General features: G+C 32.5%; 3 protein-coding genes and 1 long non-coding RNA gene across 11 annotated transcripts; 1 reads left to right on the plus strand and 3 right to left on the minus strand.

The window, feature by feature from the left end:
* Positions 1–2,176: 2,176 nt before the first annotated feature.
* On the minus strand, positions 2,177–2,719 carry LOC129941807 (cuticle protein 67-like). Its single transcript, XM_056050536.1, has one exon. It carries the CDS (start codon positions 2,641–2,643, stop codon positions 2,230–2,232), a length of 414 nt encoding a protein of 137 aa, XP_055906511.1. The 5' UTR covers positions 2,644–2,719; the 3' UTR covers positions 2,177–2,229.
* A 34,086-nt stretch (positions 2,720–36,805) lies between these two features.
* LOC129939016 (choline/ethanolamine kinase) lies at positions 36,806–58,901 on the minus strand. Of its 8 annotated transcripts, none has more exons than XM_056046872.1 (9): positions 58,883–58,901; positions 46,107–46,213; positions 45,891–46,047; positions 40,064–40,216; positions 39,811–39,983; positions 39,540–39,734; positions 38,920–39,009; positions 36,950–37,376; positions 36,806–36,895 (listed from the first exon to the last, which is right to left on the minus strand). In XM_056046872.1, exons 2-9 carry the CDS (start codon positions 46,205–46,207, stop codon positions 36,830–36,832), a joined length of 1,362 nt encoding a protein of 453 aa, XP_055902847.1. In that variant the 5' UTR covers positions 46,208–46,213; positions 58,883–58,901; the 3' UTR covers positions 36,806–36,829. The 8 variants fall into 8 exon arrangements, with proteins under 8 accessions (XP_055902847.1, XP_055902844.1, XP_055902846.1 ...); XM_056046869.1 differs by lacking the exon at positions 58,883–58,901 and adding an exon at positions 57,277–57,667; XM_056046871.1 differs by lacking the exon at positions 58,883–58,901 and adding an exon at positions 57,339–57,666.
* Positions 58,902–59,743: 842 nt separating this feature from the next.
* LOC129939017 (uncharacterized) lies at positions 59,744–61,268 on the plus strand. Its single transcript, XR_008780501.1, has 2 exons — positions 59,744–60,856; positions 60,928–61,268. It is a non-coding gene; the product is annotated as an uncharacterized LOC129939017 (long non-coding RNA).
* A 4,110-nt stretch (positions 61,269–65,378) lies between these two features.
* LOC129939018 (germ cell nuclear acidic protein) lies at positions 65,379–70,198 on the minus strand. The gene is made up of 3 exons (XM_056046875.1): positions 69,967–70,198; positions 66,993–67,273; positions 65,379–66,828 (listed from the first exon to the last, which is right to left on the minus strand). Exons 1-3 carry the CDS (start codon positions 69,990–69,992, stop codon positions 66,677–66,679), a joined length of 459 nt encoding a protein of 152 aa, XP_055902850.1. The 5' UTR covers positions 69,993–70,198; the 3' UTR covers positions 65,379–66,676.
* Between the last annotated feature and the right edge of the window lie 1,891 nt (positions 70,199–72,089).

Genomic DNA, 72,089 nt, shown 5'->3' on the forward strand with positions numbered 1-72,089 from the left:
CACCTTGCACTGATACTCGTTCAAGCGAATTTTGAATTCATCTATCTTCTTCCAGGGCATAGTTATTTGATTAAGCTTCGCGAATTTCGGAATAAATTAAAGGTCGATTTTTGTAGTCCAAAAAAGAAAAACAAAAAAATACCATGACAAAGTGGAACCATCAGTATTACCTTTGCAGGATGTCATTAGGAAAAGTTCTTCATTCATTATATTGAATCGAAATCTAATAGAAATGGCTTGTAATTAATATTAATGAGTTCTTTCTTAAAAGTTTAACACATTTTGGAAGTTTTGAGTAGATTTGGATATTTGCAGACTTATTTTAGTTCAAAATGCCATTGTTATATGTCCTAAGGGGTAATATTCTACAAAAAAAAATGAATATACTTAACAACTTTATCGGTATGGAAGAATTTAATATTCAGAATTTTGAAACATTTCATAAGACTCAGCATACATACATTACATATATTCAGTTTTATCACAAATTCCATCGCAGCTCAAAACATGCTATTCACGTTTCCAAATAAAGCTATCAAAATCCATCCCATCCAATTTTAGAGTCGAGCATTTTATTCTTGTTTCGGTAAAATTTTGTAATTAATGTAAAATGTAAGTAATTTTAAAATTGTGTAAAGAAAAACAGAAAAAGACAAGAAAGCAACTGGGTCCTCTTTCATAAAAACTTACAGGTGGCAATTCTACAAATTTGTAACACTTTTCTGACAAATCCGTATTTCATAAAATATTGACATTTGAAAAATTTGCCAGAAAAATGCAAAGACATGTTTGTCATGGCAATTTTGTTGGTGCATCAATTCTTATTAAATAACCATCAACAATTCCAGAAACACATGAGTTTTCGCAAAACCCCTAAAAGGTTGTGGACGGAAATTACATTTCCTGAACATTGAATTTCTTTATCAAAGAGTTTTTCTACCATTAAATTGCATACACTTTTGACACACCGATGAATTGATTATATTATAACATCCTGTCCATCGGCAACTACAAGGTACTGAGATCCACTTCCAAGCCAATGTAATGCACATTAAACCTGGATTTTAGTATACAGTGTCCTTCGTAGGATTCTCGATATGAAATTTGTCTTTAAATTGTTCTCCATTTAACGATTCGAAACCAATATTTATTCAGTGTTAAAAACTCCGATAGTGCCACTGGCGACGTATTACTTGGAGACCCAACAGAGTTTCCTGGCGAAATTGTCCATAAAATACTGACAATTATGTAAATTGCATTTTTTTCACATCATTAAAGATTTGTCAGTACAAATTTGTCGAAAAAGTAATTGACAATTCAGTGTCAAGGCAGTTTCGATATGAAACGAAAAGATGATTTGTAGGGTATTTTCCTACAATTTTACAAAATTGCCAATTTGTTCTTAGAACATATTTTTATAACTTAAAGAAGACGTTAAAAAATTGACAGGTGTACAAACTTTAACTACAGGAATTAAAAATACGTGGTCTATGCGGCAATGTTTTTTCGAATCTTGTTGTGGGTCGGAACTTAGCATTCCATGTGGGGATTTGTTACGGTGTAATTTGTGATGTGGCTGATTTTAAAATAGGTCTAAGTCTTGAACGATCGAAATTGGTTGTGATTAATTTATTTTTCTGTAACGAGAGCAATTTCACCTTAAAAAACCTTGTTGTTTTAAAATACGAACAAAAAATTATCAAATCGTCCAAATGCAAACCAATATAACGAACGGTGCTTTTTAAAAAAGCTAACACAGAATATTATTTATTTCAGCGAACATCGAAGTAAGATGTTAAAAAAAATAGACTACCAATGAATTTGTGTGAAATTTACAATTCTGTATTCCACACTTTATCCACGCTGCAAACTTGTTTAGTTTAGTAATTTCTTTGTATAAACATTCATTGCCACAAACCAAACCTAAACTGCAGATTGATACCTGTCACAAAAAATAAAGTGTTCACCGGTGCTTAAGCATCACTAAAGTGATGCCATGACATGCACTAATATTTCAATTATTCAGTAAAGCATCTGATATTTAAAATTGTGTTCTATTACGAAACAAAGCTCTAGAAACTTAAAGCCGAAGCCCATGTTTGATAAGTTCTCCAATTTCACTCGGATGGACAAAGCTTATTTAAAGTTTTCACTTGATAAAGAAATTTAACAACTGTTTTTCATTTAAAACATTTACTTTTGTAATTTTGACTAATCAACAATAATCTCTTAGTACACATAATGTGCTCCGAATCCATCAAAAGTCACATGAGCAACGGTTGCAGCTGGTGAATAAGCAATAGCGGCTGTTCTAGCAGTAACTAGTGGAGCTGCGTGAGCGTAAACTGCTCCTGGAGCAGCGTAAGTGATAGTCTTAGCCAAAGCCGGAGTATAAACATTGTTGTTGATGCGAGTGTCAGTCTTACGAACACTTGAAAATGGTGTATCTACTGCCTTAGAGTATTGTGAGACAGTGCCACCGAAAGAACGAATAACATTTTCCTGAGTTGATCCAATAGCTGATCCTGCGTAAGTCAATGGTGTGGCAACTGCAACATTGGAATAAGCCAATGGAAGATGTAATTGAGAGGCGTTAGCAACAGCGGCAAAGAGAGCAAAAATAATAACTACTTTGAAAGCCATTTTTAAGATGCGGGCTTTTTTTTAATGTTTACTGAGTGCTGTACTGTGTGAAACTGATGATATTCCAAATGATTATTTGCCTTTTTATAGAAGGATCAATATAGTGAGTGACCTTCTATTGGTCGAAATGATGTGGAGTTGTGGACATTCCGCTAACTCACGCGTTGCCCACTTAGGCCTTTCCATATTCCTGTCAATTTACCTTATTGTAATATCCAGTCTTATACTCAGAACATTCACTTTTATGAATGATAGCTGGTGGGAAGCCTTTTTATGATTTCTTATTCAAGTTGAGATTGCATCCAAACTCATTAAAGCAATCAGACAAGGCAAATGCCCTTCACCATCATCACTGAACTCCAAAAAGCATTCACAAACTTAGCAGCCACTGAAGCAGGTGATCTGATCTGTTTTCATTGATCAAGATCATGCAACTTGAAGGGCGTGTGGAAAAATACAACTTGCAACATCAGGTTCTTCTTTATATGTTTTTTTTTACCGGAAATGAATTGACCTTGTCGTTAATTTGTATCGCAAATGAAAAACTTCACTGGCTAAACTAAATTTCGTGTATTTCAAAAAGTGGATTCAATTTCACACACCTGTCAAGTAAATCACAATAATGACTCTTTAGTCAATTGCCATCTGCTAACTAATTGACAAATTTTAAAATATGTCGATTCAATTCACCGAAAACACATATGTATTGGAGGAGGTACGAGTAAGAACTCTTGAACCGCATGACAGACACTGTTTTATAATATCTATATATATTGTGAATCTTAGAGTCTATTGCCACTGGCCATCGATTGGATTAGTTGTCATAATTTTTTAAGTGCTATTCATAATATGTACTATAATGAATTTGATTTTAAAATAGTTCAACTTGATTTCGTCAACAGAATGTGGTTTTTGATGTTAGAGTACTTATTCAAGTACCTATACCTCTTCAGAGATACTCCACAGTCCACATGTGTTATTTCATAAAAGTACCCAAAAGCCCTATGCCTATACATATGTAAATAATTCCAAATGTGTAATTATATTCTTCAAGTAACATGACTACATGAAGGGATGGTTAGAAGAATAAAGCAAACAAAACTTCATTACTGTGCTGATTAAAAAGAATGAATGTAGATTCTTCTGGGTTGATGATGTCCATCTTCGCTTCTTCACATCTTCACAATTTTAATTAATTAATTAGCTTTGGATGAGTTCATTTTTCATATACTCGTACACTCATAGCACACGCTCAATTGCGTGTCAAGACCAGTTAAATATAAATAAAACAAAAACAAAGTTATTCTCTTGTTACAAAATCAAATATGTCAGATACATTTTCAGGGCGTTCGGAGGTCCCTGGTCCTTTCCTTCTGTGCTATCATAAGCATAGTTACCTAAGATGCTTTTTCTTTTGTTGTTGCTCCTTATGAAAATAACTGTATTTTTTCTATTCATCTAGTCTTCGTCGTCGTCCATCTTGTCTTTGGTTATTTTTATAGACTTTTCTTGTCGTCCGTGCGTCGTTCGTCCTTTGTACCTTCATCTTATGCCATAATGTATAGTTGGAGGAAGAAAATGATTTTGTGGCTGAAAAGATGTTCACTTGAGTGAGGTCATATCCAATTTACAAAGGTCATAAATCTTTACTTTTAGGTGGCACAAGTTTTTTGTTAAAGTTTTCTCGGTACACCATATTGTCTCTATCTCTGTCTTGTTTTGATTGGTGAATTGTATTAAAAGTGGGCTTTTACAGGGTTACCATCATTTGGAATTATTAATATTTAGGTTTCTCGTTTTGTACTTTTGTAAGTGATGTGTTGGTATGCTAACTGTATTGTAATATATTAAGATAGTATTTCGACTGAACTTTTCAAGTTAGTTTTTTCCATTATACTAGATGCAGCTTATTTAATTTGTATTATTTTTTAAAATAATTAAAAAATGATTTATTACATTTTTTTCGAAAATCGTTATAGTGCTTTTATTATTAAATTAAAAACCATGAAAAAATGTTGTTCTTGGAGTTACTTTTAATATTTTTGGTACACATTACACTTACACTTTTGTTTTTAAGGGAGATTCTGAAAACAAAAAGCATACTGAGTTCCATAAAATTTGGAAAAAAATTGTTTAAAATTAAAAAAAAATTTTTTTTTTTTTCAATAATATTCTGTAAAACAACTTTATTTAAAAATTAAGTAAAAGAATGGGTGTTGGCTTTTCAGAATGCTATATCGTGAACCTGTATGTTTAACCTGTTTTTTGAATTATAATTTTTGCCTATTGTAGGTCATTTGTTTGAACATTGTCTGTCCCCGTAAGTAAGAGTCTATTAAATGTTTATTGTACAGAAATGAGACACAATTTAAAAAAAATCGTTGAGTATTTTCGTTATTTTTCCAAAGTTTTTATATAAAAAAAAGTAAATAATATAAAAAAAAGAAATTTCTTAGACATTCCTATATCCGTGCTGCACTAAGGGTGTAATTTCTATTCACTGTGTTACTTTAGGTGGCATCACAGCCCTGTGTGAGCTAGGACCTCACCCATCAAACTTCTCCATCTAGGTCGGTATAGCTACACGTCTCAAGTTATGCACTCCAATTTTTGTGGATCACTTTCCACCTGTGCCCGCCGCCTGATCCGAGGTCTTCCTCTACTGCGGTATCCTGTGGGTGTGCATCCAAAGACTTTCCGGGCCAGAGAGTTGGTTTCATATCAATCTTTGGATTTGTATCATTCTGAATAAGTTTACGCCGCTGTACAGCCCATACAGCTTGTCGTCCCATCATCTTCTTTGCTAAACTACGAATATGGGAACGTAAATCACGTGCAGAAATTTTTTCTCGAATGACCCAAGGTGTTTTCTTCCACTTTTGTTATGGTCCATGCTTCTGTAGCGTTTAGCAGGACGGGAATGATTAGGATCTTGTATAGCGACACCTTAGTTGCTCAAAAGAGGAATTTACTACTCAATTGCTTTCCTAGCTAAAAAGAAACAGCGGTTATCAAGAGGAATTTTTTTTTATCTCAGCAGTGGTATTGTTTTCTGCGTTCAAAGCGGTTCTTAACTACCTTAAAGTTACGTCTGTCAATGATCAATGTCAATAAAAACGTATATGTTGTATGGGACGTTTCTTGATGACAGCACGTACTTTGTTTTGACCTCATTAAAAGCTCAAACCATTTATGCCGCCTCGGCTTCAATACTCACGAAAACTTCATCGACATCACGCTGAGTTCTTCCAATTATTTCAATGTCATCACGTTGTATCTTCTCCCATCATCTCTCTATTTTGCCTTACATCTAGAAACCCGAAGTATTATCTTAACGACAATGAGGTATTAATGTCAAAAAGGGTAAAACTGTTTTGTTCCAACTTCGTGTAGGGTAATTCTAAACTACTTTAAAAGATTACAGAACTGAAATAGGTACATCCATTTGAGTTCAGTACTGTTTTTGTAATTAATATTTAGGATGGCAAGCCTGTATTGTCATAGTTTATTTCTACTAAAGTAGTATTTCGTATTCCTTTCGTCCTCTCCACCATTCTCTGTATAGAAAAACAAATGAAAAATGTATTTCTATTATTCGTAAATATTTAGTTTTTTATATACCTTCTTTTACATAACCTACCCTAAATATTCCTTATATGATAGTTCATGTTTGTCTGCTTGCGTGTTGTGTGTTATTTTTGTGTTTGAAATCTCCTGAGAAAACAAAAATTCTATAAGAGAACTTTGCATCAATTTATTTATTTATTTGTTGTTATAAGTTTGTTGTTTTTTTGCAAGATACGTTTTGCTTATTTTGTTGATTTCTTTTGTGTGTAGGAAATAAATTATTCGTTACATCATTTATTTGGAAAACAAGGAAAAAAGCTTAAAATGATTCGCTCAATTTTATTTTGTAATCTGTCAAATTTGAATAATCTCCACGGATCTCTAAAAAAAGGTCAAAGTTTTTAGTTCTTCAAATAAATTCCAATTAATTGTAAATAAACTATATTAAGTTAGTTTGAAATGTTTTTTATCGCATTCACAAATCCAAGGTTTCTTTCAAAAGCTTTGCCAAAGAACTTATACAGTTTTTGATTTATTAAAAACATTTTATTATAACTATGTAAACTATTAACAACATATTCCAAAACTTAAATCCAATTCAAGCAAGCAAAGTAACGGGCTATCCACTTTGGGGTTTCTAAAGTATATAGAGTTGAAATTCGACGTTTGTCAAACAAAGTAGTTAAACCAATTTGTTTTCGTTCAGTTGCAAGTCTGACATTAACAAAACTATCGCACAATGCATACAAATTGTTAAAACCTACTACAAAAATGTTTATTCTGCCACAGCCATATGCCCTGCTTTAAGAGGATATTTTGGTTTACAGAACCGTCCAACTACGCAAGCAATTTGCAAAATTATGAACAAAATTGAAGAGACTGGATTGGGTATAGATATGGAAAGGTCTGTGCATCATCTTTTTACTTTTACCACTGGAAATATCGCTTATGTAAGCCAATGTGTCGATTTCTCGTCGTTCTCAGGAATTAGGACTATTTTACGGCACATTAGGGCGTATTTTCATATCTACATCAAAGCCAGCGTTTATTTGGTGCTTAGACAACATCCACAAAAGGTCACTCTTTAGTACGCTCCGGAGTGTGAAAACGACGCACGATGGAATGACTGTCAAGGTTAGTTCAGAGTGTTAGGGTCATATGATAACGGACTTTTTTTTTAGTTCTATTGAAGAATACGACTTAGAGAGTGTGTGGTTTCAACAAGATGGTAACACATGCCCCACAACTTGAGCGAATATTGTTTTATTTTATGAGACATCTCGTGACGATATAAATTGTCCACCATAATCATGCGATTTGACACCGCTGGACATTTTTGTGGGCCTACGCGAAAGACTCTTGAGCACTTTAAAACCAACATTCGTCAAGTTATGGTTGAGATACCACCCAATGTGTGTCAAAAGTGGTCGAAAATTACCTCAAAAAAACACTTAAATAAAACAATTCTAAGTTAGGGGAAAATATTTATTTATTTAAAATAACAGAAACTCAGAAGTCCTAAATCTAAAGCAATCATTTCTTAATTTCAACTTGAGCAAAGTGTTAAAAAAGTATCGTGCCCATGGCGTGATGATTACTGCATAGGACTGTCATGCCAGAGGTCTTGGGCTTAATCCCTGCCAGTGCCATCTAAAGTTTTTTTTTTCAAGGACATCCTCTTGCAAAAAATTGAAAAATACTCCAAAAGTAATTCTTGCCTTGAAAAGTGATTTCTCAAATTAGCCGTTCGGATTCAACAATGAACTATAGGTCCCCTTTATTCCTGAACTGACTCGCCCACAAGAATGGTTCAGATTTGTTATTCACTACGCCCAAGTTTTCAAAGGACTTTTGGGCCACCTATTTTTTTTTAATTGTTTAAAAATAGTATGATACTTGAATCTTTTAAATTAGTAAAATTATCTTTTACACTTAATTTAAATGTCTCTAAAATCTTACTAAATTGTTAAAAATGTTGCTCCAGGGTAAAGTCAGATATAGAAACAAATTCTTCTGGTTAACTCTTGCCTTTGTCTTCCTGAGTGTAGTGTGCAATCTGCGCACAGGATGTAAAGAATCCCATGTTATAAACTTTTAAGTCCAATACTCTATCTCTCTTTTTCTCAACCTGTAAATTAACATCTTTTATTTTAATTCGAAGAAAATCAGGGCGTGTCCAAATTTAAATCAATTCTGATGTTCTGTATATGTTACAAATTTTATTAATTGCAAATGTATCTTCAAAATTCAGTTATGGAGAGAATAGTGATTTAAATTGAGACTTCTATATTAGTTAAGGAATCATAGCTGCACCAAGCAAACGATTTTCTATAGAAGGACTTCTCAATCGATCAAAATTCATATCGCCTGCACAATGATGTATTCGTGTTGTTGTATTATAGTACCCTTATATCCAGGTGTTAAGTTTGGATTCTATCTGTATTCAGCTCTTGGCCACAAAATTTGTGAATTTATTCAGATGGGGTACCACTAATCCAGTTTCAGTTTCCAAATTTATGTGTGTAGAAGACATTATAGCATCAGTAACAGAAGAGAGAAAACTTGTCCTCTTCCTTCCACATTTAAACAGTGTAATTCGATTTTGAACTTGATCACGTTTTGCACCTGGATTTCCTAGCAAAACTTCTTCATCTCATTGTTTTTGAGTGGGGTGGGGTTTAGAATGAAATTACTTCTTGTTTATTCGGTAACTGAGAGTAAGGCTCAAATAAAGATGACAATGATGATGGTAGTAAATTGGAGCTGCAAAGGTATGCCAAACAACAAAAGAAATATTATATGGAAACGTAGAATTAAGCCGAAACAAACGAAATTTAACAGCTAAAAAACAAGGAAATTCTGTACTTAAGGGGAGCTTTCGACGATTATATTGGATCTGGCCAGGAAAAGGAGAGCTGTCAAGATTTTCTGTACAAGTTTGATTTTCTACTTCATTTTATTATGCATAAAATTTCAAGCTGTAGGCAATGAAAATCACAGACAGCTTAATTAAAAGTTGAAGAAAAGGAACTGACGTGTTTTGATCTTAAAATAAAACATTTCATGCAGTAATATGCATAATATGCAGTAATATATTTTTAGGACAAAATTTAGGAATCTTATATGTAGACACACAATTAGTTGAAAAATCATCTGTAACTATTTTCGGCAAGAGTACGATAACTCAGTTGACAAGATATTATAACGGATTTGTATAGAACAGAAAACAAGCATTTTTCACTATGGGAGGGGTTCTCAAGAACTAGAAGACATAAATTTATCTAGTTTTCAGTTTTTGATTAAAAAACAAATAAGAGCAATAAATTCTAAAAAAAAAACAGTAGTAGATAATCATAAAGTTTTGAAAAATTACAATTTAAACCTTTTTTTAACTTCTTTTTGCACAAATTTTGAGTTTGAAACTATTTTTTTCAAAAACTATGCATAGTTTTGACTTGGTTTAAAAACAAGCTATAAAATCTATAAAACTTAGTTGTATCCAGAAAAAAAGAAGAAGAGGAAGAAGTTTCTCATTAAGTTTTATTTTAAAAATCTGTCACTCTGTGTCGGCTAAGTTGTGGCATTCTATGGTTCAATTAATGAAAGTATCTCCTATTTATAGTATGGGTATAATATTTGGAAGATGGACACTTTTTTAAATGTTACCATCTATAACATATTTACAACATTTGAAAATAGATGACATTAGGGTAGGAGTTAGGACGGTAATGGACTTTGTAAACTATTAAAGGCTATTTAAATGACAGTTGTATTTTCATTACATTACACAAGTATATTTACCTTGTATTTATTATATTGAAATCCTTCAGGAAAAATGCTTAAATCGGCAAATCCGCTTAGAAATAATAAAAGTTATGAGAACAAAAAGCCAGGCACAGAGACGTAGTCAATATATGTAAGTAGATGTAAGAAGTACGACGCAACTGTATAAGTCTATATGATAATGTAGCACTGTTTCGTTCCTAAAACTCCTTTCTTCATCCCAGTATATGTACATAGGTTAGGTATGGATATATTTAATGCATTTTTCATATTCTTATAGAGTGTTTATCGCACTTATCGTCGTCGTCGGAGCAGCTTTAAGTGAAAACTTTTCGTTTTAACGCAATTATAAGTTTTTCTTTCCTTATATTTCCTTGAAGAAGAACTTAAATCTGTCTTGAAAATCTATGTAAGAAAAGTTTTTCCGTTGAAAAAAGGGTTTTTAGATTTGCGTGCACATGTGATAGCGAAGAGAGAGATAAAAACGCACACTAAACTTTGAATTCAAATTTATAAAGAAAAAGTTAATAAGTGTAGTTTTTCTATAAAAAAAACGTACAAACATAACACAAAAATTGAAATGTTCTTCCCATTCCAAACATACCCATATCCGTCCTCTTCCTGTATATGACAAACAATTGTTTTCAAACAGACCAACTGTTATTGTCACACCGAAAAGAAAAGCCAAAGCAATCAATCATTACTTAAAAAAAGGAACGATGTTTTAAGCCCTACATTAGTATTTTAGTACGAAAGTTGCATTAGTCATATTTTCTACGCTTTCTGATGATGATGTTAAATCATCAACCTAATTATATTAAGGCTTCAAAGTTCCCAATTTAACCCCTTCAAAAATATGAGGACAAGTAACATAGGAATTGTGCGAAACTTATACTAGACATCAACTCTAACCAAAATCTGTCTCATACATCAGTGTGCCAGTCAGTGTTCCCGAAAGATTGCACCGCTTAGTTAGCCTTAAATTCAAACCGAAAGCTGAACCTTAACTCTGATTCAAAGTGAAGGCAAGAAGGAAACAGCAGACAAGGTGATGATAAACTAATCACGAAATTATATATGCAATTGCATTTCATAAGTTTAGGCTTGGAAATTACGAAAATAATCAAATTCAGCGAAAATCTTGGCATTCTTATGGATTTCTCATGTTAGTGACATGACATTCCCAAATATTCGCTGGAAGTGGGCTCTGGCCCTTCTCATTGGAAATGTGCATCGAGCCAATTCCAACGACTACACCCTCCTCCGTCCCACTTTTATGTGTGACAGAAAACAGTGAAGAAGTTGAGAGTGGACAGCTAAAATTAGAAAATGCTTTTTAACAGTCTGAACTAAGTTGAGCTAAACGAGGTGTGTTATTTTTCTTCTGTTATATGTGAAAACCAACTTATGCTTGTGGAAAAAAATATACAATTAATAATTTATTACAATTTTGTTTTAATGCAATAAAAAAACACTGTCAAGTCGATGCACCTTTATAGCAAGACATTTGAGAAATTGTGTCATAAAATTCTTCTTAATAAATTAAGTAACATTGGACTTAACCACCCTTCCGTTATGTGAATTTCGTTAGTATAATAAATTATGACTTTGCAGGTGTAAAATTCATTACATTTAAATAGAGAATCCAGTTTTTCTGACCTATTGTGTCAATGAAAATGAAAAGTTTACTGATCACTATAATTAAATTGAGAGAACAGAAAGTGTTTAACGAAGATTTTTAAGATTTTGTCCCAGTTTTTTCCCCTGGCCCATATTTTTCTGGTCACAGAGAATATTTAAATTTATTGTTTCCGCTGTAAGTACTAAGATTTAAGTAAATACTTTAAACGAAACGTTAGCATAAATAATGACATAATTATATCAACATAATATAAGCAACATAAGGGACTTCGTTTGCAGTCAACTTCATCCTTTGAACGTAAATTTTGATCAGGGAAACTAGTTTATTTTTCAAATGCCATGAATTTCAAATTCAGAACTTTACTTCCCAAACTTTTACTTTAAGTTCATAGTACAAAGAGTACCAACTAAGTTATTGTTTATATAACACACCTCAGGAAAGCTACAAGTCCATCACGATTTGTATTTTGTAATATAAAGAAATATTCCTTATTTCTTTTCCAAATTTACTAGAAACCTTTTTACAGATAAATTAAGTTATGGAGAAAGTAAAGTAATAAAGTTCAGCTTTCAGTTGAATGAAAAAACATGATCAAGTGTCATTTTGACATAAGTTGACTTGACTTGATAGTTAGGGGGATTTTTTCTGACTAACTTTCCAGTCAACTTTTCATCAAAGTTGCATTAATTGGAAGGCAATTTTTTGACAGCTGGCTTACTTTCAAATCCCTTATGTAGTTTGAACCTGCCCATTGCCTCATGCCAATTACAGATAAAATGCACGATTGATTCTCAAGAACATGTATTCAAAGAGTCCGTGTAAAATTATTTCCTGTATTTTGTGTTTTAAAAATGTACTTGGAAAAGAGTTTGTTTTTGAGGGGCCCAGTTTTTTTTTACTTCTCTACACCTGAGGACTATCATCACTCCAAATACGGCATTTTTGTTTATTTACGTTTCCATTGAACCAAAAACAAAGTTCGCTCATTAAAATGGGAATCCACACCAAATTTATTTTCATTTCAAATTATATTATTTAATTATTTAAAAATATTCAGTAGCTTTGTACGTAGATATAAAATGCAACTAAATTTAATATGAACATTTAAAATGGCGACAAAACCATAAAGTACCTTCCTCAAAATTTTAACAAGAAAAAGAAACCTATTGCTTGAATGGATGCCAAAATGTTGATTGCTTTCTACTATCCAGCCAAAAAAATGTCTAGATAATATGAATCTTCTATCTTCTCTTACACCGAAAAAGATACAAAGTTTGCAAAACAAAAAATTAAATTCATTGTTAAAATACGAGTACTACATAAAAGAAGCCAGAATTCCTTGCACATTATATACAGTCAGTCTCAGTGGGAATACTTAAGTGTGGCGCCATTGAGTTTACATTTTTAATCGTTTTATTCATATTTTTGTCACTTTTTGAAAGTGTTGTTTGTTATCTTTTTTTATTTGAATTATTTCATGGTCTATGCATTTTTATTAAGAAGAAAGAACTTGAGTTGGGATACACCTAGAGCGGGCTTGTATATTGTTTAAGGGTTTCGTCTGCAAACCAAGTGAGCTGATATAATTAAGCGCTTTAAATAGCGCTATAAATATTTAAATAGGGATTTAGCAATCATATATAAGAATTAATTTACTTAATGGAAAAGACTTAATGCGGCTTATGATATCATAAGGAGCAGCTTATGTGTAGTTTTTAAGGTATGTACTGGACATGCAGTCTTAATTCCCGTGAACGATGAGGAATCGACACATTCGGGTCCTCTGCAACACTTTCAGGTGAAGCCGAAGCTTAACCGTGTTTGTGTTTTAACCATAAAACGATGTTTTGCGTCTTTTTTTTTGATGAATTTGTTTGTATCTCTAATTTTTTCTCGCTCTGAGGGGATCAATCGAACGTAATGCGCAGCGATTTGCTTCTGCTAACTGCGCTGTTTGCTTGTGGTGATTTTCATAGAAGGAAAATCGGTTAATCGGCTTAAAGTATCGAATTGAAAATGTTGACATTCTCTACGTTTCAAGGTCATTAGACTCAAATCAAAATCTTTTATAGAGATGCTTGGGTGTGTACGTACGTTTTTATATTCGATATACCATTTTTAGTTGTACATATATCAAAAATCAGAAGAGATGTCAACAAATAAGTTTTTGTTGTATATAGATGCAGATTAGATACTTTCAAACACATTTAGTGGATGGTTTTTTTACCATGCAATTTAACAAAAGTGACAACTTTGGTTGATCCAATTTGATATTTTATAATGTGACATGATACCAAACAAGTAAAATAGTAACAATTAACGGTTTTTTATAAAAACTAAACAAAAATATTTTACAAACAAAAACTGATTTTACTAGCAAAATATTTTTTTTCAACTAAGAATAACATTTTTGACAATTAGTGAAATTTTCAAAAAAAAAACAGATTCATAATTCAGTAAAATTTGTATACACTCATGCTCAATTTTTGTCATATACATTTAAATCTACAAAAATTACTACACAAAATTGATAAAAATTGATGTGTGATTCTCGATTCTTTCAAAGATATTAACGTCAAAAAGATTATGTTTTAAGAATAATTCAATGGGTATTTTTTGTATACAAAAATTGGTAAACATTGGTTTTCGGCTAAAAATGTCGGGAACAAAAATAGATACTGAAATCAAACTTATTTTAGTATACACTATTTTGCAAAAAAACAAAAACCAATAAAAACTACACAAACTGGTAAATGTTTCTCAAGTTCTATGAGAATAAAAAAAGAAGTTGAAATGAGATTTTTTTGTATCCAATACAATGTTTTTAGTATTTTGTTAAAGCTTTTTACAAACTGACAGACATGGGTCATATCCCAGACTCTTTTTATTGAATATTAGTAATTTTTTGTTATTATTTCATCAATGCTTGAAAAAGACCGATGATTATAAAAATAAGCTTACTTATATGATAATTTAGTTTTGATTAACTCCAATTTGAAACAAAATTTGCTTGTCGGAGATCCCGCACATGGGTATGCAAGTACTTATAAACCTACGTTATGGCTTTCAAAGCACCAATTCTACAGACAGCCAATATCTCCGGAAGTGAACAGCTAAAGCAAGAAGCTAAATTCCCTCTATATCTCAAGACCTTTAAAATGCCAAATTCGCCAGTGCTAGTGCGTAGGACTGTGTCATCAACAGTTTGTTCACGGGTATTACCTCTTGCAACTAATTGACACATCCTCCAAGAGTAATTCTTGACTTGAAAAGTGCTTTATCAAATTAACTGTTCGGATTTCGGATTGTAGATTCCCTGACAACATTACTCAGAGTTGTAAGCGACTAGACTCTAGTTTTAAATGGATGGTTGTGACACTTTATTTATTTATTTATTTTAAATTGAGATTCGTTCAGACATTTTCTTTATAAGTTCTAAGAAAAATAAGTGAAGAAACAACTGTATAGAAATTTCAAGATCCAAAATAATATTACACAATGGCTCGTTGCCTTAAATGAACTCTCAAAAATCACAGGGTATGTTCCTTCGTCAAAACTTAGTTCCTAATCATCATTTGTCCATAGCTCTTTATTTTAATTTTTGGTATAAAACTATGTTTTTAATATAAAAAGTATTTCTTTAAAAGAAAATAATAAATCAATTGCTAAAGTTCGAAACGGGTCAACTGAGATTACTTACCTTAAGTAGAAATTTCAAAATCTACCTTATTAAAAGTTATATATATAGTTATGCCAACCTACGTACCAATGAATCAACTGAGCTCAAAATCGGTTTAAGCATAGATATAATATAACAATTCATGCTGCATATTCTTACTTCAAAATAAAGTCAAGGTTTTATTCTAGTTACACACGAGTTCTCATAAAACGCACATTTTGAATAATATATATACTCGTAGTATAAAACGTCTTAATTATATATTGTAAAGTGTTTATGCTCTTATACTCAGATGATGATTGCCATAAGCCATACTTCAAATAGAACAAGTCAGATATGAACTAAAAACTGAGTCAAGCCATATTCTATATTAAATGCCACAGTAATTCTCTACACTAGGGAACTTATGCGAACATAATTCAGAGTATTTACCTACATATATATCTACCAGTTGGGTTACAATGTGGTTACCATGACAGTGTAAGGCTTCGAACGTTTCTATGAAAATGTATCAACAATCCTGATGGTAATCCTTATGAGGATTTATTTATATTTTATATGCATTGATGCTCACTTTGCTGTGGCACACTACGTCTTTGGTTCGGTTAGGCTGCGAATGCTTGAACTACGACTTCAATTACTGCAACTCAAACAGCAACCACATCCTGCTGCATTGCTCTGCTCCTGCAGCTGGTTTTTGCCAAGATGGTATATATGTATTTGAACCTATTTGGGAAAAATTGGGTCAAGCGCTGCTTGGGTGCAGCCAAGCAATCAATTTTGTGTGTTGAATGTCATTTGCACTAGTATTAAGACAGCCACACATGTTCATGAGGATTCATAGGGACCCTGTTAAATTATAACTTAAAACGCGCATCTTTCTGCGTAAAAACCAACATATACAATTTTTAAATTAACTTATAAACATGATAGTGACTTTGATCCTTCGACGTAAGGATAATAATGTTGCAAGACATCTTCCCTCTTTTTGAACGTACTTTTCATTTGCTCATGCCCTTCACGCTGCTTCTGATGGTGATGTTCTCTCTTTTAAATACTTGAATTTATTTTTAAGATATTGTCTAATTTATAAAACTAACGAGGAGAAAAACCTAGAGCATACTTAAAACATGATCTCATTTTCACTAGCCTTGACTCTAAACCTATACATTTTGCATTTTGTTTGTATATACATATTTTTCTTAGAGGGAACACCTAAAGATGGGTCTTGACATTGGAAGTTATCAAGCGAAAATCACTTCCCTAAAGTCATATAGGTAGGTTTATAATTTGCATATTTTCAGTAAAGTTTTTCCCCCAGAAAAGGAAGAATGCCCAATCAGCTACGGGAAGTCTACGTAAGGGTAGAAGTAGACAACTATACAATTTTTATTTGCTTTTCTTCTATTTACATAAATGAATTCTCAAAAGTTCATAGCAAATATAAAAAAAATGCATGCTTGTACATACTTCTATGAACAGTATAGAAGCATCGAAAAATAGTCGCCCTGCAAAAAATTACTGTTTGTATACATAAAGGGTGATTTTTAAAAAACTGTAGAAAAGTTTTTCAAAAAAATGAAATCTTTTTTGAATCGATAGTACGACCCTTATAATTTAGTGTTTAAAGATTATTTCATTCTAATGTTGACCTTGACTGCGCCTCAAATTCGGCCGGTATCTCACGAATAAATGCTTCAATGTTGTATTCCAATGCGTCAATTGAAGCGGGCTTGTCTGTATAGACATAGGCTTTAACAAAGCCCACAAAAAATAGTTTAAAGGCGTTAAATCACATGATCCTGGCGGTCAGTTGACCGGTCCCGAACGTGAAATAAAATGCTCGCCGAACTTGCCTCTCAATAAGTCCATTGTTGCGCGTGCTGTGTGGGATGTGGCACCATCTTGTTGAAACCACATGTCATGCAAGTCAAGATCTTGCATTTTGAGCAAAACATAGTTTGATATCATCTCACGGTAGCGCTCACCATTCACAGTTACGTTACGATTCTCATCATATTTGGAGAAGTACGAGTCAATGATGCCACCAGCCTAAAAACCGCACTGAACTGTGACTTTTTCCGGATGCATTGGTAACTCTTGCAAAGCTTCTGGCTGATAGTCACTCCAAAATCGACAATTCTGTTTATTTACGTACGACAAAAAAGAGCTTCGTTGCCGAACACAATTTCTCGGTAAAAAAGTTTGTATTCGGCCAACTTTCCAAAAGCTCATTCATCAAAAATTGTACGTTGCAGTAAGTCGTTCGGCTTTAATTCTCGCAACAGCTGTATTTTAATAGATATCACACGCAAATCCTTTTTCCATGCTGTTGAATAACAGAGGCCCAACTGCTACCAACTGCGACGAATCGAAAATACATGGTCATTATTAACACTAGCCGATACAGCCGCGATATTTTCTTCAGATCGGACTCTACTCTAGCATGTTGGTGGTGGCGATGAACTTTCGTAACAGAGCAAGCATTTTCATAATAAAATTTAATAATTTGCAAGAGTTGTTCGTTTGTAGGACGAATCATGGTTAAATTATAGACCAATCTGAAGATGTTTGACAGTGAAACAAAACATGAAACGTGCGTCAGCTGCTTAAACCAGTGTTGCCAAAAACATAATAGCTAAAAAATCACCCTTTATATACTGGAAATATTGATATACCTTACCAGTAGTTTTAAAGGTTTAAAAAAACCATCCAACACTGGAGACTATGAACTTGTAAGGACAAAATCATATAAAACTTGACTTCTTCATCTCGCCCACATTATGTTAAGATTTCCCCTATAAAATACAAGTAAACTTGTTCTTTTTTCTTGAAATTTAATTTAAGGGGTTTTTCTGTTCACAATAAGGTTCTACTAACAAGTCATACCTTGAAGTAGTGACATATACATTTCTCTTGAAACCTATTAATCTTCATTTTATTCATTTATTCTATAATATTTAATCAAAAGATACGAAACTAAAAATTGTAAATTCTAGATAGAAATCTGTGGGTTAAAAAAGGCAAAAAAACAATTAATTCTTAAAAATTGTTCTATTTTAACTATATCTAGGTTATAATAAGCTTCTCTAATTAATTATCCATAAGACGTTCTATATGCATATTATCCATAAGACGTCGAAGGTGCATATAAATAAATAAGAGCAAGTGAGTCTCTGCAGTCTACAAAACTACAAAGAATTTCACGCTATTGTTTCTCAGTGCAAATGTAGAGTTTCCATCCCAAGTCACAAACATTTTGACTGATCCGATTGATGAATTGTGTTAAGACTAGATAAGAATTCTATTAAATCAATATACAAAAAGTTCCTTTGAAAATGTTCAATCCTATTTAAAGTACAGTGTGTTGTTGGGTTCCATACAATTTAAGCAAATTCCAACAAAAGCCTAACAATACTACAGTAAAGGGATTTACGGAATTTCTTTTCAAGATCCCAAAATTAAATTAGGTTTGGCAATAACGGAATTAATATAAAGTTTAAATGTAAGTTTTTCATCAAAGATGACACCAAAATCCCTTACATCAGAAAAAATATAATGGAATTATATGATTTAAGACCCTATTAAAGGGCATTGCCGCATACATTTATCTACATTTAATTTAGAGAGGTGGTGTAACCTACAAAATTCATCTAACTCTGTATGTCATCTGCGAAAAAGAGACATTTGCAGAATTTCAAAATTTTATACACATATTTTACGTAAATAAATAAGACTCAGATGGGTTCTTTCAAAAACACCAGAGGTAATTTGGATCCTTTTGGAACAATTGTCATTAATAATTTTTACAAATTGGTTACGACCAAATAAATATGAACCAAACCATAAGTTTTCAAGTTTTCTTAAGAGGATTTTTATATTGACCCTACTTAAAGCCTTTGTGAAATCAGTGTATACTGGATAAATTTGTTTATTATCTTCTAAAGATTTATACATGTCTTCTAAAGGGTTTATGCAGAAGTTCGTTAATTCAACCAAATTTGAGAAAGTAGATCTGTTCCTCCAAAACCAGTGTTGGAAAACACACTTGAGACCATTTACACTTCATGTCATATGGATAGGGACAAGCTTTTTTCGTTTTTTTTATTTGCCGATATTTCTTAAACCCTTAGGTTTTTTTTTGGAAACAATCCAAATGTGGAATGAATGATAAATGTATAAATTTTATATTCCAAGCAAACATTTTTTGATTAAGTTGATAAATTTAAGTGTTATGACGGGTTTTCCAAAGAATGTCATAAAAAGTACCTGTTTTCATGTGTAACATGGATAGCGACAATATCGAAATTTACCTAGTTGCATGATTTAAGTCAGGTAAAAGGATACTCGGATTGTTTGGGAGCTTAGTACTTGTATTAAGGGTGGTAAGGGTATAACGAAGGAGCAAATAGGCCAAATTCAAGCTTACCAGTATCTCGGCAAAACCATCCGTTTTATAGCCAGAAAAAGTTCAGAAATGCGCTTATAAATTTGTACCTCATCTTTTTGCTTAAACTTCTAGGAAAATTCCAGAAGAAAATTATTTATTGAATAGCTCTGCTGTGTTCCATTACACAACGAATATTATAGCAAAAAGACGCAAAACTATAGGAATATAGCCTCAAATATCAAGCTTATGGCTGGGTTCTATTTAATTTAGTAGTTTTAGTATATCACTAAATTAACTTTTAAGGCTGAATGATCAATGACTGATGAGTTACCAATACATTTTCAGATTCACAGTTTTTTTTAAAGTGTTTCTAGAACACAAATGTTACAAATATTCAATTTCAGTTGACCCTTTCAATATTATCTATGTATATATACACTGCCAACCACTAGGATGTGTTTGGCAGTGATATAACCTCTATGAGACGGTCTAGAATGGAAAAATTAAATTTTTTTATAACCATAATAAATTTGGACTTGCCTTCAAATTGTCTACCAACAACATAAATGAAAATGCCATTTCCAAACGTTGCCAATCATAGTGTGGTGAATATAGGGGCCATGACAATAGTTCCACGTCTTCTAATTCAATTAAATTTCTAACTATCCTCGAAGTGTGAATTGAGGCATTGCCTTTATGGAAAATCCAAGGCAGAAGAACAAAAATGCTTTTTAATTTTTGGAAATGACCGTTCCAGCAAACATTAATAGTTGTTCCCGTTCATTATTGTGGACAAAAACTAAAAGTCCATTATGCCATAGAAGGTTATAGCTCCCCAAACCTGATGTACGGTAATGATTTACTTTCCAACAAAGTTGGGAAGGCTAATACTCAGCTTTAGGCCCTTATTTAAGTCGCAGGTAGAATTAAAGACAAGCCTTAGAATTAACCGATCATGATGTTCTTTTCTCTTACTTTCTTTCTTGCTTCTGCTAAGTCTTTTTGCTATTTCGCGTCCTGAGAGTCATAAATACATCAGAGTATCTATTTTTGCTCTTTCTGTAGCTGTCAATGTCCTTCCAGAAACTGTGTTTCAAATAAATTTTAAACAGTTGTTTTCAACACTCTTTTAGATATACAAAAAGTTATATGCACTTATAAGCTCATGCACGGAAATATTCGCAGTGGAGCATTTTTGTACACACTTTTTAGTAGTTGATTATTTGATATTGGAATTCCAACGTCCTAAAAATCTAGTGGTTGGCAGTGTACATACATATACATACATTACATATATATTATTATTCAACTTAATTTTTTCGAAAAGTAAAGAACTTTTTACTTCACCATTTTGCAATGTATTACTTTAATTTCAAACCTTAAAGATAGTATTACTGATAATTGAATTCGCTGTGAAGTGATACAATTTATTTTATTATCACCACAATGGCAGTATTTTATTGGTTTATACATCAGTATGTAAACACAAGAAAGCACATACATGCACATGGACTTCAAGACCTTAAGAGAGCATTATAGAAGTGGACCTGAGTTCGGAAGAAAATTGACTGCCTGGAAAATTGCGGAAAAACAACAATTGCGATTGTCACAATAGTTCATCGATAACTGTGAAAACTGTGGTAAATGAGGAGTAGTTTTTGGTCTAAAGAGAACTTCAATATGATGATGGAGTTCTTAATAAATTCAATTTGAAATGTTTAGAAGGAAGTTTTCATCAGAAATACACGAATACCTTCACATCCCATCAAAGAGGTTTTAAGGGTAATTTCTGCATGTGAAGTGCTCAACACACTTTCCCAAATGCAATTCACTTTTAATTAAGAGAGTGAACTTCCATATGTGTGGCATACACTATTGGATCTCACCAGAAATGGCAATGGCATACTCTGAACCCACAAAGTCAATAAACTGAATTTATTGAAAAGTATACATTTCAAGAATTTCTTTTTATTTTTATTTTAAATTGTTATTTTATGTATTGAAATAGATTTCTCACTCTGTGGAGTTATTATCTCCAACCACACGCCTTCATTGTCTGATTCTGATGATGGCAAATAATTAAGACTGAAAGTGAAGAAGAGGCATAAAAGCAAATTTATTGATGATGCATCATCGTATCGGTGTGAATTTAAAAGCTTTTACTGTGATATAAAACCGTTTTATGACTTAATTTTTCTATTTTTGTATACATACGTATGTATATGCATATCGGTTTCACTTTGCACATGCACATAGATATTGTATTCCATTTAAATATGCAAAAAGCACTTTTATCAAAGTTTGGAATTTACGATTTTTGGAAAGAAACGGCTTCTTAGATCTTAAGGATTTTGTTTATGGGTTTTATTTTGACGATAAAGGCACACGTATATATGTTTGTACATAAAATACACTAGTATATGCATATATGATGCCATTCTCATTAATACTACGATAGAGAAAAGAGTGGGAAGTGGTTCTCATTTTTATATGTTTGTTATTACCCACTCGGATTTTTTTTTGGCTTAACTAATTTCGAATTATTAAAGCTAAAGGAGATACTTAGCTAAAATACTTATCTGTTCCTTGAGTATTTTTTGGTGTGCTACCACACTAGAGAGTAGAGAGTTCGCTTGGAGAGTCACTTTGTTTAATGCTGACTAGCAGAATTATTAACTCAAAACTGGGCAACTCTTCTGCTAGATGGTTCGTTAGTAGAGGGTCACCGCAAGGTTGTGTTCTCTGTCCTCTGGAACCTAGTGGTAAATGACTTCCTAACTGGTCTGGATGCGGAGGGTTTCAGAGTCATTGCCTATGCTGATGACGTTGCTATAGCGGTTTCAGGAAAGCTTCTTAACACCTTGAAAGAACTCTTACAAAATGCCTGACACAAAGTAATACTTTGTGCTGATCGGTGTGGACTGGGTGTTAACCCACAAAAAACCGAATTAGTCCAATTTTCGAGGAAATACAAAATTACATTTGTTGACCTTTCTTATATTAAAAGAATCCAATTAAAATTCTCAGACGAGGTTAACTGCCTGGGTCTTAATTTAGACAAAAAACTAAATTGGAAACGCAATGTACAAAGAAGAGTCAAAAAAGCTACTGCAGCTCTCTTTTCTTGGAAAAAAAGCTATTGGTAATAAATGGGGCTTATAACCCTGAATCACGCATTGGCTATACACATTGGTAATTAGACCGTTTTTAAAGTACCGTGTGGCAGTATGGTGGAGTGCTTAAGAGAAAGGTATTAACCACGACAAAGTAAATAAAGTCCAAAGTTTAGCTTACCTATGTATAAGCGGATCGCTTTTCACGACCTAATCTGGGGCACTAAATACCCTGCTCTACGTAACACCTCTTGATATATTTGCAAACTTTGCTATTTGCTTCAAAGTTTCGTCGCAGTGGATTGACAACAACACTGGCCAGACCGTAAGTTTTGAGTATTTAGGTTAAATTCCAAAGCACACAGACTACACCATCGCAATTCGGCAGAAACTTCCAGATTTCTAGAGTGTTCCAAAAAGTCAGGCCGCTATCAAATTTTTGAACTCTTGCTCTACAAACTTAATAACAGTCCATAACTGTCGATCATCTCCAATGGAGATGGCAAAATAGTTTAATATTAACATTTGCTGCATGCCTAGAGACATTCCAGGTAACTGTAAGGCAGATAAACTCGCCAGGAATGGTACATTACAGCCCATTCCACCAGGCGGTGAAATGCTGGAATAACCAATCGCTTCGTTGCTAATGCAGGACGCTTTGAAGAAGGCAAACACCAGGTGGAATAACCCAACCTTTCCTAACCTACACCACACTGATAACTTTCCATCCGGCCCATGTCGATTTTCCTAAAATTTAGGGAGAGTACGATAGCCTTAGGGTCGAGATAAAATAAAAGGTTTTGATAGAGGGGCTCAATACAAATATTTTTTATTATGTGAGGGGGTATTTTTCTCTTCGTTTAGGCGGGAGGGTCAAATTTATAAAAAAATTACTGAACATTTAAAATAATATATTTAAAGAGAACGGCAACACTTATAGTTATAAACTATACATTTTTCAATCGCCAGAACTCTATAATTTATAAGTTTTAAATTTTTCTAAGAATTAACTTAAAGTTAGCAACCATACTTTGCATATGAAAAAAAGTTTTATTTCAATATTGTTCCCAACATTTTGAGTTGAAAATCTATTTTTATCATTTTTAGCAGTATTTTTTAAAAGTGTTTATTTCTTAAAACAAAATTCCAATAAGAAGATCATCTGAAGTTAACAAAATTTTGAACAGAGTGAAATAAGTGAAATAATTTTGAAGTCAATATTTGTATCTATTCTTGAAATATTGGAATCGAACATCATTTTTTAATAATTTTGTGTACTATTTTTTGTGGATTCTTTTTAGTAGTTTTTGTTTTAGTTTGCTGTAGGAAGAAAACCACGCATCACCACAATTTCATTTTTTGAAAGTCCTTCATGCATCTTCCCGTGTTATTATCTAGAAAAACTACATTCATTTAAAGTCTATGTGTTTGCTAGTTCTTGAGTATATGGACTACAAAAATTCACCCCGAACGTACAGACATTCGAACACACACAGACATATCTCTAAAAATGTTTGATCTTGATTCTAGGGACCTTGAAACGTCGAGAAATGTAAAAATCAATAATAAAAAACATTAAAACATATTTTCAGTGTGTAATTCTAAACAAACAAAAGTTATAAGATTTTTAAGAAATTGATAGAACGGTTAACAAAACAATCCCAAACACAAATGTAATAATATAATAAAATACAATTTTTGTTTGAGGATATATATTAATTTTTGGGTTATGTTTGAAAAAAACATTTGTGTGTATTTTACAGGAAGGAAAAAGTCATCATTCAAAATAATTTGTTTTTCATTTCAAATTTAAGATACTTTTTACGAAGTTTTCAGGAGTTATAAATGAAGCTCAGCACAAAAATTCAACTTTGTCGCAATTTTTCGATAGTGCTAAGCGTTTAATGTGTTATGCATAAACATAAAACGTAATCACCAAAATTGAAATCATCAAGAAATCACCTCTCAAAGCTCAAGGTTATATAAGTCCATCTTTTCAATGAAACAATATGCAGATCCTGTCATAAAAGTGCACGCACAATTGTTAACAATCCATCCAAAAATTGCTTTTGAATACATTTTCTTAGTTTTTTCGATGCAAGAAAATCATATTGAATTTCATGAAAAGACAAAATCTTATCTTTAGTATTGAAAAACTTCTATAATTTCTTTCTCATCTGCATAAAGTTATGCTGTATGTCCTTCTTCTTAAAATAAGATTAAATGATCAGACCTAGAGAACACAAAAACCAAAACCATACAAAACAAAACAAACAGGAAATTTACCCATATGATATGCAAATTTTACAGGCTCGTACTTAAGATTTGAAAGGAGAGACCATTATAAAAGCTCTATGCTTGTGTTCTTGTTCCTGACAGTTCATCATTAGGCCATGAGTCTATAACCAAATGAGAAACAACAACGACAACAACTGACGATGACACAGGAAATGCTTATGCACATAGGGAGATAGATACGTATCAATTTGTAGCCCAGAGGTCTGTCTGAATGAAAATCCTAAAAACATAACTTTCTATAAAACTTACTGGTTTAACTTAGGTACACGCAGCATCAGGTGTACCTGACCTGTTAGGTGTAGGAGTTACAGTGCTTATATGGATTGCACTATGGGACTAATGGGCTGAGTGGCGGAGAATGATGATGGCCTGCAAAATTCAGCATATGCGATTCATGTATGTTTCCGCTCATTTGCATTTGCATGTACCTTAAATTTGGTACATGAGTGCGGTAGTGTACTGTATATCCTGACCAAAGTAGACCTTGGGGCGCCATTAACAGACTCGGACCTTGACTTGCTTCGAGTCTATAGTTGTAGTTATGATGGCAGTGAGGCGTATAGTGGAAACAAACGCTTTGATCCCTTCTGAATTAACACATTAGACGACCTGTTTCGGTATAGCTTGGCTATGGTGAGTTAATGTTCGTCTATCCCCTTCCTATATGAGTTGACCCCCTAACCTCTCTAACATTCTGTACCAGCCAGTCCTGTGTATTGTTCGTTTTGAAATGTTTCGTGTTCAACATGCTCGATATATTAAATAATTCAAAAAGTTAGGCGCACAAAAACAGAACTATTGTAGAAGCAGGACGGGGGGCTCCCTGCTCATACCAGATATGCATCCAATATACGAATTATATCTACATTCGTTGCTCAAAAGGGGGCCTCTGTTGTTATACAGCCATATTATATTGGGTGGCAGAAGTTGTGAATTAATTTGTTATGCCACATGTACTTACCTCAGCTAACAACACACGTTTAAAATGGGATTTCTTGCCAAGGAAAATATAATTAATAAATTGCTTTGCCACGCAAGTGGTTTGTTGGCTCTCTAGTTTTGCACCTTTAGGTTATGCAATAGTTAATTTTTGATTTACGTTTGTGGTTATGTGTGATGAAATAAAATGTATTGTTATTTTTATTTTGTAATTTTTGTTAACAGTTTACTAAAAAAAATAAAAATTAATGTGTATTAATAAATATTGTAGTGATTTGAAATGTGTTAAATTATACTTAACAAAAGGTAATTTAATCACTCTAATTATTTAACTGTACACGCCATAAGAACAGCAAAGAACAAGGACAGCAAAAAGGCCAGAAATTGAATTATTTTATAACAAAACGTCAGGTTGTGGATATGATTTAATTGAGGTTTGTGTAGATTTTTTTAAAACTACATTATTTCAATTTGCTTTCTTATATTGTTTCACATAGAAATAAAGTTATTTATTTGGGAAAACAGCAAGCATAGATTTTTAAATTTAATACAATTTTGAAATTTATTTTATTTCTTCATTTATTTATTTATTTATTTATCATCAAATTGATTTTATAAACTTTATCCATAGTATCATTGAACTTTTTCTATATTTGAATGATCACAAGGATATTCAAACAAAATTGTTGGTGTGTGCATTATAATTCGGCATAGGGAAGGCATGAACCGATTTGTATGATATTTATTATTCGTTTTAGCAACTGTCGACGGTGACAGCTCTAGATTACATGACAGTTGTTTTGACACATCTTCTTTGTTATGTTTCGATGTGGATCGTGTGCTTGCAGAAAGTCTCTGAGACTATAATTTGATTTCACCTTATTAGGGTTTATTTAGCAACCATACATTTTATTCTTTTCTTCTGCAAGTTTCCAAGAATCTTCCATTGGCGAAGCATAGCCTTTACCTCTATCAGGCCTGCCAGATACAATCTCTTTGATCTGCCAATCATTGATATCGTTTGACAGTTTGAGAACTCTTTTGCAAACATTTTTAACCTCCTGTCTGTAATTTTTTCAAAACTGAGAGTTTATATAAGTTTGTGACAGATGACATTACTTTTCCTATCGTTTTGCTGAATGTTTTCGCAGAGATCTCTTAACCAAGCACATTTAATTTCCAACTTTTTGATCTTTTTATGTATATGTAAATTCTCGCTTCGTAGGGTTTTTATTTGTTCGTTTATGGCTCTGAAATCATCCTTTGTAGCCAGATTTTTTAATCTCGAGTCGAGTAAAGCAACCACATCTTCCATGCTTATATTGCCAACAAGGCGCATATTTGTAAATTTTTCTTTTTGATTTAGTCATGATCTTTTGATTTCTACACTTAAATTTTGGATCTAGATCTTAAATGCAATGAGGCATTGACTTGCTTGAATTTCAGTTTATTTTATTTACTTGGATGTTAACAATTTTTATCAAACATTTTTATGTCTTAACAAAATCGATTGTATATTTCTAAGAAAATTATTTTTAATTTTTTATATTTAACTAGCAGACCCGACCACGCGTTGCTGTGGCTGAGTAATTAAGGAAGGACTTAATACACAAAATTGAACACTAATTTACATAACTTCTTTAATTTTATTTTATTAATAAATACTACGTTTAACATAAATTAAATAAAATCACAGTAAAAGTTTACTGAAGTGCCAATCGATGAACAATATTTTTGGTCAGCCTGTCTTTTGTCAACACAAATAAACTCGATGATTTCCCTGCACGTGAAAAGGCCACGTATAATTGCCCATGAGAGAAACATGGATTCTTTAAGTCTAAGCCGCAAATAGACATTGTTTGTCCTTCTGATTTGTTAATAGTCATCGCGAAAGCTAAACGGATAGGAAATTGCAGTCTTTTGAAAGGTATTGGAGAATCTGACGGTATCATTGGAATGCGTGGTAACAGAACGATTTCTCCTTTAAACTATCCTGCCAAAATAGTTGCTTCGAGAACATTTCCGGTGATTTTTTTGATAACCAAACGTGTACCGTTGCATAGTTAAGGGGTTTTCAAACTACGCAGAAGAATAATCGGTAATCCAATTTTTAACCGAATATTATGTGGTGGCATTCCTGATATGTCTAAAGAATTCAAAAATTCAATTGGAAAATTCACTGCCTCGTCTTTATCGACAGTAGCGTCGGTTGACTTAAACGACATTATATCGCCTGGTAATAATTGTTGTATCTGGTAGTTAATTAGATCTACATTTTTTGCTGCCAAAATAGCACGATTACTGAGCCAATTGTGATTTAGATAGTTATTTATTATATCTGGGAAGACACTCTTGGTCAGATCATTTTTAGTTTCAACAACAGTACAGAAATTGTCTGGCAATCTTATGCATTGGGTATCTTGATTAGCCTTGTATTTTAAATGTTGTTTCACAATACGACCATTAGATGAGAGATCATAAATTTTAGATGCTCCAAATGATGTCATTTGAAAGCAAGAATTAAACTTTAGTGTCTTACGCAAAAATAGTTTTGAATCATTTGAAATGCCAGAAAGTAGTGATATTAAGGGTTGAGGTGGAGTAGGAAGTAATGGCAATACAACTTATGCCAGGTGTTTCATTGCGAAATTTTAACTCACCGATGGTAACTTTGGGATCAGCTGAGTAATTAATTAATGTTTGGTGCATAATTAAACGTCAGACGAATAATTGATTCTCGTGTTAATGCACGTCTGGTCCGTTGACTTTGTCGGTTTCGTTGTCTAAATGAATCTATGTGTTGTTCACGTGCCGTTCTTGTTCTTGATAAATAGTCTTGTAGATGATTATCATGCTATTGCATTGATTCATGTGCACGAATATCTGCTATATGGATTCTTCGAGCTGCATTTCTTTCTTCTCTTTGCTCAACTGATTCGTGTGCTCTTTCAAGACGTCGATGTCGAGCTACGGGCATTGTGAAGGTTAGATTTTTTCGGTGGCATTGTACTGAGAATAGGGATTGTTAGTTAAAATTCAATCAAAATAAAAAAAATTATACAATTTCGCAGTCAAGATAACCCTGTTTAAAAATATTGATTGGTGAAATATTCGTCTCCTTGAAGAACAAAAACAGAATAATAAAAATTTTATTTCAAAGTCAAAATATATTTCAGAAAACATAATGATCATATATAATTAGAATAGTAGATTTTATATAAAGTATTTTTCATTTGCAACATATATGTAAACAATTTAGACAATTACTCGAAATATAAACTATCCTTCGAGGGATATTTGGAGTCACCCCAATGTTTTACTTTTTTTAATTGCTTTGGTAAAAACCACCTACTGAATTATTTTTAATATCCTTTCTGAATCTTCTGATGTTAGAATCTGTAAAACAAATTAACTTGAAGTCGATATCTCTTCTAGTTCTTGGAATATCGCAGACGAAAAAACATTCGCGAACATACGGACCTACGAACGTACACACTGGACTTCTCTCAAGTAACTCTTCATTTACGTTCTAGGGACCTCAAAAAGTCAAGAAATATCAACATTTTCATATAATTTCTTATTTAAAGCTTATTACAGTGTGTCTTTAAAACCTTAAACCAATACAAAACATTTATTTGATCTAGTCTTGTATTTCATTTAATTATGCAAATATTAGTAAAAAAAAGTACGCATACGCCCCAGTGAATCACCCTATTTAAATATATTTCAAAAATATCCATTCCCTTAATTTTCATGAAATATATTAAGTTTTACATTGACATAAGCATAAATTCACCTTAAAATGATCTTTAAGAAGTAGTTTTCTTTGAAGATCTTGAAGCACAAATGATTTTCCACTGGCAAAAAGCCTTTTAATGAGCTAATTTATAGTAGCAAAGTAATGGTTTCTTAAATAAATAAGTTTTACGACTTTAAAATTCTCTTATTTACACCCGAATTAAACCAAATTTATAAAATTTAATAATACAAGTCTTATGTACAAAATTAAAAACATACTTCAAAACGTACCTACCTAATTTTATTTATAGCCTAAGTTTCATTTTAAGTTTCCATTGTCTTATAAAACTATTATAAAAATTACTTTCTAACCCCCATATGAAATAAACTCTTACTTTTGAATGTGCCTTTGTTATCTTGATTATATATAATCGTTTTCTATACATTTATAAATGTTCACCTGATTATAATATAATATATTCATAAGATAAGTACTCCTCCTTATAGTGATTCACATCGTCATAACTTCAGAAATTTTTTCAATTTTTACCTTAACACATGCTTTTATAAAGGATAGAAACTCATTCCCTGTTTGCATTAGACTTTAATCAAGAAAATCAAATAAGATGGCGAAGGAAAACTAGGATGAATTTGCCTTTTGGAAAAGGAGTACCTACGGATATACTTTATAGATTTTAGGTAATCCAATTTTAGTTCTTAGAGTGTGCGATCTCTAAATCTTCTATACCCTGCACCACCTACCAGCTAACATAACATTTATAACCTCCTATTTATAACCCTATTAACTCGCTGGTGCTAAGGTAAAACCATCATCATGAATACGATTATAATGAGTGTTTTATAAGTAGCTCAAATGCTCATTCAAAATCCATATAAGAGAGCGGAAATACGTCTGCTGTTGGCAAGGATATATGTATGTATGCATAAAGTATTACCTCCCCTTCATTTATAGCCAGAAGTATGAAAAGTATATGTCGCGTAGGAATAGTGTTCCTATTTTGCATAATCCCTAAACGTCACGCTTTGTGTGCTCAAGAGTTTGGTACAAAGCGTCTTTTATCCTGACGATGATAACGACGACAACAACAACGACAACGACGACGCCAAAGCAATCCACTATTGCGAATGTGTTAATTTATTTACTATTGCACAAGCACAATATGTGTGCGCATAAATTACTAGCTACAAAAACAAGAAGCAAAAATAAGTTCAAATTTACTTCCCTGACGCCTGACGACAAACTGAGACGTTTTGACACACAATAAACGAGGACGACAAAGTTATCTTTTGCATTTATATTTGTTTTTCCCTAGCTAAGAAGAATAATTAATAGCATTATTAAGTTCTTAATTAAACAAATGGAGTAATGCGAGAATGAATGAAATGAAAAGAAAAGTATATTTATTTATTTATTCCGTCATGAACTATAACGAACAATATTAGCAATTTTTTTTTTGTTAATGGATTAATAAATAAACTGGCATCTTAATAAAACTTGAAAATAAATGTTTCAAGTAAATCTTTGCCGTGCTTTTATATAGTGTTTTTGTCTGTGTAATATTAATGTTTGAATATCAAATTATGAATCAAGTGGGTTGGGCGCACATAGATAAGATTAAGATAAGATAAGAATAAGATCCTAAAATGTCACAAAGTTCAAAATTGTTCACAACGTCCAAAAAGCTTTAAAAGAATAGCAAAAAACCTAAAACGAATGTCTTATGGCATAGGGGTTGGGTCTTGTGACATTTATTTTGGGCATTACATAGTTTATAATGTTTTTTCGTTTCATATGTCTTATCACCCAAGGACACATAACCCAAATCATAAAACGACATAAAGCCCGAAAAGATAAACTTCATAATAAATATCACTAAGGAAACGTTTAAAAGCCCATATCATCCAAACCAACTTCCAATGTCGTAACGCCCAAATTTAGAAATGTCCTAACGTTTATTTTGCAAACATTTTGGGTGGTTGGGCTTTGAGTCGCGTATAAACAGTGTGGTATGTATAGGGGGACATTCTGCCCCCTGAAACCGTACTGCTTGGGCTCACTATACGATTTGTGGAAGATGCGAAGAAACATTGCATACTCACATCACAACATCGCACCTACCCCAAATCCTATAGTAAGCCCAAGAAAGGGGCTTGTAGGGGGGCAGCTAGTTTTTGGACGATCTAAAAATCTAACTCAAACTGTCGTAGTGCCCGAAAAAAAATAAAGATTTCTTCAGAATGCCAAACGCTGAAACACATAACATCTCTTGGGCGTTATGTAAATTAGCAATTTTGGGCGTTATGATATTTTACAATCTATTTGGGCAATATGACATTGATTTTCAGCCATGTGGCATTTTCGTCTGAAAAACTTTTTGGGCGATAGATCTATTTTTGGGCGTTATAACATTTTTAATATTTTGACGTTATTTTATTGGGCAACAAGGCCTAAACTTTCTATTTATTAAAAATTTCATAAAACGAAAACAATTCCAGAGTTTTTCTTGGGCTCTATGACATTTTTAATGTGGGCGATATGGTTTTATGTGAAAAGATCTAACGCCATGAGGTTGACCTTGGTTGGTACTCCAGTGTTAAATAAATAAATGGGGTGGCGCAACAGTCCGCTGAGAACTAGGACCTAGTGACTTACAACACTTAACCATTCTTGTGTGCGAGTAATTTTGTCAGAGATGGAGGGGACCTTCAGTTTATATCCGCAAGAGGCAATGCCCGTGAAAAAAAAACTTTAGATGGCATAGGCATGCATTGAACCCAAGACCTCTGGTATGAAAGTCCAACTCGAGTATATTTGCTTCACTATAATAGTGAATACCAAATTTCAAAGAACACAATTTTATATCTCAACCCTTACAGCAACAACAGCGAAGACCTAAGCAGGCGACCAAGACGTTAAAACGAAGCGTTTATTGCTTGATATTAACACAAATATTAACAATCTCGAAAATGATAAATGAAACAATGGTTTTTGGCACGTTACCCAGATACTGCAATTTATGGCATCCTGTTTGCGTTTGATAAAAAGGTAGCTTCTTCCTTACTTTTATTTAAACATAAGGCAATATCCAAATCAAGAGGTTTTAATACGAGTACATATGCAACTCAATTTTAAACTTATTACTTTCTTTTCTCTGTTCTCCGTTGGCGAAAGCTCAATTCAAAGAAATTCAAATAGACTACCATTAACAAAGTACACTTAACTTTGCATCTTCATCATCACCACTATCAATCCACCAAAATAGTCTACATATGTACATTGCAAATGGATAGCCTACCAATTGACTTAATTAAAATTCTATCTGTTTTCCATCTATTTATAAAAACATGTTACTAATTTAGCTTTAAAGAAAACTTATCTTACATTTTTCTAAGAAATTAAACTGAAAATTTCATGTGTCTTTCAAAATCCGCATATTTACTAAAAATCATTGTCCTTTTAAAAGCTACACAAAGTATCTAAACACTTTTAACACGTTTTCTAACCCATTTAAGAAATTTTCGACTTCACACATACATTTTGCAGGAGAATTTTTAAAAGCAATTCGACTTTATTCAATTGACATAAATACACATTTCAGTTCATGTAACGCTTTTAAGTGCAGTGGAATGAAAATCTATAGATCACTCTTTGCACAAAAGCAACAATTATTCATGATTTTCTTTCTTTTTACGAGTATAAAACTTGTATGTCCAAAACGAAGTCAAAAATTCCATTCCATTACTTTCCATTCATTCAATATTCACTTCACTTAAGTTTCATTGCAATTTTCATCCATCAGTCTTTGAAAATATTCATACAATATGTACATCCAGTTCCGGTTTTATGTTTTTCAGTATTACTCTACAGAGGGGGCGTCAGAGAGTAGTTCTGTTGTTCAAAGATTTTGTTTCACTCTGTAGCAGCAATGGTATTGGTGAGGCATGTCTTCTTGGGATTATTCTTTGCTATGCTGTGGCAGTCAATGATGCCGCCTGAGGTCATTGCCATATTGTACCTACCCTACTGTTTTTATATTAGTCGATGAATCTGCAGAAATTTTAACTTAAAATATTTTTCAAGGGAAGCTCTAACTGATATTATAAATATTATTAGCACTTAATAAATAATAAATTATGTGCACCCACCCTACAGAAAGTTTCACGGTTTACGCTAAATGAATGGTGATTTCGAGTAATGGTAGTGTTGCAGATGGTAACCAAAGAATTATTGTTTTTGTAAGAAGTGCATTTTTCAAAATTCCTTTTAATTTTCTGTTGCAGGATTCTAAATAAATATAATCGATTTTCGTCAAACCATTTATTTATCAATCCAAAAATTAAAAAAAAATATAGCGATATAATGTTGTAATTAAGAAACTTAACAACGTATGTACATACAATGTATCTCAAATTTAGCAGTATTTAGGGAGCTTTTCATAAATTGGAAAAATGTTTGCATGCATAGCTTTATTGTTGAAGAACTGAAATCAATATTTGTTTTCATCGAATTTGAATAAAGTATTTCATTTTTGTAAAGGGACCGATGTTGAATATGCTTCACACCTAAACGTTTTCTCAATTTAAGACTAATTCAATTTGAACCATGGGAGATACACAATCGAGCAACGCGTTAAAGTTATTCAATTTTATTTTGAACATTTGCGTTCAAATCAAAATGCATATTTTGTATTTGTTTTTTTTTTTTCAATTTAACGGTCCAAATGTACGTACAATCAGAAAATTCGAGCACAAATTTGATCAAACCGGTTCTGAAAGAGGCAATGTGTATACTGGTACATCTCTTGGCAGAAAATATTGCTGCTTTTCGCGACAGTGTGATTTGATTTGAGGTTATTTGAAAGAATACTAGTAGGTACGTAGATAAGCAAGCAACATTTGAAGAGCTAAGGGATGAGATAATTCGACACATTAATGACATAGAACCTCAATTATGCCACAGCGTCATCAAAAATTTGGACCAACGCACGGATGGAGGTGGCCGATATTTTGTTCCATGCATAATTGAACCATACCGATATTATCGTTATAAAAACAAATGACAATAATTTCCTAGATAATTTTTTAAATCAATATCGGCTGCAAAAATGTAACCTCCCTTTATTAGTCAACGTTAGGTGTTATAACGCCACTTATACAAATCTCTCAAATAATGAAAGTTTAAGAAGCCAATTTCCTAAAAGGTAATCTAATAATGGTAGGACCAGTACCAGTCTTGAAATTAGTACTCACATCCGTATGAACTCATTTCGTCACAGAAAGACTTACTTCTAGTCCTATCAATTTAGAACTAATGTTTGTTATTTGCTAAGACTTGTTTCTATTGCAATTGTTAGTACATATAAACCTTATAATCAGCGTTATAACCGAGTACTGTCTGATAGGAAAGCATGCCACGCGACTAGGCGTATTCTCAAATGACTTCTGCAGGAGCTGTTTGGATGAGGAGGAGGAGTAAACAATTCTTTACCTACCTAAGAGAATTCTTTACAATAATCAGTCTTTCACGTTTCCTAAGGGACTAATACTACTTTCATTCAGCTCAGAAAAGAAGCCTCAAGATTGTCGATTCTTCAGGTATTTAGGACAAGTACAATATGCCAAATGTACGAATGTAGTTGTAATCACTCACGCACACGTAAACATCTTCCTAAAACGAAGTGTTAAGTGTTGAAATTTTATTCAACAAATAGGACAAATAGAAATAACTTCCAACAAGAAAATTTGGACATTGCATCTGCGCACTTAATTAGTTCCCATTCATTTTCTAGGCAACGGAAAATTATAAGCAGAATTATTAAAAAATCATTTTAATTACACTTTTAAAACCGCTTTTATTTTATTTATGATTTTACATTAAATTTCAGATAGCCTATATTTTTATAATTTTAAACTACTAAATAAACGTTTCTTTTTTTTGAAAAATAATAAAAATACTTAAGATACTAGAAATACGCATATTTTTTATAAAAAAATGAGACTTACGAAATTGATTAATTTTTATTTAAGATTAAATTTGTATCATTCTCCAAACATTTACAAACATATAATATCACTATTACTAAGAATAATTTGATCACAGCTATGTTTGGAAACATTATAGATTTTATGCATGCATAATTATATATATCTGACTTCTTAGCTTATTCGATGACATAACTAACTTGACAATCTTCAGAACCTTACGCCATCAAATAAACTATGAGTTCAGAATTTTTCTTTATACTTTCGTTATTGTTTGCTTAGAATACAAAAAAATTGGTACTTTCGTAGTCTTACTCTTTCAACCAAAAAATAAAGAACAGATTAAACTTACAGTAGGGTCCAATTAAATAGTACTTTTGAATGAAGTCTATAGATTTCTTTAATGTTAGTTTAAATATTATTTTCACAGTCAAAAACTGATCTGCAATCAGTTTAATGATAGTTTGAATTTTCTTTGCTTATTCTTCGGCCACACGAGCGAGTAGTTTACAACGAGTATACATCAATACTAAATGTCGAATTGCGAATGAAAGAACTTGGTTGCAATTCGTTGTAAGTTACTCGCTCTTGTGGTCTTAGGAGAAGAGTCGATTTGCAAAGTAACGATATATACGCATAGGATATTTAAAACGGTATTTTGAGTTTAAAAATTCGAACATAAGCTTGACTGCAGATGTAGGCTTTCTTCAAGACTGCCAAATCCTCTAAAGGACTCTACTGAGTTTTTTTATTCACACTTATACTACTTTCGATATTCACTGTACAATTTAATATAAGTAATATTGAATTCCGTTGCACGAATTTAGTCTACGTCACGCAATTCTACTGACGATGTTTAAGTTTAAGACAGTTTTTTGTTTAATTTTTTTAAGTACTTTCGAAGATTTTTAGTGCATCGGGAAGACATTTTTAGTGTTTATGACGTTTCTCACGTTTTAAAAATGCTTCTAAGTACAAAATAGTGGAGCAATTTGCCTCAGATTTGTTTGTTTGTTTTTTTTTTTTATCCTTTTTTATGGTGCTGATAGAAAACTATTCTTTAGGGCTTGATATTCACGAAGTCTCGACACTGCATATTCCTGTAATCAAAAACATTTTAAAGATTTTTTCAAACCAAATTTCTTCAATCTTACCCAATACCCGAATTCAATGTTTTGATAAACATTTACAACCGACCATAGTCCCCAGAATAAATGACTTATCATTGAAAATGTTCGAATTTCCTTTTCGAGGGATTCGATTTCTTCAGCATTCGGTATATAGTTTTCAATATCTTCATTATCCTTTCTCAAATAGGCAGAAATAAAGTCTTGCCTTTGTTCTTTGGTGGGATATTGTTCTTTTGTATGCGAGAAAAATGGAAATACTGGATTACTGTAGTCAATTGTCCATTCGATAAAATGATTTGCTAAATCAAATCCTCGATAATTATAGGCACAATATTCAAAATCGATTATCATTAAGTCTGGTTCACTTTCTTCGGAGTCATTACTTATAACAGAGTCACTGCTATTATCTAAATCGGTGTAGCTGTCATCGGATGGGATTGAACGTTTTCTGCTAAAAAAGTTAAAAAAAAACATAAATTATTTTTTAATTAATTATTACTTGCAAAAAGAATTTGTCAATTATTTCTTGTTTAAGTAGTCATATATTATTTAATTCAAATTAAATTTTAAATAATTGATTAGTGCTAGAGTAGTGTTGGCTTTTTTTCAAGTGTACCAAGCTTTAGGAAGCAGTATGTAAGAAAAATATTTGATTTAAAAAGCTATCACCGGTATGTCGGAGCATAAACTATAGATTAAAATTACTGGCAGAAAAACAAATCTTTTATTTCCTTCTAAACTGATCAACTAAGCAAATTCTTGTTACTCCTGTTTTTGTGTTACATCACAAAAGATTGTTAAAGGTTAAATTCTTGTCGTCTTACATTGAGCAACATAAGATTACAAAACGTCACTTTCGTTTGCCATGGTTAATATTGGGACTTTTTATTTCTTATTTCCTAAATTAAAGAACATAATTTCGAAATGTATTAATTTTAAGTTAGTTAACGAATCGAAACGTCAAAACCGGAACAACGAATTGTCTAGCGTCAGTTTAAATTCAGAAAACCTAAGTTCTTCTCAATTTTTAGCTAAAGGTTTAACTCAAGAGCCAACAGGCTTTCTTCATAGATTAAAAAGAAAACGTGATTAAATAAAAAAAAATAATATTTCTTTCTTTATTACTTTGAGGGCAGATTTTTATATGATAATTCTCTTGAAGTTTATGAGACCACATTTTTCATTTGTATGCAAACAATTTTTTTATATGTACAAACAAAATCATTATAAATAAGAATTTAATAACATACTTTAATTTATTGAATGAAAACATACTATTTTAATTGCCGAGGAACCCGTGTGGCACAGTTTTTAAACAATGCCATACTAGTTAGTCATTATTGACTTTATTATGAGTAAAATTCAAAGAATTCTCAGCTATTCAAATAATTTGTAAAACACGTTTTTAAGTTTATTATGGAGTTTGATAAAATTAAGATAAATAATAATCCACTCTCAACAAAGCCATAGTAGGCTATGCGAATGGAATAATTCATGTTCAAGTAATTGTTTTCCAACTGGAAACTAAGATGCCACTTTTATAGCTATACAAAAAAGAGTTTTGGTGGATATGAAAACAACACAATTGATTTGCTTGTGTCTAGTTTGTATTTACATTTAATTGATTTGTAATTAAAAAGCATACAAACTGTTTTCAAGGGTTAAGTCCCATTTAGAGTCCCCAATTTTTTAAATGCCTATTTGTTTTCCGAAAAAGCATCTGACTTAATAGAGGTGTATGTTTCTAATTTTTAATGATATTTTAACTATGTGTTACAAAATTAATTCAAAATTAGCGATTTCTAAGAAAAATCTTTCGGAAAGTTTAATGGAATGGAACTATTTTTACTTTTAGATCTGTATTGTCATTGTTAAACTCGTACTTCATGCTACCATTGTTTCTAATCTGACTATCTTTTTTCTAAAAAAAATATTTATTTATATTCTTTAGAAATGGATTTTTTCGCCTACTCGGGTTATTGTGTAACCCTTACCTTTGAATTCCAATCAATCCACTGGAAGCATTTGCATTATGATCACCGCTTAAACTTGATGACGCTTCGTTTTCAGTCTCTGGTAAAGAACTGCAGCACAGAGAAAATATTAAAGAAAAATAGAAGAACAGAAAACAAACCTCAGCCTCAAAACAGAAATGAGTTTTTATGATACACAATCACACCGATTACAGAGTCTGAGGAGTAGATTGCTGACGGATTTAAACGTCAGTTTGACATTTCAGCCATCTTTAAAACATCGAAAAATCACACCAAATCTATCCACAACCCATCCATAGGATGATGTAATCGGTGTGAACAATAATAAAACTTAACAAAAAGTATACTTCAACGAATACCTAAAATGTTAAATACAATTTTATGATTTGCATTATTATGTAAGCGAGAAAAATACATAATGACGTACATATGTATGATTATGCTGAAGAACAAATACTATTTGAATTGTATGTTAGTGAAGTTTTGCTTTTCCAAACGAATTTAACGAAGAAGCTCATACAATTAACTGGAATACATAGAAAAAGAAAGTCATGCAAGCAAATCATGTTGATCGCAATAAACAAAAAAGTTTTAAAAGAAAAGGTATATTTTGTTTGTACCTTAAACTTTTAACAGATTCACGGCGGGATCGAGATGGTTCTTCTCGGAGTAAAATATTTCCTTCTTGCATATCATTGTGACAGAACACCACTGGATAGTCTCCGCTGTCAACAACACTTCGAATCCATTCGACTTCTTTTTCGAAGTCGATTTTTTTAATTTCATGAACCTCTGGTTTTTCTTCATTTTCGGGACTGTGGATAATATTTCAAAATAATTAATAAAATATCATAATTCATGCGTGATGTTCATCCATTGACATAAGCATACCTGATATTATTAATAATCGAATCTAGACTTTTAAGCCATCGTTGCATTGTATTCCATAGCCATTCGGGTTCTTTTGAAACTGGAATGTGAAGACTATGAATTTTACCCATTTTTTCAGCTATTTTCATGGATGTTTTACAATCTGACAATTCGAGAGTGCGAAGTGGACGGGCCTGTTATTTGTTTTTTTTTTGTATAGAAATAACGCAAGTTAGAATAATTTATAGATGACATTAATCATAATTTAACTTACGGGAATGTATTGTTCAATTCTTCCACCAGGAAAGAGTCCATGGAGCTTAGGACCAAGATTACGTTCGCTTAGCAAAGCAAAAACAACAGATTCCGTTATCATTGTTTCCAAGGCATGTTCACCGTGTGTTTGTCCGTAAATACGTAAGAGAACCTTAAAGGAAATATACAAACAAAAAAAGAAAATTAAAACATCTGAAATGTAAATTTGGAAATTTTAAAAACATAAACATTTTACCAATACAAAATTTGGGTTAACATATTCTATTCATGTGTGAACTACCCATTACCTTCTTATAAATATCCCATCATCATACGATAACTATTTATTGGCGATTTTTAAAGATGTGGCGCCAGAATTCTTTTCAACCACCCGATCTTTCGAATAGCAGTTCAAACTTATTTGTTTCTTAGTTTGGAGTAGATCTGAATACCAATTAAAGTATATGAGCTCTAAATCTTTAGTCGAGGATAGTTGCTATTCGTTTTTATCGCAAATGATCAGAGGCTTAAATGCAATTGATATTTGCTGAATAAAGAAAGGGATTGCAGGTTTTAAACAAAATTGCCAAAAGATTGACAAAATTAAAAATTTTCAAACCTCGTTAATTTTAATTTTTGCTTCAAAATTATTATAATATTCCTTTTAACTTTAGGAGAACTTTAACAAAAGGTTAAATCAAACAAATCAATACATCTGACAACCCTTTACACACCAGCAATACAATACAAAGGAATACAAAAATACATTTTTTTGTTGAAAGGAGCAAGGTCAAGAAAAAAATGTAGAGAAAATTTTATAAAAATCTATCGGTTTGTTTTTGAACAAAAATTATAATTTTCGATTTATGGCCAAAAAATTGCTATTTTTCGTCTTTAAAAAAATAAAAAGAGCGCCTAAACGAATGGGCTTAAAATCATAATTTCCAAGTTTGACATCAATCGACGCTATTGTTTGGTCTGCAGGGCAAGAACAAACAGACGGACGGAATAGACTTTTCTAAATTAATAATAGTGTTATCTGTATATATTTCGTGCACATAAGCGAGATAAATATATTTCATTAAACTTCTTATAACAAACTAAAATATTTTTTTTCATAAAAACAGAAAATAAGTATTATTGATTTGGATTATTGATTATTGGCTGTTCATAAAAATAGCAGTGCATGACAAAGTTCTAGATCTATTACGTATGAAGTAAGAAAAACTGTAATAAGTTATATGAAAGTATACAAAAAATGTTAGCTTACAATAAGTACTTTGTTATATAACCATTGTTTTTTATGACTGCTTCGCATCTACGTGGCATCAAGTCCACTAAAACCTGACATCTCTCGACTGGTATTGCGTTCCACGAATCACGCACTGCTTCCCACAATTATTTCGAATTCTTGGGTTTTGCTTAATGAATTGCGTTCTTAACATCCCCCCACAAATTTTCGATGCTGTTAAGGTCGAGGGATTGAGCGGGCCACTCCATAACGGATAACTTCTTCTGCACAAACCATGATTTTGCATTTTTTGACGTATGCTTTGGGTCATAGTGTTGTTGGTATACCCAAACAAACGGCATTTCGTCTTCAGCATAGGGGAACAGAACCTCCTCGGGAATTTTCACATAGTTCGGTTGCATCCCTTATACCCCCGATAAGATAAATAGGCCCGACCCCGTAATATTAAAAGCAAGCCCATATCATAATTTTTCCTCCACCATGCTTCACTGTTTTTATAGTGTACCGTGGATCGATTTCTGCATTTAAGGGTCTTGTCACATATTCCCGACGACCGACCCTGGACCCAAAAAGGACGACTTTGCTTTCATCGGTCCACAGAACATTCCTCCATTTCTCTTTTCCCTAATCTCTATGCGCTTTAACAAACTCCATTCTCTTGGCCACATGCCGTTTCGTCAAGAATGGTACCTTGCGTGGACTTTGGGTTGGTAACTTCGCTTATAAAAGACGTCTTCGTATTGTGATAGGGTTAATAGCCAGTTGAAGTCCATTTCTTATTTTCCTAGGGCCTATGAAAGGGTTATGTTTTGCTTACTGAATATTTGTTTGTCAGTTCTTTCAGTAGTCATTCTTTTTGGGCCTAGCGTTTTCGGTTTATTTTGCCATTTTTAGGCGTTACTGACCATATTTGCTGAGCAGCCTATGATGTCTTGAATATTTTGGCAGGTTTTTCCTTCCAAACTCAGTTTTCGAATAAGTTTTCGAATTTCTTCGGTGCAGTGTCTTGACCGTCTGATTGTTTATTTTTGAGCAAATATTTATTAATTTTTATATATGGTAGTATGTTACAAATACTTATAACTTTATATAGTAAAATATTTACTTATCAAAAATAAAAAAAATTAATTCTTAACACTTTTTAATTATAAAATCAAAAGCACTTCTATTTTTATGAACACTCTATATCCAGAGAACTTGAAATAATGGGTGTTCACAGGGAAAAGAAGGGTATAACTTCAAGCTAAAAGTCTCTAATATGAAAACGAAAGACCGTTAGATGCAAGTTAAATGGTAATTTTTTTTGTAAGAATTTCCATTATTTAAATAATTGACAATCTAATGAAATTTGACCAGCACTGCTATTTTTATGAACACAACTATATGTATATACATATATTTATGTTTACAATTTATATGTTCGTATTACTTCACTGATCGCAAGTAAGGTTTAAGAAGTTAACATACAAAGAAATGTCCAAGTACAAAAACTCTTGGTACTTCTTTTTAAAATAGTTTTTTTAGTTATTTCAAATATTAATATTGGCACAAAAACTAACTAAGTTTGGTGAGAACCTAGACCGTCAACAACTGTTATAAAATTCTTCCTACACATATCGTTTATACTGTTAAGTTATCTTATGTAGTACGTCATCTCAATTTTATCTTAATCAAATAAATAACCAGACATAAACAAATGAAATTTATGAATTATTGTATAAGTTCAACTCACATCATACGAATAAACACTTGCAATATAAAATGCATATTAAAAAAAATATAACTGTAAATTGTTTTGATGTAAAATGTTTAAACATTTTTATTTGGTATCTGATTTTATTATTTTGTATACTTCATTAGCGGGTTTTTATGCATACACAAAATTATATACAGTCTATTCGATAAAATCTCTTTAATTGCGTTGTGACTGAGGTGATGATTAATAACCTCGTAATTATAAAGTAAAGTAAACATGCATATCTTTATTTATATTTTTTTCTGAATAAAAGCAAAAAAGGTTCGTATTTATTAAGAAAAAAATCAACTTCACTATAGGGTGAATTACAAAATGTTTAAATTAATCTTGATTTAGCATACGAATTAAGTTGATTCAGTGGAATTACTATTATTAATTATTTTTTTTGGAAATCAGTAGATAACGATAATTTTGTGTTCATGTAGCTATAAAAATAAGACGTCATAAGTCCAAACATAAAGTCCACGTAAAGTTAATTTTTGCTTGAAGCGATTATTGTGAATTTGAAAAAAAAAACTTATTTTAAGTGCACGAAACAAAATCAAACTTTACGTGCAAACAAATAAATTTACCGTTGATGAAAGTCAGTAATCATCTGTTCTTTCAGTTAATTTATTAGTAACTTTTATATCAAGAAATCGTAACATCATTAGTTTAATGTTGATTTCAAATCGATTGAACCAAAGTGAATATTAAATTTTTACTTTATTGACAAAAATATAAACACAAAATTAAATACGAAAATAAATTCAAAAATGTATAGATGTGTGTGTATTAGGGCGTTTTTTTAAGACTATTTTCTATGGTGGAAATTTTATCGAAATCTCAAAAAAAATATCGCTGAAAATTTGAGAACTTAATATTTACATTTATTACTTGCCCAAGGCACCATAATTTTTCCCATTACGGGTTATCCATTTTGTGGTTTCAAATGCATAGGGCTAAGATTCAACATCTGTCAAACTAAGTTGTTAAACCAATTTGTTTTAGTTGAAAGTCTGTCAGTTACGCAAATGGATCGCTTAACTATCGCACAACCCATAAACATAGTTAAAACCGCCTACAAAAAAGGGTGATTCTGCCTCAACCACATATCGTGTTTTAAGGAGAAAATTATTGTTCACATAATCGTTAAACTACGCAAACATTTCGCAAAATGTTGAAGAGACTGGATTGGTTACAGATATTGTAAGGCCTGTGCATCATGCTTTCGATCGTACCGATGAAAATATCGCTGATTTAAGTGAAAGAGTTGCAGAAGACCCGAATGTGTGGATTCCTCGTCGTTCTCAGGAATTAGTTCTGTCTTTCGGCACACTATTGCGTATTTTGTATTTGGATCTACACCTACATCTATATAAAGTCAAGCTCACGCAACAACTGAAGCCAGCTAAACATTTACAACGTCGCGGTAGTAGATAAGTCGAATGGATGCTTGAACAACGGCGATTTTTCTCACTCGGTGGATATGTTAATAAACAAAATTCTCGTATTTAGTGTTCTGAGAATAATAAAGTATTTTAAGAGAGGCCATTACATCCACAAAAATTCACTGTTTGGTCCGGTCTTTGGTCCAGAGGTGTGATTGGACCTTTCTTCTTCGAAAACGACGATGTAACGACTGTCACCGTCAATTCGAAGCATTATGGTCATAATTTGCCTGCTATTGAAGAATACGACTTGGAGAATATGCGATTTCAACAAGACCGTGATACATGCCACACAACTCGAGCGAATATGGCTTTATTGCAAGATACATTCAATGGTCGTGTAATTCTTTATGCAATTTTAAACCACTGGATTTTGTTGTGGGGCTATGCGGAAGACCGTGCTTATGCACAAGATTCGTCAAGTTCTGGTTGAGATACCGCCCAATATGTTTCAAAAAGTGGTCGAAAATTACTTCAAAAGAATCAATGCTGCAATGATGTAGTTCTCACACATAATGCCAATGTGCAAACTTCATAAAAAGTTAGTTAGTTGAAAACTTTATTTAACACAAGATAATTTTAAGTTTAATATGGTTTGGCCAAAGGCTGTCTACCAGAACTTCATAATAAAAAAAATAATGAAACAAATATCTTACATGCATTTTATATATGTACGTTTACTTTTGAAGCCACAAAATGGATAACCTTGTGTAATCAAAAATGTCACCAAAACAAGAACTAGTGCAAAGATTTGAAGTACAGTTATACAAAATAATGAATCAAAAATTTTAATTTAATTTATAAAATTGTTTTATTATTTTTTGATATTTTGCGATGTAAAATTTTGTTGAAATTTCATGATTTCATAGTTTTCTTTTTGTTAAATGTACGGAAAAAAATTAATTATTTCTTCGGCCGGAAATAATTAAAACTCGACTGATTACAAGCATTTAGCACCCACAATAAATAATCATTTATTGTTGATATTATCTGCCGACCATACGACGACGCCAATAGCCTTAGCCCCATACTCATATAAAACAAAATTGCTTTCCACCCAATTCCAATTTGTTAACGTCAAACAAACTTGAATTTATGGATTTGTTCGGATCATATGTACGCAAAAATAAAATTCACAATCTTTCTTTTCTTTTTTTAATAAATCCATAAAACCTTCACCTATAACAAGGCGTATTTAAATGTTCTGGTGAAATGTCGTACCATCAGCCCTTACCTAGACCTATACCTACCTAACCTACCTACTTATCAGATCTGAAACCTGATTTTGATTTTGTTTGCACTTTCATTGTTATGACGACCAGGATAAATAAACCCCTTAAATACATCTCCTGCCCCCCCCCCACTCAACGCTTTCAGCTTCACACACAAGTTTATACAAAATTCTCACCTCAGTTGGTTCATCTCCGCACGCTGCACTGTCTTTTCTCTGGCGCTTGCTAGTACTTATAGCAGTAGTTTGAATATTACATAAGCTGTTGCTATTTTTATCTGACACCTCCTCTGCTGGTAGACTGATGTAGTATAAGAAATTAGACAAACCGCCACTAAAATGAAAAACAAAATATAAGGAAATCAAAATCGTATTTTTAACTAATCCATCCACCTTATCCGCTTAACAACTATGTCTTCTGCAGAAATTGACTTCCAACGTCCAGTTAAATAATCCCGGCATAATCGAGAAGCTGCATTCCGAATTTCATCCATTGATGCCTAAAAATATATAAATTGTACAAACATTGGTATTCAAATTCATTTATGTATTATCTAATTAGATTTTGAGGGAGTTCTCCTTGAATTCTACATTCAACATAAGTTTTGACACAAGAATTATGCGTGTTTACATTTTTCAAAAAATACTGTTTGATATCTTCGGTGAATGACAAACTTTTCACTAATTTCATATTATTGTTTATATAGCAAAAAGTCTTTTTTTTGGAATATTAATGCGTTTATATATTTTACTTCAATTTTTCTTGGATTGTTTAACTTAAGTTTTAGAGGAGCGATACGATGTAACGTTGGAAGCAAATATTTCACTACTGAAAAGAAAAATCAATACCATAGACTAAAAAGTGTACGAATTTCTGAGAACAACATTTACAGTGAAGTGAATGACTACCACGAGCGACGCACCAATCACCAGAATATTATTGTTTTGTACTTTTGTAGTCAGTTTCGGTTCAAAATCAAACTGGAAGGGCTGTTTTTTCGTTTTATTTTTAATTATTTTGCATTTATTTTAAATGATGTTTTTTTTATTGCAATATGCTAGAAGGGTATGTATTAGGGCAAAACAGGGAACTTTTAATAAAAGTTTACATACATAAAAGATGCATGCAAACACAAAAGCAGCACCTGTCAAAAAATTTGGGAAAGGATTTATAGCAGAGCTTAAAACACGCATGTGCAGAAAAATTCATCGTTACACTTACAGCACAGTAGAGGGATTACAAAATGACTATGAACATTTTTGACGGTGTTCACTTTTAAACGATTCATCACATTGTGTCTCTTGTCCTCTTGAATAGTTAGAATAAATTAACGGAGAAGAAACCAAATTTTGCGATACATAAAAGCCAATATTGACAGCTGTCAAATAAACGTCAATTTGATTGTCAATTGATCTCAATTATCTTGACACAGGAATTGATATTGTTAATGACAATGTTTAGTTAATTCACATTGGATTTACTTGACCATCATTCAATCAATGACGTATTCGGGTAGTGGGACAAATAAGCAATAAAGCTTCATACTGTTTATGGTTGAAACACATACACGCTTCAGCTTTGGCTTCGTCTGCGTTACGTTAGGTTGCAAATATTTTGTTTGTTGACATTTTTTTACAGCTGATGAGCTGTCAGACAAAGCAAAAGTTCAGATAATTGAACTAGAGCTTCCGTTTGGAGTCACATTACGTTAAATTACGTTCTTTTCCTTACGATTGTCAAACGAAACGTGAGGTCGAAGATCCATTGTGATAGCATGCATTGAATTCCTATGGCTCAACTCGTAAACGTCAGGCGAAGCCGAAGCTGAAGAGTGTTTGTGTTTCAGCCATTAGTGTTTTATGAATAGTTTTCACATACAGATTTGTTAGAAATTTAAAAATATTCACCATGTTTTTGGTTTTTTCTAATGTGGTTTGGCTGCCAAAAACAAGTATTAAGTTACCTTTAAACACCTGAAACTCATCTGCAATTAAATCTTATTTTATTAAACGCGCATTAAGAAAGGCTTTCCTAAAGCGTTTTTTTTCTTTAAAAATTGTGTATCTATTAGAAACAAATACTTTTTAGATAAACTTTTAACAAATAAATCTACTTTTTCAAATGTGAGATTATCGTTAAACTAATGTCTAATTGAAAAAACATAATGAATATTTTATATTTTTTAATTTAATAAAAAAAAGCTTTGAAACTTTCGAGAATTGAAGTAAAAAGAGTGTGTAACATGTTATTCGTGAGTTAACCTACACGACTCATTTGTTCACCTTTTGTTTTGTTTGTATTGTATTAAATGTTGTACCTAATCGCACTCAATTCCTAAATTCATGAAACAAACATTTTTCCCTTTCCAATTTGTAAGTCTTGTTGACTCCTTTTTGATCAAAATATTTGAAAAAGGTTCACGCAAAATAGTAATTTTTTAAAAATTTGTCTTCTGGCAATAGCTCCAATCTACGAGTAAGCAGACAGAAAACGAGAGTAATATTAGACTTCTGGAAATTGCATCAGAAGAAATTCTTCATATCGGACTCTGTTTTATTTTCTTACGAAAAAACATCAAATTTTTCGGGCAAACTTTCGCATCTTTTGGCTTTTACAACTAAATTTTTAAAGCGTTTTTTCCATTTACAGAAATGATAACAAGAATATGTATACTAATTTTGGAAAAGGCTAAGCTTCAACACAATTTCTAACATTTCTGCATGAAGCCTACCCAAAGCCCCTATAGACTATTGCGTGTTAGCCCTTTAATAGGACATAATTTAAAAAAATTGCTGAAATCTAGGAATACTTTCATTTGTAACATTCATGGTTAATTCTAATAAATCTATAAAAAGCTGTCCCTTTTGACCTTGAAATAACAAATATAAAGTTTAGATTACATTATGGTATTGTAATTTTATCAGCCAATATTTTACAGAGCACTAAAGAACATTTTTAACGATTCTCAAAAGTGTGTGAACACAACTCCTACCCCCCCCCCCCTTTTGATTAAAAGCCTGGATCCGCCCTTGTAAATTCAGTATTCAGTTCTTTTATATTGGATTTACTCGGTGCATCATTTAGTCTCAATCTCTCTCGTTACTGTTTAAGAAAAATGAGTCCATTTTGAAGATGAAGATGGGTAAATATGAAATCAGATTTCGTCTAACTAACGACCACAGTTGGTCTACATTTCAAATGAATTTATCGAATATTTTAGCTTTATCAAACAAATATTTTGGCATACAAATTTTGGTTATTTTTTTCGAACATTTCAAATTACGTTGACAAAGTTTGAAAACAATCGCTTCCTCATGCACCTTTGTTACTCCACTTATTTATTTATATTATTTCATTGTATATTTTTACAAGTCAATGAAGAAATGACTCATTTGTTTGTTTATACGTTTTTTTTTTTAAATGTGATGCAATTGTAATTTATCTACAATTTATAATTAAAGGCTAACGTACTAAATACGATTGTGCTTGGGCATCTGCTTCGTATTATTTTTAAAATAATAAGTTCAGCAAAATTGTAAGGTAATGGGTGTTTGTTTTGTAAAAAATTGCGCCTTATTTTAATAATAAACTTTTATGATGTACAAATTAAGTGCAATGCAATTGATCATAAATAAGCTCATTTTATTAAAAATAAGTAATTGCGTAGCCTGTCTAATTTATAAATCTAAAAAAGATTTATACAAAATTTCGGTGAAGTTAACAAACAAAGCCCAAGTGCGTTTTAGGAATATAGGGCAATATAATACCTACATAACTTTAAAAATGGTAAAATCTCAAATAAATATTTAAATATTTTTCTGTTTCTATCAATTTTGAAAAGCCCTTTTTTAATTCGTGGGTTTAAAAAAATTACAAGCAAACAATTTTTTTAGGTCAAGTTATTGAGATTGCTAAGGATTAAGTTTTAATTAATTTAGTTTATTACCGCAATAGTTGTATTTATCGCTCGTGATGTTAATTAAATTTATTGAGTGCGTACTTCAAGTTATCAACAATAAGCTGTATAAATATTAAGTGCTATAACAATGCGCACATATAAATATTATAATTCAAAACTTGTACGCACACAATCTCACATTCACTCTTTGTATCAACTTTTTATCGGCCTTTAATATCTGAGGCTCCTCCCCCTCCCCTAAAATCCATAACAATACATTGTTTTCAGTTAGTAACACCAACTAATTCATTGATGGTTGAAATCAGTTCAACATCTAACATTTTGTGAGCTATACAAACAACTTATGACGTAGAAACATTCCTATACAGATTATAAAAGAGCGCTTACATTTAAAATATTAACATGATAAAAAAGTTCAACGGTCGGAAAGATTGCAAAACTGAAGAATCTTAAGTGAGAAAACAAACTAGAGAAAAAGTGAAAACAGCTGAAAAATTCCGATTTGTCAACTTACATATAGGAACTCAGATATGTACATGTAATGAATTCTAATCGACTTTTAACACAAAAATAACTATAGAAGTATTTATTTATGTTGTTAAGTAATATTTGTATTAAATGCTGTCGATAAAAATAGCTGAGTGAGTAGTACAAAAGAATAGGGTTGGCGCGAAAGATCTTTATGAGTTGGGGCTTATTATAGGACAGTACATAAAGTGCTTGTTCAATAACTGACATTTAACAAGAAGTCTAGGGGAGCTATAGCAATTATATTGCCTCCTTCTAACAAATAGGAAACTTCATTTTCTGTTTAGAGAATAACAAGTCAGATGCTGGCGGTAGTCCAAAATGAAACCGATGAAAGTGATTCCGGGGTGCATCATTTTTTTAAACTTACGCAATTAACATAGAAATTCAAGGTTCCACTATCATATAATAATGATATTAGTTTGAATTTAAAATTGTTTTAACAATGGTGGTTTTAAAGGTCTCAATAATTGCAGCAATGTTTGGAATAGGCATATTTTAAAATTGCAAGCAAATAAGAACTTATAGCGGTTTAATTTTAATAATTATCGCATCTTTGTTAATAGCTTTATTTTTAATGATATACCTACAAAAATTTAACTGAATAAAATAAAGTGAAAAACAAATTATTTTAATTATTAGTATATAGGTAGCTGGTAGAAGTTAATAGTTCTATCGATTGAAATCACAAATATTTTGAGTGGAACAGGAAAGTATATAAACTGAATGATTTATTAACGATTTCATGAAAAAATCAAGTTTATATACATTAATTATATATGCAATTGATAGCTCCTGAAAACAAATAGTTAAAGTGTTCCTTCAAGAAAGGGAGACCATTTCGAATTATTAAATATTTTCTACATGTACTTGGTGAAAAAAATTAACGGCATAATTTTTCCTATTGGTAGTTAATTTTAATGGTATTAATTGTGTTACAGATATGCTTTTGACTTGTTGAATACGTTGCTGATTTGTTGTTCTGTTTTATTGGATTATGTCTAGCCTCTATTGACTTACATTTTCAATACTCCATGTTCATTTTTGTTTCTGATGGACAATAAGTGCATTCAAGGGCTTATCCAGAATTTGAATCAGGGGGGGGTGAGCACCGCTTAAAAATGTTCTTTAATTTTTACCAAAGAAGGCTGACAATATTTAAATAACATAATGTTATCTTATTTTTCATTTAAATATTTCACGGGGTAAAGAGACAACTTTAGTTATTACATTATTTTAGAACTCTGTTGTCCAGCAAGATATGGTCTAACTAAAATAACTTTTTTTTTAAATGGGCTCAAAATATCGATTGTAGCTTCGGCTGTGTGACACGTATCGCCGTCCTGTTCAAACCAAATGTTACCAATATCCTCCACTTAATTGACAATCCAAAATTGGTTCAACATGGCCCGATAACGATAGCCATTGAGTGAAACGGCCACTCATTGCTCATTTACGAAGACGAATGGCCCAATAATGCCTCTGGACCAAAATCCGCACCAAACAATGACTCGTTTTGGGTGCATCGGCTTTTTAATGTATGCGTGCTGGTTTTCTGTGCCCTAAATGCGACAATTTTACTTGTTTACAAACCCGCCAAGATCAAAATGAGCTTCATCTGAAAAGATGATTTTTGTTGGCAAAATCGGCATCTTCTCTAAGTCGATCACAACCATATTCGTTCAGCGGAAGCATAAAACTAATTTCTGTCAAATCAGACATAAGCTAAGTGTTACCATTCACGAAATAATCACTAGTTGAAAAAAAACACGTGAGATGGCGGACCTTATATTTAATTTGGACGACTTTCAACATATGAAAGCATTCCAAGAATCCAACAGGATTCTATATAAATATGACATATTTAAGAGCAAATTTACAATAGCTTAGAGGATTTTTGTGACATTTCACGAAGAAATGTTAGAAATTGTGATGAAACTTAACTTAGGCTTCTGGTACGATCCTCAGTTAAAAGTAGTATTTTTGATAACAAACTTTAATGCTGTAAAATATAAATTTTATTTTCAGATATACATAAATAATAAATAAATTTAAATATAAGGGTGTCGATTTACGCAATACCATAAGTTTTGAATTCAAGGGAATTCCTACGAAAATTGAAACCAAATAATCTCCTAAAGGTGGTCATAGACCCCTACCACCTCATCCCTCTGGATCCACCATTGAGCGCATTGAGTGGATTACCTTTTTAACTTTTTCGAAAATATTATGGTGTACAAAACTAACTTATGTTGGAAACATTTAAACGCAATTGATACATGGCTTTAACAATTATTTCTCTTTAAATACTATTTTACGTTTGTGTAGTGTAAATAATGCTATTTTAATCCCAATTTAAAAAAATGCACATTTCACATGTCAATAGGAAATTTTAAAAGAATTACCATATTTCTTCTAACATATCTTTGTGATCTGTTCTACTTTGTGATTTTAATTCTTATTTATTTTATTTACCCTCAATGAAAATGAGGGATTAAATGAAATCAAAACAAAACAAAACTCATTCACACAATTAATGTAAACATTAAAATTAAATTAAATTAAAAAAAAAAACTTTAAAAACAAACAAGAATATATTATTTAACCTTCCTAAAGTTATAATTTTTGCTTGAATACGATTGAGTATTTTTCCTTGAAAACTTACTTCTAAAGCTCACAATCTTATCAACAAAAATGTTTGTAGGTTGTTTCTGTTTTTTAGTAAACACTTAGTTTTGCAGATCTTATCCCCAAAAACGTTGTATTATTTTTAGCCATTCAGTTTTTGATACCTATAGATACTGCGTAAAGAGTGTGCTGTTGATAAGTGACTTAAGGGGGACAAATTATATGTATTTCGAGTATATGTTTGATTTATAAATTTTCCGTAGATTTTGTGTCGAGATTTCTTTTTATTTTTAGTCTATAATATGTGTATTTAATATATTTGCCTTCATCAAATAAATGCACACAGATGTGTACACTCATGCAATATGAATATAATGTAACATATGTGGTGGGTGTGTTGTATGGGCTGTAATTTTTTAGCGATAAAATGTAAACAGAGCGTAAAATGTATGTATATTGAAATAAATATATGTAAGATCTTTTTTTACAAAGAAGAAAATCATAAGCTTGAGACGAAACAGTGTTATCAGACCAAGATAGAAAAGATAACATGTGTATTTAAGGTTAAAACAGAACTGATATTTGTGTTTCCATGTTCCATGGTTTTTTTCCATTGGCCGTGGATATGGTGTTTAATACTAAATGTGGTAGATATGTGCAATTGTTTTTTAATATAACGTACTTATGCGCAGGCAGATAAATACAGTAACCGTTTCGTAAGCGTTGGTGCAAAGGACTGTCATGCCAGATGTTGTTTTCACTGATACTGCCTTTGGCGAGGAATTAACAAATCCTCCAATATGTATGCATTTACTGGTTAACAAGGTGCAATTGACTCAGGAACTAAAGCCTCTTATAAGCATCGCCAATGGTCAGAATGGTGGCGGGAAATGACAATAGTGGATGATCAATTTTCGAAAAAAATCATCTTCAGTGATGAGGCACATGTTCACCTCAGTGGATTCGTCAATAAGCAGAATCGATTGCAGTGAAATAAGGTCAAGACCAACTTTCAAAACTTGGCCTGGTTGCACTTTAAATAAATTAGGTGGCGCAACAGTCCGCTGAGAACTAGGGCCTAGTGACTTACCATTTTCAACCATTACTGTTTGCGAGTCATGTTGTCAGAAATGGAGGGACTGACCTACAGTTTAAAGCCAAATCCGAACGGCTAATTTGAGAAAGCACTTTTCATGCCAAGAATTACTTTTGGAGAATTTTTCAATTCCTCGGAAGAGTCAATACCCAGTGGCGGACTAAGACGGGGCGGTGGGGCGGTCCGGCCCGGGTGGCAGACTAATAAGGGGTGCCATCAGTAACAGAAAAATAACTTTGCCTACCTACATATATGTGCGCATAAATTTCGTTACTGGCCTATTCTCTTAATATAAGTAATATGGAAATAAAATATTTATCGCCCAAGAGCAACAACCAAGCATTTACCAACCGTCGCAGTTCTGTGTTCAGTCCTTTTTTCTTTACTGATATGAGTATTTTTTTCCGTTTCGTTTTTAAATAACGGTACGCATAAACCCTATTTGACCAAGAATATTCAAAATGAATTTATAAGCCTTTTGGGTAAAGAAGTGAGGACAAAATTTTTGAAAGACATCCACCAGGCAAAGTACTTTGGCATTATATTCGACAGCATACCCGATGAATCACATATCGACCAAATGAGCGAGGTCATTAGATACGTTCACATTCAAGAAGCAAATTTGAGGTTAGGGAATCTTTTCTGGGTTTTTTCCTACATCCGGAAAGACTTCCAAAGAACTTACCGACGATATCTTAAAGCAACTCAATGAAGATACTCTTGACATTAATCTTTGTCGGACTCAGGGATATGACAATGCTGCGACTATGGCGGGTATTCATGGAGAAGTTCAAAAATTAATTCGGAAAATTAATCCAAAAGCTTTGTTTACGCCATGTGCAAAGCATTCTTTAAACCTTTGTGGAGTTCACTCTTTGGGAAGCACTCCTTCAAGTACAACGTTTTTTGTGACAGTGGAAAGACTTTACACATTTTTCTCAGCATCCACGCATCGTTAGGATATTCTCATAAAAAATGTAGGTGTGTCAGTCAAGCGACTTGTACACACTAGATGGAGCGCTCATCGCGAGGCTGTTAAGCCATTGAAGGAACATTTTTCGAAGATAGTTTCAACTCTTGTACTCCTTTGTGATCCTGAAAAGGAAAATTTAGATACAAGAGGTGCTGCAACCATACTCTTATCTGCTGTATGCTACTTTACGTTTTTATGTTATCTTTCATTCTGGTTATTTTGGAAGAAGTTGATTCAGCACAGAAATACTTCCAAAAATTCGTTCTTCGTGAACACCGTGATGAATCCGTGAAAAATGCCGTAATATGCGCAAGAGAACAATGCACCGAAAGGCGGGGAAGAAAAGAAGAAAATTATGCCAGGCGAAAAGGCTCAAGATGCTGGTTTGACGTTGGAAGAGGAAACACGAAGAGCCATGTTAGAATTTCAGGATACATTTTATACTGAACTTGTGCATCGATCTAAGGGCATGGAAGATAATGCGTCAGTTTGCTCAGCTCTTCAACCGAAAATATTGCTGTATGGAACGGAAGAAGAACTGCGGGCTGTGGTTCCAATGCCTACCTCGACATTTACAGAATTTACAGACAACAGTATCATATTGGAAATCCAGTGAATTCGGCGTCACATGGTAGCTTCAAAGATAAATTTAAAAGATGCAGATATTTGGACAGCCTTTGAATTTTTAATCTTCATTGTTAAGTGGGATTTTTCAGACTCTTTACCGAATCTGTCATTGGCGATGAAAATTTATTTAACAATTTGCGTCTCAGTGGCATCGTGTGAACGAAGCTTTTTCAAATTAAAATTGATAAAGACTTATCTAAGATCAATGATGAGCCAAAATAGGTTGACTACTTTGGTTATACTTTAAAAAAATATAGTTTTCAATGATATAATCGAAACATTCAGTACAATAAAAGTTTTTAAGCACCTTTAAATAAAATATTTGTTCGTGTTTTTTTTTTTTTAATTTTTCAAGGGGTGTAAGCTTGCTTTACCGCCCGGGTGTCACTGCCTCTTAGTCCGCCACTGGCAATACTAGTGTAAAAACTTTAGATGGCATAGGCAGGGGGCGAAGACCTCTAGCATGACAGTCTAATGCACTAACCTTCGTGTCACGGGTACTACACTTTACAAAAGTTGGTCATATCGCACTCTGATAAAGAGTGATTGTTCAAAATCCAATACACCTATAACATGTGACTATTTTGTTGTTTTCCATAATGAGGCTTGTCTCGCATTTACTATGAATGGCGTTCGCTTTCGTGAGACTATAACGAATATTGTATGGCCGGAATTAGAAGATATTGATGTAGAAGATATGTGGTTTCGACAGGATGGTTGAAACAATGGCTCTTTTGCGCTACAAATCCAATAGCCGTGTTATCTCACGTGTTGGTATTGTCAATTGGCCGCCAAGGTCATGTCATGTCATTTCCCCAACATTCTGTTCCGTACATTAGTGAACCATTCTAATATTACCGAAAAAAAAATCAAAATAATTTGCTTAATAATTTGTGTTTTATTTCAAAATCAACATCTGCTGTTAAAATTTAGTCACCCTTTATATATGCACAAAAATTAAAAAAAAAAATATTTATGTAGGTTCTCAAATTGCAAAAAAGAGACGGAAAACTTTGTAGGACTGCACAAAAAAAGTATTCGCTTATTAAAGACAATTTCCCAGTTAATGCCGGTTTTTGGTCCATTCTTAAGATAAGTTAAAATAAAAAATTCGGACCTCTAACCAAAAAATCAGCAAGTGTAAATATTACACAAATATAATTTTTTTAGCTGTGTAGCAGATCTGTCTTGCCTTAAATAGTAATTTTAATTTTTAAACCATAGTTTGTTTTCAGTGGGCCAAGTTTTTTAAGAAAACTTTCAAAGACTCTGCTTCAACGGCGCTAATCAATCGAAATAGACTGATTAGCTTAATCCATATTTAACTGTGAATTTCCTTTAACATATTTTAGTTTTGAGATCACTAATCACTTATTCATCCATGAAATAATTAGGAATAAATATTTCAAAAGTCTATTTGTACGCAACCCGATAGCGACAAACCAAATAAAACACTTCTCGGTAAGTAATTACAATACAACTAATGACCTATGTTAGTGAAAAATAAAAACCGAACCAGCTTTTACATTTAAATTCAAGTACCTGCCCATACAAACTTATTTAAATACCTGCGCCAGAACCTGTTTTGTTTTTAATGAGCTGCCATTAGATATTTTAGTACAATTGTAAACGTTGTTGTTTAAAGAGAATCTACAGAAAGTTAATATAATATAAATTCTTATCTCATTGCTAAAATCCTTTTTACGTGGGAACAAATTTTTAACTGATTATAATTTTCCAAATGTATTTGCTACTAATTCAAAACAAAATGATACTTAATAAGAAACTTACAGTGGTTAGTTTTGTCATATTGTTGATAAATATTAAAATTTATTTTCAGAAAATATAGGTACCTATATATGAATTTACATATATAATTGTTGAAGGTAGGTATATATATTATGCACGAGTAAATAGGAAACACGCGAATTTCTTTGTCACAATTATATAGCACTTCAACTAAAAGTAGGATACTAATGACTTCAATTATCTTAACACACTAATAAAAATAAATGCGTAAATAAAACAGGTACAGATTAAAGATTTATGTATTATAAAAGGGAAAAAAAATAATAAGAACAGGAGTTTTTTTATTTTTCTCCAACAAAAAATAACGTTAGGTTTTATCACAAGCAGAGCGGGCAAAAGTATCACTTTCTACAGTCACTATCGGTTTATAACTAACTTAGCATTTAGCAACTTTAGCATGTCAACGCAACCAACAAGCAATCGCTTGAGGTTGAGATTGCTCGATCGGTATAAGCAGGGATGTCTAGTCTATTAGTACCATATACAATCACAATTTTTGATTCGTACTTTTAAGTGAAATAATTGTTTAAAAAAATGAAAAACTGAAACAAATTTCAATTTTTTGGAGAATCCTTTTAATGCATTCATTTTGATATACATACTTTGTATTTTGGATTTCTATATAAAATAAGAATTACGTTGTTTGTCAGAACAAATTGTGCTACACTACGTCAGAGACAGCAACACTGAAAGGGCTAGTACTTTTTGTTATTAATCTTACTACAGTAAAATCATAAAGTACATTTTTAATTCCTTGGCAACACTCCTTGAACGACACAAACTCATAGAGCAATTAGCGCAAAGATGTTTGTTGTTTCTTAGGTTTCTGGCTTAATTTCTTATAAATTAAAATGTTTGGTTTAAAATTTATTAATTTAAATTTATTTGAATGGTTATACGCAGTTTAATAGACTTTAAGCTTAGACAATTTCAGATTTTACTATATTGTCAACATTGACTATATTACAATATTGTCAAATATCTGACAAAGGTTACTATAGAGTATAGCCAAATACGTTTTAATGAAAAACTGATCTCTGCACAGTTGAAGGATTTTGTTGCCAGTTTTACAATTGTATTGTCAAATAGTAAGTTGATTCAATGTTACGTCCGCGTAGAACATTTTTTACGTATGACAATGACAAAATTTCCATCAATTACCATAATAACTAAACATTTTTTTTAACAACATCTAAGAACTGCAAACTTCGTCTTACAATGTCTGACAACAACAAATTCTGACAACAATGTCGAAAAAAGAATGCAAATTCACATGATTGTAAGACATTTGGAATTTTGTGTTTACTGGCCAGTCTGTCAATACCATTAGATCTGATAATCGTGTGTACTTAGCTTTATTACGCAGCACTTCCACATCATAATACGTCAGAGTCTTCAATGCAATTAATATTCTCTTTATCTTAAACAATCTTAAACTTGTTACTTTCATAGTGAGAGAAAAGTCTTCGAAAGAACACAAGTATCAAATGACAATAAACACTACAAATTCAAAAAGTTTAGATTTAAAAACAGATTTCATTCAAAATCACTTTACTTTCTTTTTATTAAATTGTTTTGTATACTTAACTTTAGCTTTTTGTGTTGGAAATTAAAATCTCACATGGAAAACTTGTTTATACACTTATAAAATAAGACTAAATGTTAGTGTTTGATAAAATAGGTTTTGCAATTGAAGCCGTAAAAGAAGTACGATATGAGTTATAAGATAAGATTACAAAATCTACTACAGGGGTCTGATTATTCGATTCGTCGCAAATCGTTTTACTATCGAGTTTGCCATTCTCGCTTTCGCCTTCTTCGTTTTAAATTCAACCAATTAACGAATTCGAGGGCGAATTTGAAATGTCATAATGGTTGTTGGCGATTTGAAATCCGATATATTTTTTTGTGGATTCACAGCCGAAAGAGGGTTCATTATTATTCACTGTTCGACTTCGTGGATTCTTTCTTTATTGTAATTATATAAAATTATGAGTTAGATTTATTTTAAAATTCATATAATTTATACACAATCCACAAAAAAGTATAAAAATTTAAACAAATCACCTCAAATTTCAAAAATTCAATAAAAACAAAACAAATTTTAATTTGTAAAGCTGTCAAATCACTATAATATAGGCAGAAAAAGTCAAACCAAAAGTATCAAATCACGCTTCGCCCCGAATCCGTTAATAGGGAAATACGACGCGAGCCGAATTTAAAAGGTTGAGTTGAAACGATCCGCTGAGAACCAGGCCCAGATATCATGTATGTAAATATGAAAGAGCAAATAAATCAAACAAAAACTGAGCGATAGCTTAACTAACACACTTTACAATTATTTTTTGACAGTTCAGTGAGGTCGAGGTGTTTTTCATCCAAGATTTTCGGATAATAACCTCTACTCAGAGAGCAAAAGCACTTTGGGGTCATTACAATAGCCTTTTGTGGTATATAATTTCTTTATTAAAATATAACTCTTATTTAAAGACTACAAATCTAATTCGACTGGCTTGGGCGCGTCCGTTGAATAGAATAGCCGTTAGAATACAAATTTTTATGAGAGCGAGCCAAACAACCTTTTGTCTCGCTTCTATGTCTCAGGTTTCAGAGTTTCGCGCTCAGCGTGCGACATCTAGCTACGAAACTCTGAAACCTAAACATAAGGGGAATTACACATTATTAATGATAGTTGCCTTAATTTTATACTACAACTCGGCCAATCTGACAATTTGATCGCCCACGATTAAATTAAACAAACAAGTCTTAAGTTATAATCATGAGATGGTAGGTGTCGCCCTTAATCAACCGAACCTTCAGAGTCTCGATTCTTCCAAAGTCGAATATTTCGAGACTCGACAATGCCATCATATGGCAGCTGTGTGATTTGACAACCTTCGATATCGCGTATTACGTATCTATCATTAGGTAGAATTTTGTAAACAACGTATGGGCCTCTGAACTTTGGAACCAATTTCTTATTTACACCGGTTGTTGTATCTACATTTTTTATTACTACATAATCACCCTCATCGTATATACGTGCCGGGTTATTATGCTCATTAAAATATTTAATATTATATTCCTGAATCTTAGTGATTGCTTCTGAAGCCTTTTCTCTTGACAATTCAAGATTTCTTTCCAGTTGACTTAATTGTTTATCATCAAGAAATTCTGTTAATTTGTCGATTACTACTCCCCTTTGGTTAATACCAAATAACAATTGACTTGGTGTATTTTGAATAGCGCGATGTATAGTGTTATTTAGTCCGAATTCTATTTGTGTTAAAGTAACAACCCAATCTGAGTGCTCGATTGGTTCCGAAAGCTTAGCAAGCATGCCAGTTAATACCCTATTGACTCGCTCTACTTGACCATTGGCCTGTGGCGAATGAACTGCCACCTTAACATGATCTATATTCTGGTCTATAACAAATGAACTAAACTCTAGTGATGTAAAGCAGGTTCCCCTATCAGTAATTACTCTTGATGGCCTACTGTAATACTCAAAATATTTTCTTAGTGCTGCACATACTTCTTTTGAGCTTGTAGATACAACTGGGTATAATTTAGTGAACTTTGTAAATGCATCTATTACCACTAATATATGTTTTCTCTTTGACTTTATTGAAGGGAGAGGACCAAGATGATCCAAGTGTATTGTATGGAATGGAATGGGCTCCTTAGGAATATTGAACAAATTGCGTATATTAGATCGAACTGGTGCTGAGTGCATTATGCAACGGATACAATTTTTAATGTATTTTTCAACTTTTTCCTGAACATTCGGAAACCAATAGTGACGGCCAATTTGATCAGAGCTTTTTGTTACACCTAAATGCCCAATTTTCTCATGGATCATTCTTATAACATTAGTTTCCATTTCAGATGGGACATAGAATCGAAGTTTACCATTTTTATTTTTTTTGAAGACAATACCATCCTGAACTAAAAACGAATTATTATCTTTTAAATATAGTTTGTTTTTCATTTCCAAAATCTTTACATCTCGATTTTGGGCTGCTCTGAGTTGGAAATCAACATCCTCAGAGTCAATAACGGATATAACATTACATCTGCTTAAGGCATCAACATGATTCATATTGGCACCACTACGATGTTTGACCTTATAATCATAATCCTCCAGCTCTAAGGCCCATCGAGCAATTCTATGATTAACATTCTTTTTGTTCAGTGTCATTGTTAAAGAACTGCAATCAGTTACGATTGTAAAAGGAATACCTTGCAAATAAACACGGAACCGACGTAAAGCTGAAATTATGGCTAAAGTTTCCAATTCAAAACTATGGTATTTGGCCTCTTGATCAGTGGTGCTTTTAGAGAAGAATGCTACCGGATGTAATTTATCATCTTCTTGTCGTTGGAGTAGAACTGCACCATACCCTAATGAACTTGCATCGCAATGCAGTTCTGTTTCTTTCCTTGGACTATAGATTGCCAATACAGGTGGAGATGTTAACCGTTCCTTTAAAGTCTGAAAAACATCTTCGCATTCGGAAGTAAATCTAAAAGGAGTTTCAGCTTTTAATAAATTATAAAGAGGTCTTGCTATTCTTGAAAAGGATTCGACAAACCTGCGAAAGTATGAACAAAGTCCTAAAAATGAATGCAATTTCTTTCTGTCTTTAGGCACAGGATATTGAGCAATCGCTCGAATATGGGAATCACTAGGTTGGATGCCATGTTCCGTTACTTTAAACCCTAAGTAATCAAGTTTCGAATATGCAAAGCGACATTTTGACAAGTTGAGCTCCAACCCATTCTTCGCTACACAACATAAAATTTTAGTAAGTATCTCAAAATGTTCAGTAATAGTTTTACTAGCAATTAATATATCATCTAGGTAGACAACTATATCTCCTCTGTCTATAAATTCACGAAAAATTTGAATTATGAATCTCTGAAAAACACTGGGCGCATTCTTAAGGCCGAAAGGCATTTTAAGAAATTCCCATTGACCGTTCGGGGTTACGAAAGATGTTAATTGTGTTGAATCTGCTGCTACCTTTACCTGGTAAAACCCACTCTTAAGGTCTAATAAGGTCATAACCTTCTTCCCCTCCAGGTATTCAATGCAATCGTCTATCAATGGTATTGGATGAGGATCTCTTACTGTACGTTTGTTCAATGCTCGATAGTCTATACACATTCTGGTTTCACCAGATTTTTTCTTAACTAAAACTATTGGTGCAGCATACGGAGAACTACTTGGCTGAATAATTCGTTTTTCCAATAGGTCTTTTATTATTTCACTCACAGTACCTTTTTCTGAGACTGATAGCCTTCGCGGAGCAAAACAAACAGGAATATCAGATGTAAGTCTAATGTGCATCTCAAAATCCTTTGGTGAAACCATAGTTTTATCAAAATTCAAATAATTTTGAGATACTATATTTTTAATAGTTTTTGAAATGTCTAAACTAAGATTTGAATCAATATCTATATAATCTTTTCTATCCCATATAATCTCAAAAGCATGGCAGCCAAATAAATCACTATCTACCTCAACATTATTGTATTCTCTCTTCACATCAAGATCGTCTTTAAGCTTAATCCGATCATGATCAAATGTATTCAACTTGTCTTTGAAGCAATCACTAAGTTCTTTAGGTTGTATCTTTAATTCACCGGCTAATACGCTGCTCCCAAAAACATCATTTATGTTGTTCTTATAATGACTACACTCTGAAGGTTCGGTTTTTTCATCAGAATAAGTGCACATATACAATTGGTTAGAAAGAAAAACTTTATTCGAACAAATTTCATTTTGACACTGCTCAGAAGTTATATTAACTTTATTACAGTTCATGTTAAGTTTTATATTAAAGATTTCAAGGAGATCACGACCAATAAGTAAAGGTATAGGAGTTACTTCATCTGGAATAACCATAAGGGAAACAAGATTTAAATTATCTTTTATATTAATATAACAATTAATCGTACCGTACGTAAAGAGTTTAATGTTTCCTAATCCTTTAAATCTTGAATACGTTAATGATTCTTGAACGTTAATTTCTTCAGGCAGAACAGACTTTCGTATGAAACTAATCGGACTACCGGTATCCAAAAGAGAACAACAATCGATAAATTTTGTGCACTTATTCTTATTTGTCATAAAGGCGACACTCACCATCTGAACAGCATCCAAACTCTGAGTCAGCTCCTTGGTGTCATCATGTAGGGCATCCCGGTTCACGGCTCCAACTCTGGTCTTCACAATATAAGGGCAGTTTTTGTAAGTGTGCCCCTCGTCAGCACATTTGAAACAGGATCCAGCTGGTCGTTGCTCCTTTGGACATTTTGCTGCGATGTGCCCATACTTTGAGCAATTAAAACATCTCTTGGACTGCTCGTTGTTTGATGCTGAAGTTGAGGGAACCATATTTCCTCCAGAAGTTGTTGCCCTAGCAACCATAGTCCTCGGAACTCTTCTTTTTTCGTATCGTGGCAAGAGGTTTTTGAGCTCTACTATAGTTTTGGCGGCAAAAAGAATAGAGACATTTGCTGGTGAATCCCTCAAACCATCGATAATGAATTCGATCAACTCTGCCTCATCGATTTCAGCATGTGACCCAAGTTCTTGCATACATATGACATATCGAAGAAGTGGCTCGCCCTGACGACGTACTCTCTCACTCAGTTGACGATAGACCTGCTGTCTGCTCATCTTATGGTCGAATTCTTTGATAAGTATTTGCTTCAAAGAATCCCAGTTGTCAACGTAGACCGTGCGTAACAGCATTTTCGCAGTTCCCTGCATGAGACGGCGTGCAGACAAGTACTTGCATCGGTCATCGCATCCCAGCGAGTCGGTCACATCTTCGTAGTCAACTATCCATTTAGTGATGCTGTATGGATCGTCACCGTTGAATGCAGGAACAGCATTTTCGATGTCTGAGAAGTCCACTGCACGCCATGGTGCAACCGAAGATGTTGTGGGCGCTTCCATCTGGTCCAATTCTTTCCTTAGCTCAAGGATTTTTTTCCGACGCTCAAGTCTGGCCAGCTCTTGTTCTTCTTCCAAGTCTTGGACATCAGAAGCTGTATTACTGTGCCTGTTATCAGAAGCGGCCAGTGTTTCGGAAGTATTCTCTCCATTCGGAGATGCAGAAGGTGGAGTTTCCTCGGTTAGCTCAGCAGAAGGTGGAGTTTTCTCAGTTAACTCACCAGAAGGTTGTTGGGGTGCCACTGTAACTGTACTTTCATACAATGCCCGAAGTTGAGCTAGAGAAGCCGTGTCTGGCACATCTACTCCAGCGCTCTGAAGTGCTTCAACCAATTGTGCTTTGTTGAGTTTTGTCATAGCTGGCTTTAAATCCGCAAAAAGAGGTAATATACACAATAATTTAGTTTTCTTTTGGTGTATTACCCCACATCTGACGTTGTGGTATATAATTTCTTTATTAAAATATAACTCTTATTTAAAGACTACAAATCTAATTCGACTGGCTTGGGCGCGTCCGTTGAATAGAATAGCCGTTAGAATACAAATTTTTATGAGAGCGAGCCAAACAACCTTTTGTCTCGCTTCTATGTCTCAGGTTTCAGAGTTTCGCGCTCAGCGTGCGACATCTAGCTACGAAACTCTGAAACCTAAACATAAGGGGAATTACACATTATTAATGATAGTTGCCTTAATTTTATACTACACTTTCTTAATCTCGTACACTTTTCAACTTAGTTATCACACTTGAGAACTACATACATAGATATATTTTCCGTACGTATTCAGATTAGTCATCGTGTAATAGGGGATTTACTTTTTCGTATGCATTTACTTATGAACACAGCCGGATATCAATAAAGCTTGCTTTCTTATGAAACTCACTCACAGGGAATAGCGAATAGCATCGCCATCTAGTTTCTAGAATATACAACTATTTAGTTTCTACAACTTTCGAGAACATTCAGCACACCGGAAGCGGAAGACGTGCCATTTTCTCATTTCAATTGAATTCAAAAATACACCTTTAGACCGCCTAAACGTTTATTTTTCCATGTAATTGTTCCTGTTGTCCTTTGAAGAAAAAACCCTTTACCTATGAAGCAATAAAACGTCATCATCCCTTTTATTGATTTTGCTTTTATTTTTCACCACATCTTTCTTGTCTTACAATTTTTCATTTGTTCATTTCATCTTAATTTGGGAACAGAAAATCATTCAAAACTTAAGTACGGTCAAAACTCAAACTAAAAAACGAAATAAAATTAAAAAAAAAAAAACATTCTCAATAGAATTTTTTTTGTAAAAATTCATTTAAAAAAATCTATGTATACAGTATATTTATTAATAATCAAAAATAGGTAGGCAGTATGTCTTGTATTCTTTTATTGATGTTCAAAGTTGTTTTTATTCTTATCTTTTTTTGTCAATAAATAAGTGTTTCCTTTTTTATTTTCGATTTTTATTTGTATTTTTCTTTTACGCAACGTGGACTTTACTTGATGAATATCACCAAAAAAGCCTCTCGTCAGTTTATTGTATATATTTTTACAGAATTCTTTTTATATGTATATTGATATAATAATTCATCTATTGAACTTTTCTTTTTAATTTGTTTTTCTTTTTTTGACACTTTTGCTTCTTTAGTTGTTAACATTTTGTCTGTTCTTGTTCTTTACTAACAAAGAGGTGTATGATTTTTTGTTTGTGTTCTGAGTAAAAAGGAAAAAAATAACCTTTTAAGAATGAGTTGCAAGTTTTATATACTTTTTTTTGTTGTCCTTATAAATAAATTATTACAATACTAAAATTTTACAAGGAATTCTTCAGGACTCGATATATTTTTTTCTTTTTTTTTTTAAACGAACAACACATTTTGATAATCCTTAAATGGAACAAAAAAGGTGGCAAAAGGGATTTTCTTTAAAAAAGGGTACATTTCCATATAAGTACATAGACATGTTGGCATTCATAACTCCTTTTGTTTTTGTTTTTAGTCATCTTATAATCATTTATTTATACTTTTATTTATCAAATTTCTTACAGGTAAGATCGGAAATAAACAATCGTTACTTTTTAACTATATAAATGTATGTAATGTTATCTTCTTTTACATGGGGCGCGTAGGAGGAATATCTTCTTTTTTTGTTATTTATATATATTTCCTGAGGAGCAGGAGTTAAGAGAAATGTTTTTATTTGTTTGTTTGTGTTTTTCTCCTCCTTTTGTTTGCTTTAGGAAATATACACTTTTTTATACATACATATATAATATTAAAAATCATACATATACATCATAATTAGAAAAAAAAACTTTCTTTCGTTTGTTTAAAAAAAAATATGTTTTGTTGTTTTTATATTAAAATTATTAAGTTTTGTGTTTTGTTTGTTTTGTGTTTTTTTTTGTTTAATTTTAATTTTAAGCCGCTACTTCAGTTGCATCTGAGCCATTGGTAACATCTTCTTTTGTTTCGTCCAATTTGGCTTTCTTTTCTGGTGTGGCGGCTGTTTCGTCTGATTTGGCATCGGCTTCAGAAGCGACTTTCCTCTTCACAGCCTCAGCGGGAGCATCTGTAAGAATTAAAATAACAATTCCATATAAAATCAATAATTAAAATTTGAATACTCTAAACATTATATTAAGACATGTTGCAGAGCACAAGAAAAAAGTATAAAATTATTAACAAGTTTTTTTGTTTAAATTAGTAGGTAGGTAGATAGGTACTAAAACCAACCTGTTGAGTCACCATTTGTCTCTTCTGCTTCGGCGTCGTCTTTCTTATCGCCGTTTTGCTCTTCGTCTGTTGAGGGCGTCGAATCTTCATCTTTAGCGTCAACAGCTGTGGCAGCGGCGTCAGTAGCATCAGCGGCGTCAGCAGCTTCTTTTGGTGCATCGCCATTTTCTTTTGCCACTTCCTCAGCAGCACCGTTTTCTGTGGCAGTCTTTTCAACCGATTCTACTTTCTTGGCAGCATCGACTTCTGCGACCTCCTTCTTCTCAACAACTGGGGTCTCTCTATAAATAAAAATAAAACAAAAGTTAAATCTTGTTATAGTGTGCTTCATGGTAATCATGATTAAATAGTAGGTCAGAGCTTGCTCTTATCATATTTTAAATATGACTGCGGCATGCAATCAAGCTCACGTTAGCAACAATACGAATATGTTTTGCTGTATGAAATCCCACAAACAAACATAAGGCAGGTAGGTAGGTATTTAAATTAAATCATTTCTGTTGACGAAAATAAAAAATTCTAGAAACTGGAAAAATTACCATCATTATACCCAACTAGTGGATTTTATTTGAACGAAAAACCGTTATTTTTTGCTACAAACTGGACAATCCCGGTATACCCATCAAACTTCTACTATTGTTATTCCGTTGGTATATGAAAAAATCTTTGACATTCCTGCTTGTGTGTTTAAAACATAATCTTTCTATTTCAATAGTGGTAAGTTACTTATTCTGTTGTTTTAAGAGTACATTTAACTTCAAGCCAGTTTCGGTCGAAATTAATAAGTTTAATGCCTGCACAAATTACAAGTACCAAAAAGGTATGTAATTATGTTTATGCAGCAAAAAAGTTAAGGTTAAGTAAAACACGCAATTATAATTTGTATGGGTAACTTAATAGGTATATTTTCTGTCTCTATTCAGGACTTTAGACGAGTCTCACTTGGCTATGAAACTTGAAAGATTGATAGCTCTTTTCAATACAATTTGAGAAAGTAACCATCAATCCACAATTAAATAACGAATTTTACCTTAGTAAGAAAGTAGTTGGAATCAAGCTTTAAATGAATACTATAACTTTAAACCAATTGTGTAGCTACCTATACCTATCCATATTCATATTCATAAGTTGAACAAAAAATTAGTTATACATTTTATTATAAATGCTAAATTCAATAAAATTTACTTCAATTGTTTTGGAAATTTAAGTTACAGTTGCAGGCGTTAATAATGTTTAAATAAATTATATAAATTATAATGTATAACAAACAGAAGTGATAATATTTTTGTTTGCACTAGCTACATATGTACATATATACACACCTACATCCTTATGTACCAACTTTATGTAAACTATATTAGATACCTATTCCAAGTTCAAACAAAATTTACAAGCTTGGTTCATGGGCTTAGAAAATTTGAAATTTAACGAATTTTTTAAAACAAAAAAACACCCAGCACAGAACTTCTCAGAAATTTCGATCTCATTTTACCCAAGAACCGGCCGGTAAATACCTATGAATGTAGTTAAAAAAAAAAAAGACTACATGCGCAGTATTTATCCAACCTCACGCTTTATCAAAAAAAAAAAAACTCCAAGCGGCAGTTAAAAACAACCTAATGGTTGTGCTTTTGTGTATCCATCTTCACAAAACGTTTTTTTCAGCTTGGTTGGTGCAAACAGACCTTGACGTTGACCGGTAACGACCTTTGCTTAAATTGTATCTTTTTTATTTCCATTCCATTATTTAACAAAAAAATTCTCTCATCCAAAAAGTTAACTCTTTTTTAGCAGAAGTACATTATACATGTAGAATAACAATTTCAGATAATGAATGTTAAACAAAAAAACAAAATCCATAAAAAGCGGCAAAAGAGAAGAGAGAAACAAGAAAAAAAATGTGTTTCTAAAGTTGGCATGAGAAGAACAAAATGGTAAGTCGAATTTCCATACGTAGATAAATTGTGAAAAGCTAGAAAATTGCCAGTACAGTGAAATATACAACACAGAAGAAACAGAAAGGTTACAATTTATGCTACCAAGTACAATATTTAACCATTAAGTCAAGTCTAAGTCGGTTTGGTTGTTATTTTCCTCACCGTTTTATTTTCGAAACCGCCAAGCAGGCAAACAGCATTCCAGAAAGCGTCTTTTCTATATACCAAACAATCAAGGTATATAAGGCTCACCAATACTATCTCACTCACACACACAATACATAGCCTCATTGCGCCACCGGCCTCCGCCTGGCCACCACCTGCCCTTTGCTTTTCCCACCCAGAAGCCGAGCCGCAGCCGTTAATAAATAAATACAACCAACACCATACACAAAATAGGTATAGAAAATTTGTTAAGGGAACAAGACGAATAACATATAAATTCTCCCTCACTCCTGCAAAGCTTCATTTAGCTGAAGTTAAAGCTCTCATACAAACGCAAACAACTCATTCTGCTATCCTTATTCCACTCAATGAAACTGTCTCCTTCTGCCAAGCGTCGATTTTTTTAAATTTTGTACAGCACAAGAAATTGCAACCGCAATTTTGTTCGTTTGCGTTTCGGTTTCATAGGTATACATTCGATTCGTCGTATATTCCTTCTTTCCTAACACTCGTTAGTTATTCGTTTCGTTGTCGCTCTGCTTCTTCTCGATCTTTCTCTTGCTATTGCTGCTATATTTCTTCTCTACCCAACAACCACCTTTTTTCATGTTATACATAAAATTTTCATCGTTTCATATTATCACCACCGTTTGCAAATATACATAAAAAAAACTTTTTGCAATAACTGTATTTTTTGGTGTTGAAATGATTCACTTATTTCGATTTCCAGAACGAAACAACGCAAATACATTTAAACTACATTATTTTTTAAACTGACGCCATATTGCCGCCAAAATAACGTGTACAGAGCTTTTTTGGAAAAAAAATGCCGGCGAGTCATTTTCTTTTCAGATTTGCTTAACTTTACTCACTTGTTTTCAACTGCAACATCGGCCATTGTGATAAGAGTTATTTTTATTTATTATTTGATTTGAAAAAGAAGAATTTGGATTTAATTTGTTTTTTTTTTTGTTAGTTTGTTGAGAAGAAACTTTCTCTAAATTTTCTTTTACAAATGAATAGATATATTTATAACCGTTAAGCACTTTGCACGAAATAGAACTGACACGTCTAAACTGCTTCACTGAGTAACGTCGAATGAGAAAGATTATTTGAAATTTAAAAATTGGTGAGAGTGTTCCGAAAATTATTTCGTGTCGTTCCCATGGACAAAATGCGTTTTTTGCTCTTCTCCGTCTCCGACACAAACACACGCAACAAAAAGTAAGCGTTTATTTTGAATATACGGGATCGTAGATATATAGAGTATATAAAGATTTTGCTTGGGGAAATTTTATTGTAGATTCATAGAAGATGTGGCTGGTGTAGTTTTTTTTCTGGACTGAATCCCTCTTCATTTTATATTACCTTTTTTTCCCCCTTTCCACCCGTCCCCTCTTCAACAACTAGCTCTATAATGAATTAAGGAAGTAAAAAGTAAATCGTTTTGTATGCACGCTGCTGCTAGTGATAAGACATATGTACAATTTTCAAGAAATGCGAGTATGACATATAAAATAGAACACAATCAATTTTGTTGAGGCTGTCGTTTCGACGTTCTGTTCATCTGTTGTTCTCGTTCCTTTTTTATTTTAAATGAATGACACAATCGTCAATCGTGGGACATGTGCGATCTTGCATCTTTTTCTTGTTGATTAGATTGGGAGAGAGTTTCAGCTGCATTTGTTTTCTTTTTTTATTACCGCTGCTGGTAAGATATTTTGCGTAGGTACCTTTTGATAGTTGGCCATTAGCTTTATACATTTCATAGGCCTATTAAGGTCTCAAGAAGATATCTCTAAGATAGCTAAACCCACGCGATTTAAAATGAAGTTATTAAAAACTGACCTTACTTACATTATGCTTGATTGGGATCTGCTTCTTCAGCACATTTTTTTTTCATGGGTATGAATTTGTTTATTTCAAGTTTTTAATTCGGATCGTGTCTGCACAATGTCAAAGTTCATGTGAAAACCTACCTATTAGGTAAAGTTTGACAGATTAGTTTATTACCTAGGTTATTCCTACCCTATTAATAAGATTTGGAAATATCAATATTAATAGGATCGAAAAAGAAAGAGAATTATGTGCGTTCCCACCTAGACCTACTGCAAGATAAAAATACTAAACGTCAAAATATGTGGCCTCAATAGACGAGACGGCCTTCACATAAAATTTTTTGGGCCGACTTATTCTGCCGTTTTATCACAATGAACCTAACTCCCGCTAGCTTGATAATTGAGATTTAGGATAGTGATTAAAGTGAAGTAATGACATTTCCAGAGGAGTCGCCTCCAATGTAAACATGGACATTCAAAAACAGTTATGGCCAAAATAATGTGGCCATTTTCTGCTTTCGAGTTTAACTATTTTTTACTAAAGTAAATCATACAATACTACTACTATTGTATACTACTCGTAGGTATATTGACTGTTAATATTTTGACAAAATATTAAGCTAAGCTAGGGACTGAACTAGTTGGAGAAGTTTGTTGGATGAGGCCCTACTTCATACAGGACTTAAATAAATAAGTAATCAATCAAATGTTGAAGTTTTCTTTAAATATGCATGACACACACACTGCATTAAAAAATAGTTAGCTTGAAGTCGTTTAAGCACTACTTAGAAGCATAGGTCAAAAAGGGACCTATATTTTGCAGAATTTTAGGTAGATACTTTGATGTCACAAAAATGTTCGAAATGTGAGATGAAGCCACTTTAACAAGCATACTTGAAAGTTTGCAACTTTAAGATGGCTTCCTTAATGTTATGTGTAACAAAAAGACTGTGGAGAATCTTCACTGAAATGTGGTGCTCATCTCCTCGAGAAAATCTTAAGATATTTTGCCCTACACAAATGTTAAAAATGCTATTACCAAATATCTATTTTTATTTCTATTAATTTGGCCAAAGCTATTTGATGACTATTTCAAATTTTGTTCGATTTCATCAGATGTATCCTTTCATGCTGACACTCGAACAGCAATTTTTAAT

Source organism: Eupeodes corollae, chromosome 1 (genome assembly GCF_945859685.1).
Source record: "Eupeodes corollae chromosome 1, idEupCoro1.1, whole genome shotgun sequence".
In the NCBI taxonomy this organism is placed as follows: domain Eukaryota; kingdom Metazoa; phylum Arthropoda; class Insecta; order Diptera; family Syrphidae; genus Eupeodes; species Eupeodes corollae.

What these genes read in the sequence shown, in the direction of transcription:
- LOC129939018 (XM_056046875.1), bottom strand. Translation starts at nt 69,992, where the DNA reads ATGGCCGATGTTGCAGTTGAAAACAA. An exon ending in GATGTTGCAGTTGAAAACAA is followed by an intron (nt 67,274 to 69,966) that starts GTGAGTAAAGTT and finishes TTTTATTTATAG; the next exon opens with AGAGACCCCAGTTGTTGAGA. An exon ending in GACAAATGGTGACTCAACAG is followed by an intron (nt 66,829 to 66,992) that starts GTTGGTTTTAGT and finishes TAATTCTTACAG; the next exon opens with ATGCTCCCGCTGAGGCTGTG.
- LOC129941807 (XM_056050536.1), bottom strand. Translation starts at nt 2,643, where the DNA reads ATGGCTTTCAAAGTAGTTATTATTTTTGCTCTCTTTGCCGCTGTTGCT.
- LOC129939016 (XM_056046866.1), bottom strand. Translation starts at nt 46,404, where the DNA reads ATGAAATTAGTGAAAAGTTTGTCATTCACCGAAGATATCAAACAGTAT. An exon ending in ATAGTTGTTAAGCGGATAAG is followed by an intron (nt 46,048 to 46,106) that starts GTGGATGGATTA and finishes TTTTCATTTTAG; the next exon opens with TGGCGGTTTGTCTAATTTCT. An exon ending in GAATCTGTTAAAAGTTTAAG is followed by an intron (nt 39,010 to 39,539) that starts GTACAAACAAAA and finishes TCTGTGCTGCAG; the next exon opens with TTCTTTACCAGAGACTGAAA.